This window comes from Teleopsis dalmanni, chromosome X, assembly GCF_002237135.1.
Source record: "Teleopsis dalmanni isolate 2A chromosome X, ASM223713v2, whole genome shotgun sequence".
Classification (NCBI taxonomy): domain Eukaryota; kingdom Metazoa; phylum Arthropoda; class Insecta; order Diptera; family Diopsidae; genus Teleopsis; species Teleopsis dalmanni.
Genome location: NC_051848.1, coordinates 11,332,253 through 11,400,621, shown reverse-complemented (window position 1 = coordinate 11,400,621; position 68,369 = coordinate 11,332,253). Strand labels below are relative to the sequence as shown.

The 68,369-nt window shown below is 33.6% G+C and overlaps 3 protein-coding genes across 4 annotated transcripts in view; all 3 read right to left on the bottom strand.

The window, feature by feature from the left end:
- The window catches only part of LOC119687813 (10 kDa heat shock protein, mitochondrial-like), a 55,730-nt gene extending 49,810 nt beyond the window's left edge, over window positions 1-5,920 (bottom strand). The window contains exon 1 of the mRNA XM_038102316.1: window positions 5,761-5,920. The gene's annotated coding sequence lies outside the window, so the exon portion shown is untranslated. The remainder of the gene's footprint in view (window positions 1-5,760) is intronic.
- A 15,747-nt stretch (window positions 5,921-21,667) lies between these two features.
- LOC119662424 lies at window positions 21,668-22,313 on the bottom strand. Its single transcript, XM_038072037.1, has 3 exons — window positions 22,217-22,313; window positions 22,041-22,161; window positions 21,668-21,985 (listed from the first exon to the last, which is right to left on the bottom strand). The coding sequence occupies exons 1-3, from the start codon at window positions 22,249-22,251 to the stop codon at window positions 21,749-21,751; spliced, it is 393 nt and encodes a 130-aa protein (XP_037927965.1). The 5' UTR covers window positions 22,252-22,313; the 3' UTR covers window positions 21,668-21,748.
- A 3,406-nt stretch (window positions 22,314-25,719) lies between these two features.
- On the bottom strand, window positions 25,720-49,793 carry LOC119689967. Of its 2 annotated transcripts, XM_038104928.1 has the most exons (4): window positions 49,761-49,793; window positions 26,486-26,577; window positions 26,334-26,409; window positions 25,720-26,278 (listed from the first exon to the last, which is right to left on the bottom strand). In XM_038104928.1, exons 2-4 carry the CDS (start codon window positions 26,518-26,520, stop codon window positions 26,063-26,065), a joined length of 327 nt encoding a protein of 108 aa, XP_037960856.1. In that variant the 5' UTR covers window positions 26,521-26,577; window positions 49,761-49,793; the 3' UTR covers window positions 25,720-26,062. The 2 variants fall into 2 exon arrangements, with proteins under 2 accessions (XP_037960856.1, XP_037960855.1); XM_038104927.1 differs by lacking the exon at window positions 49,761-49,793 and having other exon boundaries at window positions 26,486-26,642.
- Window positions 49,794-68,369: the final 18,576 nt, after the last annotated feature.

Below are 68,369 nucleotides of genomic sequence, written 5' to 3'. Positions count from 1 at the left end.
TCATAATCAATTTATAGTTACAAAGCCATGCCCTCAGTATATTGTATAATGACAATACCCGGACATAGTGGTGGCTAACTAGTAGAAATCAGCATCGAAAAAAATAGAGGTAAAAAGTATATATAAAAGATATATTAAATATGTATATTTATTTTTGTGCTGAAACCCCCAGTTTTCTCAACCAAACTGTAGCTTTGTCACTGTCGTGTCCTAGTAACCAAATCATGGTTACGCATCTATATATTTATTTTTCTCAATTAAACTGGAGCTTTATTACTGTCACGTTTACTTATAGAGTGAATCTTCCAAATCTTAATTCATCTGCCCTCACTACCTTCAGTTTGCTATGGGTAATATTTGGAGACCTTGTGGTTGCGTTTAAGTTTTAAAGGACGAATTTTTTGTGTAGATATGCCAACTTTATAAAAAGTTACTCTCAAAAAGTTGCAAATTCTAACATTTATCGGTGACGAGGGTCAGAAAGTCTTGTCTACATAACAAATCTTTAATTGAATCTTCTGCTATGCATGTTAGTTATCTAATTTACCTTGAAAGTATGAGATATTTAACATCTGCATTACATGGCATTTACAAATCTATATCGCTTTCTTATTGATACTTTTCAATTTAAAAAAAATGTAGCTCTCATTTTTTTCTTCCTTACCGACGCGCTTTCTAGACTGCTGCTATTTGTCATTGTTGTCTTATTTTTTGTTTTAATGATTCGGTGTGCATGTACCTATATCCAGGTGTGAATGTATATAAATATCAAATTGTCTGAGGTATGGAATAAATTCCTACTGCTTTAATTGAGGTATTTTTCTCAACTATGATTGCATGGGTGATTGCAAGTAAATATTGAATTTTGCAAAAATTTAATTGAGTCATTGATGCTTTTGTTAATATTTTATTATTGCCTGAACGAGATTATAAATGTTCGATTTGCCTAGTTTACTGTGAACTTGAAGAAATCGTTTTTTACATATGTTGAGCTTTTTCCGAGTTAGTGCATCTGGGCACTTTTACTCCTTGTTAGCTAAGGGTTTCTGCAAAGTCCCCCCTTCTCGTTGATTAATTTATGTATTTCTCAAAAGCTTCTTGACTGTTCGATTAATGATCTAGGATCTGCGTACCGCCCCGTGCGGTTTGTGATTATTCTGAGCCTAGATAGTGCTAAGTAGGACAGTCTGTCGGTTTACGTTAATAGCTTCAGGGCTGTCCCTTACGTATTTTTTGACCGGGTCTACTCTAAGATTCTTAGCATGTCATTCGTGCGGATGTACCAGGGCACTTTGAAGAGCTTTTTGGTTTTACTATTGGCATTGTAGGTGTCAAAAAGCATCTTAATTTAAAAAATTAACTGTAAAGATATAAGTAAGTTGACTTCATTATTCCAAGTTTTTCACCTAATTATTAATTTGGGTTTAATTAATAAATTATTTCTAATTCACTTCGTTTTCTGCTACAGTGAGCATAGGGTATAGTTGAAGAAACATTTTTTATTCCATGAGTTCAGCATTTAGTAACTGTTAAAGCAAGCAAACTTCAGCAGCATTCTTCTGCCTCTTTAACATTTCGGAGCACATCGCTGTTGAGAAAGCATCTCGTTATTAGAAAAACAATTCGTTGTTAGAACAGCACCTCGTTGTTTAAAAAGCGACTAGTTCGTTCCTTGTAATTACATTAGCATTTCGCATTACCAGTGAATTCAACTATCAGGTTCTTTAACTCAAGCTTACTACTTGTCTTCAAATCCTATATGACCTTCATATGCTAAATGGAAAAGAAACTTCCTTTCATTTGAAAAAAATATATTTTAAAAAAGAAGGTTTTTCCTTGCACCTTGAAACAGGACGAAGGCATATATTCATTTTCTAATGTGTTTCGAACCTTTTTTTATACATTGTGTTGACAATTTCGCTCCTTTGCTTGGCACAATGTACAAATTTGTAAGCATCAAAGACTACAACTTACACTGGTTAACATCAAAAGCACCGAAATCAACACAGCCTCGGTTTCAGCTTCAGCTTCAGCCACGGATTTGGATTTGGCATTCCAAAGAAATAAAAATTTCCCTTTTCTTGTTATGTTTGCTCGTGCAAAAAAGTACGTGAACGAAATTTTTGATCATTGCGAAATGGAAGATGGAAGAAGGACGGCAACTGCGACTCGTTGCCACTGTGCAGACAGACGAAGTCAGGCGTATGGAAGTGAATATTTAATGTTTGGATTAAGGAGTGAATTGTGAAAAAATGAGTTTGTAACATCTCTGTAATTAATATTTTAGAGCCGAATGCAAATGAACCCATGCTATGAGGCTGTGACATAACTTTTGACAGTGACATATAGTGTACTTCAATTATATCCTGTGATTGTCAAATATTAAAAATATCTTCCAGTAATTGAACCAACAAAATAGCTTCAAAAACTGCATGTAAAAGCGATTGATTTAACAATACTTTTGAGTTTTATTCCAGGTGTTTTTTTTTTTGCAAATGTAATAATTCGCAAACAGGAGGAAAACATGAGGAAAAGTCGGAAATTGAAAAAAATTGGTTTAAAAAGTGATTCAAAACTTCCTTATTGAGTATATCTCATCCATTTTGAAAGAGATAGCATTGCTATTAATTGAAAATTAGAGCTATTTGTAGTAAGGTTATTTTATTTGGTCTTCCGAATAAAAGGTAAAGTTAAAGGATATAATTAGATTCTTAAAATTCTTATAAAAACAAAAGCAACTTCACTTTAATAACTCTTAACATATTATAGAAGACAAATTTAGAGGTCCCTAAGTACTTCTAAGAGAATTACTACCTATTAGTTCTTTAAGTAATTGACTCGATCTTTCATATTTTTGCTTATTCCCTTCAAGGCTATAGGATTTCCTTATTAAGGCACAACGACAAAAGTTTTCAAATGCGATTAATTGGAGTTTTATGTGCGTTAAATTGCATATTGGAAAGAAAAATAAAGCGAAACCTAATGCACAACAAATCGAATAATAAAAAAGGTAAATAGAGAACAAAATAATAAAGCAAATAAAACAAAACTAATTCACACTTCTACTCGCACTCGCACTCGCAGTCGCAGTCGTACTCGTTTTATATTTGATTTGAACGAGTAAAATTCTTAATGATAAACAATAAATTGCATCGAGCACGCAATTCGTTCATTTCGGCTCGACCTGACTCCTCGACTCGCAGGAGGAGGCGTTCGCGGTAGTTGAACACGTTTGAACCGGATACATCAAATGACGCAACGGAGTCATTAGGTAAATAAATACATTTGTTTTAATATTTCATTGACTTTGTTTGCCTACCCCCATCATAAACAAGCCATCAGCGGCGCCACAACCGTTGCGCCATGTCAATTAGTGTTCCATCAAATGCGATTTGTGTGCAAAGAGTGATTTAAGATTTGCTACAACCTACAACCTACAACCAAGAACGAGAACGAGAACCAGAACCAGAACGTTACAATACTCGCATTCATTGAAGGTTAATTACCCAACTCTTCCCTTCCCAACTCCCAACTACCAACTACCAATAACATTGCCATTGCCAGTACATTGAATAAGATTCAAATCAGAAAATTACTTAACACCGAAGCCATTTGAAGGTAATTTCATTATTTAATACAATTTCGGTTCTTCCTCCCCACCTGCAACACTTCACTGTTCCATCGAATTATTTTTATTGTTAATGCTTACCTGTAAACGGATTTCGGTCAGAAAACGGAAAGGTCATAATTAGGGAGAGAGTGCAGGAAGGATTGCAAAGAAGCCAAATAATAATTGCTTGGATTCGGTATAAAAAGTTTCATTTCAGTTCTCAGAAAAACGCTTAAGAAAAACGCTTGAAATTTTATTTTTAGTTGAAATTGTTGGAAAACTTAAGGACGTTACTTTCTCATTGCACTTGAAAATATTTTCGATTTCCGCAATAAAAACTTGTAGTACCAATAAAAGTGGTTGGGAGAAAAAAATCCTCAACATCAATTAGTGAAGTAATTAAAATCAAATATTATAATAGTAAAATACAAACAAAAGATCAAACGATGGCAATATCGAGTGGGTGAAATAACTTTTTTTATCAGAAATATGCAGTTCAAGACCTAAGATCCAAAAGAACTTATGTCTTATAAATTAAATATTTCTTTAAGTAGGTTAAATTAAGTTGGAGATCAGAAGTTAAACCACTTTTCAATTCGTCGTTGATAGCTTAACTCTTCAAAGAAATAAATGTGAACAGTCGTAATAAGAGTTTCGACATGAGATGAGTTTGAAGTTGAGGAATTAAAACTATGGCAATGACCGAGAGTTTGACCCCGCTGATCTTCATAAAAAGAGTGAAAGTTCCAATCTCTAATCCAATATTAAAATTTGTTTTCAATATCGTAGAGCTTGTGGATATTTAAAAAAGAAATTACAAGTTAATATCTAGCATAGTATCAAACATGCATAGTACAAGATCGGACATAAAAATCCGAAAAGGTTAAGTTAAGGATTGAAAATTATTTCTGTGGAAAATCTAGGAGTAGTTGTTGTTTTCCAAATATATTGGTATCAAATATTTTTTTCTGTCATTTATTACTTCATTATTGTTCAAAGTAAGTGTGATCTGTTGCAAAAGGATATCAAATCAATAGAAAATTGATTAAAACAAACACAATTTGCAAATTATTACATTGAGACAAAAAATATTGAGTTCAAAATCTATCAAGGTAGATTATATATATTGTATATAACAACTATGTAGCGCATCGAAGTTCCCAACCGAAATCTGCGAAATACCCATGCTGATTCGATCCATCAAACCCCAGCAAGAGATCGACAGCAACATAAAAAATCGTATAAAAACTGCTAAAGAAGTTGGAGAGGGGTGAGAAGAGGGAAGAAGAATTTGTAGATAGAACTAATATTGAAAGCACAATGAGAACTGTCTACTAAGGCTTGCACTACGGTCGACTTTCAATGACTCTCCAACAATTATTAGTTTGAGTTTACTATTTTTGAAACTAGTAAATGAAAATCGGATCATTACTGGTAGGAGAAGTGATTTTAGTTTAAATTCTGTCTTCAACCTAAGAAAGTTTATAATATTTTCATAGTTATATTTCTATAGTTAATATATCGAGATATATATGTGCAACATCATTCAAAATACTGAATTTAGTTCATTTAATGAGGAATCCTATAAAAGGATTTAAAATAAAAAAAAAAAATTGACAAGTCAAATTTAACAAACTTCAAATTTTGACAGATTAAAATTATAAAGCAAAATAAAATTTTTTTTTCAAAAATTTTGTTTTTCTAAATTGCGAAAACAGGGAAGGTTTTCCATTGTACACTGATTATTGGTGCTATTACATAGAGTTCTCGCAAAAGTAATGGGTACTCTAAATAAAGCTGAAACTACCTAATGTAGACATCTGGCGGTAAAGAGGGAAAATTGATTTTGAAAGTCAAGTCATTCGCGGAAATTAATTGATGTTCTCTAATTTTAATTGCAATAACAAAATATTCATGATAATCACTCAAAACTATATCAATGACATTCACTTAATTACTATGTCATTTATTTCCTACTCCAGGAGTTCGCAGCCCGCTTTTCGCATTAATTCGCAAATTTTGCAAGATTGATACACAAACAATATTAAATACAAGATTAAAAGGTTTATGATTGAAGGTCTTAATTGTGTTATTTAATTATATGTAATAAGATATTTAACGAAATAATGCACAAAGTTGAAGACACTTACCAGCAATGCTCCTCAAAGAATGTAAAAAGATAATGTTTGCTTCTTTCTTAGACGCCTGAACCTTTCTTGGAAGGTACTGAATTCACTATTTATATTTTTTCGGAAAGAACAAAATTGAAGTTATTTCGACCGATAAAAATTTTTTTATAAAAATATATATTCACATGCATACTACATTAGTTTATATTGAAGAAAACATTTAATCAGAGGCAATGAAGACTAGATTTTTAATTTGGAATAAAGTTAAAATCAACACAGCATCAATCTTTGTATGTATATAAAAGCGTTTCAAATAGTCCAATAATAGTTTTATATATACTAATAAATATAATTTATTTAATTTAAATTAAAGAGAATTTCGAAAAGTAGTAAACACTACAACAGTAAAAATTATTTTTTATATTATTTTAATTCGAGTATTGCCAAATTAAATTAAAATAAAAAATAAATAAGAAGTATATATAGTTTGGTATTATATTAAATGAGGACAAAACATAGTACTTTTTGTCATCGGCGTCTTGGGACTCACGTCACTGTTGACAACTATAAGTTGGAAGTTGTGAAAGACTTTGTTTATTTAGAAACCAGCATGAACACCAAAAGCGACGTCTGCCAACAGATGAAACGAAGAATCACTCTTGCCAACAGATGTTACTTCGGGCTAACTAGGTAATTGAGAAATAAAGCCCTCTCTCGACAAATAAAAATCATGCTCTACAAATCTCTCATCATGCTTGTTCTGCTGTATGGTGCAGAAGCTTGGACAATTACCAACAGTGATGAGAAGGCGTTAGGAGGATTCGAGAGAAAAATTCCTCGGAAGATCTATGGTCCCTTATATGTTAGCGACGAGTATCGAATTCGATGGAACGATGAGCTGTATGAACTATACTGCGACATTGACATAGTTAAGCGCATAAAAATTCAGCGGCTTCGCTGGCTTGGTAATGTTGTGCGAATGTAAGAAAGTGCTCCGGCTAGAAAGGTGTTTAATTCGATACCCTCAGGTGGAAAACTTGGTAGAGAACGTCCGCATCTGCAGTAGAAGAACCAGGTGATTAACGTATTGAGGGCGCTCGGTACTACTAACTAGCGACAGCAAGCAACTAATCAGGCTGGTTGGCGGAGACTACTCGACGGGAGCTTACAAACCACAGCTTTATTTGAGAACACAAGTTCAACGAACTGAAAGTTTATTTCTGAAGTTGCCTATTTTTGTTTTAAAATTATTCATTTGTAGAGACATCTGTTATGCATATTTTTTACTTACTATATATGAAGCGCCTTTTTTGGGTGCAATTTTACAAAGAAGCTATGCAAATGAAAATTATTTTTGATTATTTGATTTCCTTCTTCGAATGTCTACATTTTTTGTCTTTAACCTGAATTATCCATTATTTGGATGATTATCTTTAGGTTGGAATGACCATCTTACACTTACTATTGTGAACTGATCGTACCTGTTCACGACGTCAAGATATAGTTTACGGATTCTACTGAGTACCTCATTTGATTAGTTCAGGGTACGCAACTATGTCACAAAAAAATGACAGGGTTTTGGCTGCTGTCCTTGACAAAGTAAAACAATCTAACAGAAGGAATGAAGAATGCTGCTTAGTAGAGTAGGAAACGTTGAAGCACCACAAAAAATCTTCCTTCAAGACATTTCTTCGCACAAAGAAATAACATCGTCTCGTATGCGCATGTACCCATTTGATATTTTAGTGACCCCCACGCGTATTGGTACGCACAACAACATATGTCGCCTCTTATGTTCCTTTATTCCCTGCCATTTTCCATGCTATTTTATTTTATCCCTAAAGTACGTGCATTAATAAATTTCCTTGAACCTCTCCTGCTGGTGATGCTGCCGATGCTGCCGATGCTGATGTTGCTGATGTTGCTGATGTTGCCTGTGAAGCTGCGGGGACTAAAAAATAATTTCAATTTTACAAAACACATAAACGACAAATTCTCAATCACGTACCAAAACAAAATATGTACACAGGATACAAAGGCTCCCAAGCATCTACATTTGCATGCAAATAAATTAATAAATTGTGTACTTTTGCGAGCACATTTGGGCGCCTTCCCTATATGAACTGCCGTGACAGATTCACATTGAATTTCACATTTGCATTTTTCATATTTTCAAATATTCTATTTCTGACAACTTTTTTCTGCCCTCGTATTTCGTTACTTTATTAAATTACATTTAATGAGTGCTCAGAATTTGTCAGGCACGTCACAACAAATTCTTATACATTTTTAGTTAGTTTAATTTGAAATTCTTAAAGAATCCACTGGATACTTAAGAATTTATTTTATTTCGTCCTGGATCTTCTTCAAACATTTCAGGGCATAAGCCGAATTACATTTTAGCGAAAACACTTAAATGGCATTATCAGAAATAAGTACTCCTCTCCCTTTCGCTGAAAGTTAAGAAGTGAGTTCATTAAATTTATTTAAATATTTTTATTTTTTTTATTAAAGTCTCAATTAAGTATATTTGAGCGAATCATAAGCCATTTAATAGAATATCTATAGCTTTTAAGACCTTAGGTCATAACTTCTTAAGTTTAAATAACCACGGCATCATAGATGTACTCGTATATCCATTTGACTGTTCTTTAAATTCGTGACATGAAGATGAAAAATCGAATGCACTAACCCGAGTTTCTTATACTACTACTGTGAAAATAATTTATTAAATAAAGTCATTTTTCTTCCTAGAAAAGTGGCGTTAACCTTCTTGGTCAGTTTCCCAGCTTTCACTAATTATCTGTTACTCAATCAAAATCATAATCTGTGTTTTTATGACGATTTCTGTTGTTGAAGTTATTTTTGGGCGTTCCTCATTAGATTAAGTTAGGTTGAGATGCCACGTACTGACAGTTATCAGCACTTAGACTCAGAGACATATACTGCCCGTTATTGATTTTGCCGGGAGAGGCGAGTTGCTATCCATTGTTATCTTCAATTACTATCCTTGTTAAACCATTTGGTTTTCCAGACGAAGTTGAGAAAATCCGAAAAATTTGCTTTCGTGATCTCTTCCAAGCCAGTGAAAAAGCGATCCCCAAGACATCAAAGTCGCCTTATGTGCAGTAAGGGACAGAGACATAGAAAGTATTTAATAGATTCTATCTTCTATTCATCTTGGCAACTCCTGCATAATTCACTTGTTGGAACTCGCTACCGTTAGAGCATAGGCCTAATGGCACAGTGCCCTGCTATTACTCCAGTAAGTACATAAACTGCAGATTTGCTGAAGCCCAAAAGGCTTTTCGTTTTATTTGTATTCAAACTAAGCCATAAGGTGTTAGCGATCTCACAGTCTTCGTGGTTAGCCCGTAAATTGCTAGTTCATCTGCTAGTTCTTTTCCTTCAATATTGCTATGATCAGGATCCCAGAAAAGAGAGACCGTGTGATGTTTGAAACTTATCAATGAGGCGCGACATTCTAAAATAATTTTGGATTTAACCATTTTGGACTCAATTGCTTTCAGTGCGGCTTTATTATCTGGAGAAATCGTGATAGCCGAAGGATGAATTGTACTAAGCTGTGTAAGAGCAATGAGGGCGTCACCAATTACTCTTACCATATATCGCTCAGTGAATCTATAAGCTTTCGAAACAGTACCTTATATTCACTTGGATATTTTGTAAGGACTAAACTACGACAGTTAAACAAACCAGCTTATTGTTTTGGAGGAGCAAATTCGTCAAACATTTTTTTGATTTCATTGTATATTTCACAGATAAATCTACTTGATTTTGAGAAGAAATGTATAGAAACAAGTCCTTGTTTGTTGTGATCTTCTTCTGACTACTTTTTTGGCAGTGTTATGCTGCCCAACTGATACCATTCCCAATGCGAAACCCAAAAAATATATTTGAAAAGAATTTGGCTTATTTCGCCTGTCCGTTTGTCCGCTAGTGTGTGATTTAATGGGTTTTTTTTTGGTCATGTAAGTTGCTTTCAGTTCTTTTCTATTCTAAACGCTTGAGATAATATTTCTTTGTTGGTCGGTATGCCACAAATGGCTACATTCAATGGAAACTACTACTCGTCTATTGCTGCTGGTGAGCACAAAACTGTGTCATCATTATGTGCAACTGACAGAAATGAAATGACACTGAAATTCTTGTCCCTTAGATTTTTTAGATAAAAACGAACTGCAAGGAAGAATTTGAAAATTTGACATTCTTTTTTGTCAAATGCTGACTTACAAAATAGAAAGAGTCTCATCTCTAATGGAATTGCAATTTTCTTAAGTACCATTGCAATCGCAATAGCAGGCGCAACACTGACAGACAGTTGCTACCGCCGCCGACCCAGTCACAGTCAGAGCCATAGCCAAATACTCTACGTCCATATATTGAGGCTTCTTTTTTTGATTAAATTTTAATTATTAATTTTAGTTTTATTTGAATTTCATTTCGACTTTCTGTCGAATCGTGACAATGCAATAGGGAAAACTTGTTTTATTTATAAAAATCACAACCAAACACCTCTCTCCCTCTTCCCACTCTACTGCATCACCCATATTCAATATTTATTTTTCAGTTATTATTGTTGAAAATGCACAGAGAATTTAAAGTTTAACTGCTCCAGTGAGCATAGTTTGCACAATGCAGACGCTATGAAATTTAAACTCTTATCCTGCGAATCCTACGAATCCTACGAATCCTGTGAAGCATCGCAAATTCATAAAACTTTTTCCATGTAAAATATTTTGATATTTTGTTCATATTTTAATTTCAATAAAATTTTATTTTTGTTTCTGTTTCCTGCGTTTGTAACTTTTATTGGATAAAAACGCATAAATGCTATAAAAATTAGTTTGCTTTGCGGCTTTACTAGTGCGCTTTGAAGCACCTCCAGTTGCAATCCGCACTGAATACCATTCCTGCACACCACCCACAATTTTGATCATTTGCAGTGCTCCTTTGTGCTTCTGTTGCACTCTGGTTTGGAAGCTGGTAAGCGAATAAAGCGAAAATTAAAATATTTCCACTTGGATGAGTTTCTTAACTTTTTGCTCCGCATTATTCTGCTTGTCAAGATTTACCTGTTGCAACATGTGGCGTGCAGCTCCCAACCTGCAATTTGCAGCTCACCACACTTCAGTTGCATTTCCAAGTTTATAAGCTGGAATAATTCGGGTTTAGTTGGTTACTGCTGAAGCATTTACTGCTACGAAACTTGGAAGTGTTTGTTGACTATGCTCTGTTATTAGCTATTTTCTGTTATCTGCACGCACATCAGGAGGAAAGAAGATGATATAATGAGTTGGTATTCAATTGACCTGAACTTGCTTAGGGATGAAAATAAGCTAAATGATATTAGAAAAATTTTCAATTTTTAATGGGATTATGGATCACCTCAGCTCAACGCATCTTTGTCCGCAACATCAACATACCGTTTTTCTGGAAGAATTGGGTAAATACGGCTCTGGAGTGGAGCATAGAATGCAGTTATGAGAACACCGCAAACAGAGACTAGAGTTGCCACTTCACAAAAGCAGAATTGTGTGTTTTGAGAACATTTCAAGAAATTATAATTTCTTGAATAGTACACCATTACTTCTATTCGGAGTGAATATTTTCCCAAGTTAAGAAATGACTTTCCGTACTTTTCTGTATTTATTTTTTCTTCCGTGTTTTTAGTAGAGTATTAACTACTTCAGTAGAAAAAGACCAGCCAAATCTCTTTACAAAACGGGAATAAAAGAATTAAAAATTGAATAGTCTTCTGAAAGTAAAGTAAATGCAAAGTTTGTAAGAGTGAAAAAGTTTTATTTGATAAGAAGAGATTGTATACCTGGAATACTTAAGTTTGTATCAACGTTTTATTTTAAAAACATACAAAGGAATCTTGTACTTTTAGTAGTACTGTACACAGTCTATTACAGGTCAAGTAAAACACAAAAACCAAATTTACACATTATGAACAGTTATGTCTAAACTTAGTGCTCAATAAGAAATTTGTACCGAAACCTTCGGTCATTTTACATTCGATATGTTCAATAACGATTAAAAGATTTCGCAGTGCATCAACTTTTGTCAAGAAAATATCATCAAAAATACGCCAAGTCCACACAGATATTGGTTTTGCGCAATAATCTTGGTTTACTTCTTCATAGATTCGTTTGATACAGCCGCACAAAGGCAGTTTCGGTGACATCGTTATTTTAATGGATGAAGGCCTGATTAGTTAAAAGTCGACCAATTTTTTTGACGCAAAGTTTCATAAAAATACACAGTTTAGTAAGGTTAAAAAAAATGGAAGTACCATCGGGATATGTTTCTTCAATAACGGGAAATATTTGATATTAAGACATGTTAAAGATTGCTTATAATCTTTTGATATGTGGCCATGGCTTGGAAATCTTTTGATTTTAATGATCTTTTGATTTTATTGCAGTTAGAGTTTTATGATAAAATAGTTCCAAGAGAGAGAATGCTTACCTGAATACCTAAATCTTGTGATCTAACGTCGCTGGACTATTTTCTTTGGAATTATTTGAAATCGTTGATCAATATGGTAAATCAGTATCGTTTTCAAACTAATAAACCAATTAATTAAGAAAGAGATGCAGACTCAAAACGTTTAGGATGTAGTTTCTTTGACTTTTTCATAAAATATAGCTACGATTAGTTGTCAAGGAAAATCGTCTACCGAAGAAAATAATATCTTATTTTCTTTTTATTCTGGAAGATATTAATGAATTGCAATTGAACTATGTATACCAGGCTTATGTATACCAGGGCTGTCATCTCTCAAAAATTTACTAATTATAATAAAAATGTGTATTTTATTTTAAATTAGAATTCCATACTTAATGCTAGATGGCCCTAGAGAAGTTACTTCAAACAGTTTTTGCATTCGAACCTTACAATTTTATATTTAAATGTATAACTTTTTCTTTATATTTCTTGGTCGTGTAATACCGCAGTGATATTCTTACTACTTACAGTCATATTTAAGAGTCCATGCATTTTTATTGGGGTCTGCACTTTAAATTAGGAAACATCATTTCTTTCACTTTGTGAAGTTGAGTTCGTTTACCAAAGTCACTCCTTTGAGATTATTAAAAAAACGTCAAGGGTATCAGTGTCAACGGCGACTGCCGTAATAAGCGCATTACTGCATATTATGCTGTTGTTCCTCGCAAGCTCTCCTACCTAATTTTCGCATTCCTACCCACTTTTCAAAAGTCACCGAATGCAACATGTAAACAATGTAGTAAAATTTAAATACAAGCCACTTAAATAGCAGTGGCGATGTCATAACGGCATCTAGTCAAGAAAACATCCAAACACGGAGTCTAGCATACGCAATTTGATCCTTCACAATCTCGAATGCGTATTTTTAATACCCACAAATCCCCAACTACAACCCCCGGAATAACACAAAACTTTACAGTCTCTAAGTCGGAAGAAGAAATTATGTGCATTTCCCGCACTCTACTTCGTACTCTCCCTGCTGAAGCTATATTAGCAACTGTTGCAGTAAGGACGAGAATACGCGTAGTTGCAAGAAAGAAGCATAGAAAAGCACAATAATAATTTTAAGGAAATGACAGGACTTTAGTGAAGTGGCATGGTGGTAAGGCAACAAGACGAGGAGGCGACCAACAGTGCTTTCATGCGCTAATAACAATTTTTCGTAATGAAGTTGATAGCAATTTGAATAACAACGGCAACAATGAAATGTCATTTAAACGTCAATAATTACAGACACAAGGTGAGCCATAAAGCAACTGTAACCCGAACTTGAGTGCTCGACAAAGGCAATGTCCCAAGTGCAGTTGCCACGATTTTCCTAAATTAAAATCATTTAACCTGCAGTACAAAGAAAAACGTTGAAGTGCATAATTTTATGGGAACCAATTAGACCAATTAGACAATTTCTATAAGAACTGTAAAGGGCTCACGTTTCCGAAAGAAGAAGTGTGCAATCTAAAGTACAGAGTAGTGTGTGATGCATATGGTGTAAAGACTTCCACATGCTTCTTTCAAAAAAACAATTCACAATATATAATCATGAATAAAAGAAGGGTATCTATGGTATATTTTCAACTTTTTGTATCCTGATCCGAAACCGTTCAGTTGTTTGATATTGCCATTAAATTTTTTAAGTTATTTGTCAGCATCTATAAACAAACATGAAGTATACAAACTGCTTTCACATCGATCGACGAACAAATTCTAATTCAATATACATTAATTTGCAGAGTCTAAGAGTATATCGATTTCAACCAGCAGACTATTACCCAACTCCGCATTACTCATATATAACCGGCCTTGAACTAAAGGTGAAGGGAAATTAAAATTAATTAAAAGTTCTTTTTATAAGAGATGATAGGAGCGAGTTTCTAATAAAAAAGTGGAGCACATATTTAGAAAATAAGACCTGCAATATAGTGAAGCTGAATATCTGAGTATAAGAGGTTTATTTGTGCTGTAACCATACTCTAACCGAACAAAAAGCATTTCGGCTGCCTAAGGAAGACAAAACTGAATTCTATTGAAATATAAATGATTATGCACGGTGTTAAGAATTTTTACTCTAGTATACTCCGACGGGCACACACCCCAATTATGCAATTGGACAGAATTAGATCGAAAAATATGTTCTATCTTGTTAAAATGTCTGTACTTAATGAAATCTAACACAGCTGATTAATACCATAAATAAAAGGGATTCAATTCTTGCTAACATTTAAATATATATAGTTCCTTCTTTACTCTATGTACTAGGCATAATAGTATTTCAATACCTTGTGCTTTCGAGAAAAGAGGACTCCTCGATATTAATTAAATATTTATCTACCACAAAGATTATAACTGATGCGAATGTCATATTTTCTAGTGTGATATTTCTTGAGAAATTGAAATTTATAGAAATAGGAGCTAAGAGACGTTATTGGTTTCTTTACTGCTTTTATTGATTTAAAAAAAACGTATAGCGTTTCAATGAAAAAACTGTACTTCCCATTTTAGATGAACGTATATTACTGTCATCAATAGATTAATACATCATATGCACCGAGTCCTATATCAGTTGTCAATCTCTTAGATTAAACAGTTAAGCCCTAATACTTAACATTTAAACATTAATATGATTTTCTACAATTCTATATAAGTCGTTTTGTATCTCAATTAACTTCTATTAGTCTCTATAAATCTATAAAACTTACATTATTTTCCATAGATCTCAATAAATTCTTTCAAGTCTTTACAGATTTCCTTTGATCTCTATAAATTTCAATAAAATTCTACAGATCTCTATTAATTTCTACAAATCTCCATCAATATCTGTAAATTTTCATAAGCTTCTGGTAATGAATCTTACGGCCAAAATTCCAAACAATACAACACTACAATCATAATTTTCTAGAAGAGGGATCTTCGGGATGAAAGATCTTCTTCGTTAAGAGTTCGGAATTGTGAAGTTGATTTGAATTTATTCTTAGCTAAAAAGAAGCTAAGAAGAAAACGAAGAAGAATCTTACAAATATTCATGATTAGTGTTGTCTGTAACAGGGTATTGTCTATTATAACCTTCAAAAATTTCAGAAATAACCTTAAAAATTGAAAATAAAACCAACTTCTTATTTTTGGAAAAAGAAATATTAATAAAAAGACTGGCCACACCTTTAAATCTATACCGAATTTATTCCTTTTCATTTATTGAATGCATTCGATTTTAATCAAGAAGCCAAAATGTACTATGTACGTGTGAAAGGTAAGCAAAGGTAGGCATTTGTTGTTGGTATCCACAGATGCAGGCACACTGGGATTTGTAGAACAACGTGTTTATGGTCATTCTCCCATCAAATTAATTACCCAAAACATCGTAGCTCAATGTATTGCTATGTAGTTCACCTCATTAGTGCCAACATAATGAAGTTCTTGGGTGAATTAATATAATTCATCTGAATTTACATTCAAATTTGGTTCTGTGTACATTTAATGACAACACAAAACAATTTCCCAACTTCACTTTGCCATTTAGGATGTCATGTCGTAGCTGTGAGGAACACAATTTATTCCTATATCTCTCTCTTGAATGAGACATTCATCAGAAATCAATGGTCTGGCTTGTCTTATCTGTGAGGAATGCTTGTATGTTTATGGAACAAAAGAGTTCTGTTTAATGAGACATTTATCACAATGCATTGGTCTGGCTTGTCATGACTGCAAGGAAATGGTTTATGAAACAAAAGTATTCCAATAAATATTTTTTAATGATCAGAAGACAGTCTTTTTAATCTCAAGTACCAAGCTCTTTGCATGAGCTTCAATTCTTACATAGAACGCAAATTATTGGACTTGTTGAAGGAACCCGTTCACATGAACTATTATACCATCACAAACATTATCAAAGATTCATGTCATTAGGTGTTATTTTCTCGATTACTATTAGAACCAAAAGAATAAAATAATGACAATTTAAAATAATGATACGAGTCTGTATGCCTATGGGTGATTAAAGGGAGAAGGTTCAGAATTAAATTTAATCGTTTAACAGAGTGAAAAATAATATTTTTTATCTGTCAAACACAGTTAATCAATAGCTCTGTGAATTGACGAGAAATGCAATAATATTTCATAAATGAAGAAATTTGTTACTGCAGATGGCGCTTTGCTACATCGAGTATCGCAACGAGCCGCAGCTGTCGCCATTAATTTCGACACAGGACCGCTTACAGTTTTCATTAAGTTTTGACTTCAACTGTGGAGTTTCATATTTTCGCGTTATTTTCGCCGTTGCATCTGTTGTTGATTTTGTTGTTGTTGTTGTTGTTGTTGTAAAAGGAGTTTGCAATTTTATTGTTGCTTTTATTGATGCTGTTTTTTTGACGCTGCAAAATGACGCGTCACAAGTCATCCAATCGCAACTGATTGCTACTTCTTTCGCTTTTCACTTTTGCTATGTAATAAAAGTTTTTTCCCATCCTTTTTTCTCGTCACACTTTAGATTTATGGTTCCCGTTTTGTGATTTATGTACGTTCGTATGGGATATTGAAGTAACAGCACCGGCATTGGCATCGGCACCAACAGAAAGTTTGTTCATGAAATGTCGCATGGGACGCATTCGGCAAATGTTGCATAGGATATTTTATATATGCTCCAATGACAGTATACAAAAGTTTATATTGTTGCAAATACCAAACATTTGGGTCACTCGCTCATACACTCCACGACACAGTACCGTTTCATGTATCACTGTGTGTCCACAGGAGCGGTGTAGCGGCAACGTTGCGGAAACAGAGCATAAACTCAAAACCGAATTTGATAAAACTTTAACAATGGCATTACGCTCAAGCCGAGCTTAAACCGCAACATAAGCTGAATTTATATAGAGTATGGCAAGCGTCACACTATGGACGCATTAATGCGAAGTAAGTGAAATATGTTTGCAGAGATGGGCTGAGGTGAATGATTCAGTAGTCTGCTACTCGAACAGATTGCCGGATTATTGCCATTATGATTTTTTGAATGTCTGACTTACTGAACTATATCGCAACCTATATCTTACGACACGCGCACTGGCTTTTAGTTATTCTTAATGAGAATAATAAAATGAATACAGACTATATTGAACATACATCTCAGGAGAGATATCAAGAGAACTTTGGTCTCACTGTCAAGGTATTTGGTGTCTTAATTTTAGAAACTAGGGTCGAGCTAAAGTCCTAAATAGAATGATGTTTTTATTCATCTCAATGGAGAACAGTTCCAGTTAAGAGGCTAAAAATATATAATCCAATAACTTTTTTCGCACATTATTGCATGTACTCCTTCTTCAGCAAGAGGAAAACGTGTTTGCTTTTGATTTTTCAACATATCCTATGGTACTTGTATATATATATATATAAATATTTAATCAGTCCTGCAGGGAACAACTGACTGACTAACTTAACAGAGTCACATTATTCATCAAAGCAATTCCACTGTTTGAAGAATCTCTTTTATAACTATTTTCCTACTTAATCACATAACAAGAATTTTGGGCTTATCACACAGAAAACAGAATAAAAAAACTCAAGAAGTATAGATTCCACAAAAAATGCTGAAACGTATTTCGCGGGGCTTTCAAAGAGCAAAGAGTTTTTTAACAAAAGCATATTGCTATTAAATATTCCATGCAATATACGGTTAAAATTCTTAATAAGAAATCAAACAGACTATATTAGTTGATACTGTCGTCTGCAGCAGATAGACGGGCTGTGAGGTGCGCCTAAAACTCTTTACTTTTTATTTAATTATACTTCATCATTTCGCTCTCATTTCGACAGAAAACATCAAGATTTCTTAAAGAATTTTCCTATAATTGTAATCAAATATCAGTTGAATTAATCAAAAAATCTGTATTTTGGTAGTTTAATGCCTGAAGTCAAAACTTTTTCCTAGTCTGTATTAAGGTTTGTGAAGATTAGCATGCTAAAACAGCTTTGGCTCTTATTACTGCTGGAACGAAAGCTAGTGTTTCGTGTTTAGGTTAAAAAGGTAAAAGAGAATAGATAAGATCTGTCCCCTACAAATAAATAAAAAGTGTTTTAATTTTCACATTTTTTGAAGTTGTTTGAATAGTACAGGGTGCTTTAAAACTTATCGGACGCGATTAATGTGGATAATTGGCTAATTTTTGAAATAGAGCTCCTGTGCAAAATTTAAACGAAGAACGTGTTTACATAATACTTGGATGTACATCTAGATAGTGTCGTAGTTCCATAAAAAATGGTAAGACTTGACCACCACTTTACGGCATATCAGCGAATATGGTTTAGTTTCATGTTGTCCTGTAGTTCAATGTAAGAACCAATTTTATTTCAGAAAACTCAGTCTTGTTTTAATGTTGCTCTAGAATCCGAGGTGCTTCTACTTTTACTTATGTACGCATATGTATTATTAAGATTTTATTGATTGAAAGCTTATTGGTGCATTCAAACGTTCCTAAAAATTCCTCAATCAACAATATATGGAGTTTAAAATGTATATGGTTATTGCATTTTCCTTGTTTATTCCACTTTCCAGTAAATCCCCCCATGCCGTGCGATTTGATAGTAAAAATTTCTTATTACTCATTATATGTTAAATTCAAGCAAATAAAATTCTTATTAAAAGTTCTTGGAAGATTTTATTTGCCAGCAATTCAGCTTTATGACTAAAATAAACTTGTGGAAAAACTCAAAAAATGCAAAGTCCACGTAATATATTTGCATGCGACGGAACACAAATGCAATCGGGACCTGCCCGAAAAGTGAATTCTCATAACGTTACCCAGGTTAGCAAAAGAAAATTATTCCGATTTTACATTTCCGCTTTGTACGCACAATTAAAACCATTGAAAACTATATAATCCCTTCTTCCTACCACCTTTCCACGTAAGCCAACCATGTCGTAATCGCTTCAAACGCATCATCGTACGCCTTTTTCCATTCCCCCCAGACGAGTTTGTTTGTTGATATTTCAGTTGCATCGAGACCACGGAGTAAATGTGCACTTTTAATGACCGGTAAATGCATGCGACAAAAAATGCACGCACACATTTTCACATGCACCAACACACACATACACCGCTATTTCGTATGAAGAACAATAACTACGAATCCCAAGTTGGTGGCCAGCGAAGTTTTTGTAAATCGTAAACCCAGCGTTATGTTAGCGTCTCTACGTAATAGCGTGACGCAATGCACCAAACGCAATGCAAACTCATCGAATCGCCGCAGCGGCAAAGCAAATTTTCCGAAACAAACGTATTTGGATGCCCATAGTTATGACGGCACAAAACCTCTCTATTCGCTGCTGGACTGCACTGCTCTAAGCCTAGGCGTTGGCATTGCCTTAGCTGTCGTCGCGTATAAACCGCAACACACGCATTGCAAACAAATTTGTTGTTCTTTAATTTAAACATTTTACGCTAATTACAGGGAAAATATTTTGCAGGATGAAGGATTTCGGGATGGTCAAACGCAGTCAAACATATACACAGCTGCAAAAATTTGGGATCTCATGCTTTAGTTTTATTAAACGATGATATCACGACAGGAATTACTGTTGCTGTGAACAACTTTAAACATCACTTGAAGTATCTTTACATGATCCAAAGTGCTCTTAGGAAATGTCTGTAAAAAATATAACGAACAGTTCTCAATTGTCTTGGATTTAACAGCAAAAATTTGTAAATGTGTAAAGGAAAACATAGAGTACATTTGTCGACAGGATTTCATCATGGCGGACTCCAACGTCTTGTAGATACAATCCGCACATTATTAGAAGATTATAGGTAACTATGATATTGAGACTTAATCTTAGCGTATACCCAACGAGATAATTGTCATATCTGGAGCAGTCTATTTCTATACATTGCATCCACAAAAAGTTACTGTACGACACCACTTTGCAATTGGTCTGAAAGGGCTATCGATTATTTATTTACTTGTATGTCCAATATCCCATATGTATGTTATATTTCAATACAAACCGTTAATATTGTCTGCGTCGCTATGTTTGTCTACCTCTCTGCTTTGCAGTCTGTGTAAAAAGACCAGTCTGTGGTCTTTTTATTTATATTAATATACTAAATATATGTCTATCTCTCTATCTGCCTATTTGTCTACCTGTCTTTCTGTCTTCTTTGCAGTTTGTTTGTATGCAGATATTTGTCGACGAACTGAAGCTTCAGCTTTTAGGGGAGTTGCATAAAACCTTACACAGAGGTTATGACATTCTCATTGAGTTTTATGATCTATTTAAAAAAGAATTCAAGAATTCGAACAATAAAGCTCTTTACATATATGATGTTTATTAAACCTCAAAGAGCTCAAAAACCAAAATTTATTTCCTTTTAACAAATTTATTTTTTGGTAGCAAAAATTGCCAATATACATCTATGGACTTCACTACAGAGAGACCCTTCATGTGCATTATGTATGTAATTTGTAATATCGCATACCTACAATAAAAGCCTAAAATAATTGCTCACATTGTTCACCATGCAGTTCAAAAATGTCCTGATCAACTATAACAAGGATACGGTGATGTCAGGCACAAGATGGACACTGTTTATATGCAATTAAATCAATTAACCGAATGTTAGTTTCATTGATTTGATAGCAAGATTTCAACTCCCATACTTATATGCGCACATTTTAAATGGAAAATGGAGTAAGTTAAGAGTGGCGAAGGATACGGCAGAATTCATGAAATATTGGGTAAAAGTTATTGTCTGGTCTACGTATCAATTTATTTGAGTCAATCACGTTATGCAAAGCTAACTTAAAATGCTCGTAATAAAGGCCACTTCAACAATATCTGGCGCACTATGAAATGCAGGGTATGGAAACACATGGAACGGCATGCCATTGCGGTCCATAACCACACAAACCAAATTAATTTATTCAAAATACTCTTGGCTCATTGCCATTTAAGCTCTTTTCTGAAAATGGAACCACTTAAAATGTTTACATTCGCTTCTGTTTACTTTGTCATTTAATCAACTCCAACGATTTCTTTCAGTGCCATCTCACACCACCCCATCCACCCACATCGGTCTAAATGAAGCTAGCGCCGTTGACCCCAATGAGCCAACCCTTTCGATTTTAAAACTTTCATATTGAATTTTATTTCAATACTTCGGTTTCCTCATGTTCCTCGCTTCCGTAATTTCATACAATTTTTTTTGCCGTCCTTCCATTTCGGTGAGGCGAGGTTATTAACGGCAGTTCATTTCGTTTCTGGGAGCTGCTCCCTGAATGGCAGCAGATGAGCACAGCATAAATCTGCATGCCGCTGAATATTGTCATTTCAGTTTTATTTTTTCTTTTACGGATATTTGTGTAACTTTAAAATTAAGTTAAAATGAGTGATCAGATATTTATTGACCGCTTTTATTTATTTAATGTAAAGAATTAAAAATAAAAATAAAACATTTTCCGTTTCAAAAGTTGCTCCTTCAAGATTAGAGACTCACTTACGATTTTTTTTGCGTTTCTTCTTTCTAACTGAGGTATGCATTGAGCTGACTTTCCGTATAATTTCGGCGGCCTCATGGGCTACCACATCATAGTCGACTGTCCAGTCGTCAGCACAACTTTCGCAGAATTGAGGAAAGCAGTCATGGCGTATTGCTTCAGCTTCAGGATTAATAGGAAAAAATTCATTCATGGTCTGCTCAAGAACCATAGCACTATCGTTTGTATCGTACTAAAAGTGCAATACGTGATAATATACGGTTGAGTTCTTTATGTAATGAACTTACATTGTTGAAAGCGGTACTCGGCTCCAGTTGCGGCCAACCATAGTCTAAAGTCCCAGAGCTGATCCGGCGATGCATATCCTGATATTCCTCCTCAAAGTGCGCAACAGCTCTAAGATAATCTCTAAAATGGAAGAATGAATAAGTTAACAATATTTCCTAGCTAAGTCATGACTTACTTCTTGAAACGATTTGACTTCCAATAGGTAGACATTTTCACTTCTGCTTTACAAAATAAAATCTTTGCTAAGAGTATAACTAGATAACTAAATTATTTAAAATTAAAAAATTTGGTTTGTTACTAAAATTTATTAAAACTTTGGGTTATAAGAATTTTTAAAAATTGAATTGACTATTTTGCCTCGGGGAACACGATTTCTTTCTCCGTTTAGAGGTTGGAAAATAAAAACTCGTTCCAGAAAGGAAAGATAATGCTTTCATTGTTGAAAGCATTATCCTCTTCAACGCTCTTTTCGAGACTCCTAGACGATAAGTATGGTTGGTAATAATTTACTGGCGCCTTGTCATGCTAAAATTAATGACAATAAATTCACAAAGTATGTCGATGAAATCGGATCATTTATATAATATAAATTTCTGGACTAAAATCTGAATATCTGGATATCAGCTGAAGAAAGTTTGTCAGGTCACCATATTGTTGGCTAACATCTCAACAGAAACAGGTTTGTCTGAAGAGACAGAATGTCAACTCTACATAAAAGTAGATAATTAGTCAATAATGTTTACTATCTTGCTATTATTCCAGCTAGAAAGAGAGTTCTGTCCCTGTTTGAAGTTAATAAATCCTTGATCTCCATCCAAATGCTGACGCTCTTCCATGTGATTGTGTTAGGCTATAAACACAAAAGTACAACCATTATTTAGTGAAAGCATAGAACTCAGTTCAATTCTAAACAAATCTCATACATTTTCATAAAAGCTCTACGACGAAGGTAGAATCCACTTTAAATCCTTATAGAAGAATAGTAAAAGCTGATGCATATGGAAAATCGAGTTGTTGTAGATTCTTACAAGCATATTTGTATTCTGCGAAGAATACATACTCAAAATATACATTTTGTTGTTATTTATAAATGATTTTGATGCCATAGTATAAATGGAGAAGTGTAAAGTGTTGCTATTTTTTGATATCTGCAGAATTCAGATACAAACTGGATCAATGACATAGTTCATTTGAAAGAACTACTGAACTAGTTTATTAATTAATTTTTTTGCAGATTACCTGTATAGCATTTCTGACTGTATAGTTTCTTATAACTGAAAATTCTAATAGTCGGTTGACTTTCAAGCTTAGTAGTTGATTTATCTACTTATAAAATATTGCTCTAACTTTCAAAGAACAACAGAGCATAAATAGTGACTGAATTCTAGAAATGCAAGAGAAAAGGTAGACCAAAATGGGGCATTCAAAGTAGAATTGAATTCACAGTTGTAGAAAAAATATTTAAAAAAATTGTAGTTATGGATTTATTTGAAATCATTTATCATCTCAATCTTGCAAGTCATCACTCTAAACACTCTAAAGCTTTTTATAAAAGTAAAACCAATAAAGCACATATAATTTTAAGTTTAATCAACTAAACTTTGTAAGCAATTCCACTTATTGAACTATTGAACTGAAATGTCGAACTACTTAATCTTATTAATATGAACTATTCAATTGTGTTGGGTTCCTTAAGATTCCAAATGATATACTATTAATATCATTTCTGCAGGGTGTTGATAACAATGAAATAATTGAATGAAAACAAATTTCAATTAAATACTCGTATGAGTTACGCTCTAAATAGCAATCCATTTTATTGTAAAATTGTGGGTCATATACTTTCCATAAGCTTAAAACATCGAAATTTGAGTGCCACCTGGCAAACGTAATTAAAAAAAAATTCAAATCAAATATGTTGTTCCATGTACTCCGTATCCCAACGTAGCTCTCCTTTACGGTTTATCGAATGTTTTTGGTGAAATAAATTTGATGAGTTATGCATTTACAATCCAAAACTCTTGTAATCGTCCACAAATCGAAAAGCTTAGGAAACCATTCGAGCACTCACTCACATCCAGAAGCAAAAGTGCTACATTGCCAGAAGCTGAAGTTGAAGCAGAAATAGAAGCGTTGCCATCATTTCAAGTGCCGTAAATAATATCTGCATTTTGCCATGGATGAGGTCATGACTACACGCGCAGTCAAGTTCGCATTTGTCAATTTATCTGCGTTCGTATCTTTTCAACCCAACCGTCAAGATGATGCAGAGTCATAATAAAATAAATTTATGCGCATTTGATGATGAGACAAATAGGACGGATTTAACGGTTGGTTAACTGAGCATATTTATGGTATGGCATTGCACACTTACATTTCAGATACATTTAGTCCATGTGTGCGTATGAGTGTATCCATTTGTGAGTAGAGCAAGTCACTTGTAACAGTATTAGGATTTATCGAATAAAGCCGCATTTTATAGGAAATAATCTTGAAGCTTCGAAACTGGCAGAGAATGCGTGGGAATTCCAAAAGAAAGTAATGGTATGAAAGTCAATTAGAAATCATCTGTTTGGCTTATCTCATCCTACACAATTGTTTGATATATACAGAAAAGAAGTATGCATTTACAATCACTGATGTTTACCTATTAGAGACATATGCTGAGTTTAAACTTTTATTTAAATACGAAAAGATTTTTAACTGATTTCAATTCTTCATAAAAGATTTTCATTAAAATAATTAGCTAAACTTATACTAAAGTCAGAGAGGTGTCTTCGCTTCTAAGGACAACTGCAAAGTTCGATCGAAGTTGAGTGAGTGTAACGTAAGGTCAGCAGATTTGCTTTTTCGTAGACAGTTCAATGTGATCCCTTACTTCTTGATCCATATACTTCATTGAAAGAGATACAAACACTAGCAGTAATGTTGTGAGTTATAATTTTTTATGTTTATTAGTTTTTTTTAAGTTCACGTCAAGATACCTAAAACAGTCATTAAACTATTCACGCTTAATATTGAAAATCCGATATAGCGATTCAACTAAACCAGTTTCATTTATTTTGATTCTAATCCCAGCACAATCTAGTGCTGGGATTGTGCTATTTCCGTATTCGTCCACCATCAGCCCTAAACTGATTGCAGTTAGGCGAATTTTATGGCCGTAGGATTATAGCTTTACATGAGCATACAACAAAGACTAAATTATCATGGGCTAAGTGACAAGAAATGATTAAGTTTCGCAATCATATTTTATTTAGATAGAAACAAAAATTATGAAAGAAGCAGCTGTTACCGAGTAAAGAACTGACACTGTCTTATACTCAAGACCGATTAGATATCGCAGGAGAACAGAGAAACGAAAAAGTACTTATTTCAGTACCAATGTAGCCAATGGAGCTATTTGTTTGTTTGTTTGGGGAGATAATCTCTATAATACATATTGAATACTATGAGGCTATGAGACTACTCTAATACTATAATAAGTGAACTATCATTCCATTGTGAATCTTGACTTTCAATAAAAAGTTAATGTATCTCACTACATCTTTCGATGTTTCTTTTTATTCTACTTTGTGTGACTGAATATATACAAATACTTACACTTCTGGATATATTTTCTAACCGACTTATGAGATGCATTAAAACAAGATTCTTTCCAAAACGGTAGAAATAATTTTATTCAAATAAATTCATAGTTTTTTTTTTTAATTTTCCGTGTCGTCCTAATGTATGTGGTTTCGAAGACAAGTTTCACAGTAATTTCAAATATATCCGAGGAGTAAGATCGAAAGCAGAAAAGCAGAGATATCAGTTCAGAAACAACATTCATCTCGAAAACGTAAAATTTCTGAGCTCATATCTTTCCAAAAATGCGTTCAAAACCTTTTGTGACCATTAAACATCAATTTTCAACTCCAAAATTGCTTGTAAATGAGTGCGGAAATATTCTAATGACTCGCCAGCTACTAACTGTACCTCGAAACTGTAGCATAGGCGTAGTTACGCAGTAATCAAGTATTTAAACGGTAGCTGAGCTACATTTTAAGGCATCCCATATATGCCATGAACTGCGGGGAAAGCTTGCTGTAGGCATTGCTCTCTGCTCCTGAGGCTGAGGCTGTTCGGCCATGACACATGGAAATAGTTTATATATGGGAAACCAGTCCTGGATATTATTGTTAGTATTATTTTTTTTCGCCTCCACTGATGTGCGATAAGGGTAACGGTACTTGTCCTATAAAATATGTGATCCGATTAAATTAAATTAAAGCTGAATGCATTGTACTTACCCATGAATGACACTGGCGTCCGCATTCATACTGCAAGTCATTAGGTCTGCTTCCACAAAACGTAGTCATGCATTGCCTTTATGGAAAGAATAAAGTGTAAAATATTAGTGGATATGCAAAAAAAGAAACAAATATCAAAATGAAAAACTTACTTCTTAAGATTATTTAATATCTCCAAGTAGCCCATTTTCAGAGGTTGCAAATTTTGAAGTCGCCAATTAATTTTCTAGTCAGAATTTTTTGACTTTACTTGAAAGAAAATCAAATTTTGTACGAAAAACAAAATTCTTTTTAATTTTTGATTACTGCGTAAACATTTTTTTTTATTCAAAATGAACAAATATAACTTTTAATATATAGAATCATACATATCTAATACAAAGTAAATGGCTACTATTCTTTTTTTAGCTAAGAATCATTCTGAAGTAATACGAAAGTAACTATACTTGTTATGGGGTTTAGCAACCCTAAGTATCGTTACGTGTAATGTTTGATATTTTTACCCGTAACTTGTTCTGTTGTTCCTGAAAAGCATCTACTAAGCTAACCCAGACAATTTTTTGCAATTGACAAACCTTACAATTGGAACATCGAAATGAAGAAAACTGAAAAATGTTGGTCATATCATAAACCACCCAGAAAAAAACCCTTCTACTGAAGTAGACACGGCTTTTGTCAAAGTCACTTAAAAATCTACGACAATTTATTATTTATTTAAACTACACAATCGCTTTTTCAGGATAATATCAACAAAACAAAAATATTAGATTCACTAACGTATAAAGCATACAAAGAACTTACAAGAAGAACTTAGAACAACCGAGTTATGCGGTTGAAAAACCTGGCCTTATTAATTGACGAAAACTCATATGAATATCTTCTACATTTTACAAAATCTGTTGTTGTCGGTAATCTTAATCTCAACTTTCATTCATCTCATTTCTTATCAGCCTAGACTAAGAAAGAAGCTTTTGGCTTTTGAATGGTGGGCAGAAATCTTCTGAGAAATAAGAAAAACTAAATGCCAATGCCAACTACTTCTTTATTACAATATTACGAGTCATCAGAGGCTCTTATGTGATCTATGAGGACTACGAATCTTTATGTGAGTAATATTTTAAGTCTTTAAAACATCAAATTAAGGGATTATTCGTCATATAGTTCTGATTTGGCACCCGATGATTGCTTTTTGGTTTCGCTCATCAAAAATGAAAAGAGTCAAACAGCCGCTAGTTGACTTGAAAGGAGGCGTTTTAAGCATTTTTTTTTAGCTTGTTATCTTCAAGCCGATATCTATAATCATCTCCACAACAAACGAAAGAGTCGTACTTCTCAGTGTAAGCAACTTCTTTAAAGATTGCTTGATTACCTAAAGTATGGATCTTGCGAATTGGTCTGCTTAAACACAATTTACTTCATATTCTTTTCTAATATCTTTTAATTATCAAGTCCAATGCAAAAGTGTTCACCGCTTTACAAAATTAAGCCACACATCAGAATTTATCGCTTGTCAGCAGCGACAACTTCTCCATCGTATGGCTGACATGCTTTAACGTTAGTCCGAAGAGCTTATCTTGTAAATTATTCAGTGCAGATGGAATTTTCTCCACATTCTTCTGCAACATCCCTTCACTCGGTGAACATCGGAAGCAAATAAAAAAGTGGAAAACTTTTGAAAGTTGCAAGTTTTTATTAACAAATGTTTCCCAACTTGTAACACACTTACAAGTGACTTTAATAAAATATAATTGGATATTAAATACTTCTTAACACAACCACAGGATACGTATTCCTCACCCCTCTGTCTCTCATGACAATTTCTTTTGACAGCTCAAACTAATAGTTGACGGTACTCGTACTACAAGGATACAAGGAGAGCACGTATGAGGTTCCTTCTGCGTGTTTTCCAAATGTAAATTGTTGATTCTTTGCTAAACTTTTTCGAGTGTGGGAGTAACTCGATTACTACACCGCCTTTTCGGACAACGTATTGACTTAATATTTAAGGTGGACGTACGTTTAACACCAACCAAGGCTATTTAAGAATATTAAAGTAGCCACTTGTGGTGTTATAGGAATAATTTTACTGAGAGATCTTACTCTCTATATGTATTGATTAATTTGATGAGATGTGATTTTGAAAATAATATATATAATATCTTATATCACAACAAAAAATCGGTCAGAGAATTAATTCAAAATGATAGAAAGAAATCAATAGTTCTAAGAAGAATATTGTGTATGAGAAATTAGTAATTATTTCCCTTCTTCATTCTGTCACCAATAGAGGCTTTTAAGATGGTGGACAGATGCAAATATTGGTGACAGTCTGGTCTATTAGAGACTTTGCTTTCTTAGACTCTAAAAAGTTGGCCATTATAATAACTAGATAATCGGGTAGTTTAGTTTATCTATTTGGAACCGATTTATTGATCTAGAAAACACAGACAGTTAATATTATATCTGCATTGATCCGTCACATTAACTTAAATCTCATGAAATCAATCCACTAAGATGCAAAAACAAAGACTAATAACTATACGATTTTTGTAAAAATTTTAATCAATAAGTCTCCCAATTAAAAATTAAGAAATAAATCGTTGCTTTAATGAAGCAGTCAACATATCAACAAATAACGTTTAAAATATCGGATTGATAGTACTAGCACAGTAGCTTTTGTTTCACGTCCCCATACGATCGAGTTGCTTACCTAAAGGATCAAATCCGTGAATATATATTATTTACAGACGATTTGATGGAAGATTTGAAAGCTAGTAACGATTAAAACAATTTAAATTTTGCTGTTCGGATTGGAGAAGAAACATTGATTATAGATTACAGTAGATTATTTAAAAATTAATAATGATTACTTTAGATTTGTATGCAAAATTTATTCAATCCCACATAAACATCTTATCCAAAGCAAGACTGTATCTTAGATCATATTTATTTAATTCAATAGAACTAATATTCTTTTAACAATAGTATTGATAATCTAAAGGATGAAGGATGACTTTAGAAGAAATTATGCAAAATTAACTCTCAGTGAATACGGCATTAATATAATGTCGCATAAATAACATATATACTCCATTTAATGTTCCAAAGGCAAAGTAAATTTTAGTAGAACCGGCAGAAATGTAATACTGCAGAATTTGAATATATGTTATTGCATATTCACAATTCTATGTTCCAAAATGTAGTCCTTTGCCTCTAAGTTGCTGTCTTCGTCAATTCCGATTAAGTCTGACGCCAAATATCAGAGATTAAAGATAAGTCATATAAGCAATGACTATAGTTTTTCTCCTTCAATTCAATGTTATTACCTACACTATCCTTAAGAACTCTCATCCTGTTCATAAAATGGTGAAATTCTTGTTCTGAAGTGTCATTCCTCTAAATCATCTCCATATTAAACTGAGATAAGTTATGAATAGTTACGCCTCTCACCGGATTAACTTACTTTATTAGTAGTCTTACTAACAACAGCAAGGCTGTCAAGTATATTACGATTATAGACCATATATAAGGTTACTATAACAAGGTGTCACCTCCGATGAAGATAATTTAAGTAATATTACCGTAATAATGAATTATCTGAGAATGAATCGCAAAAAAGTTATGGGAGATGAAATAAGAGAGAAACTTGAAGATCAGACCGGGATTAAGAAGAGCGTTTGAGGCGAAAAAACTAGAGCGAAGATAGTGCAATGAAAAATTAGCTGTTAATTCTTCAAAATGGGAAAAAATTGTAAAGATTTTATAAAAAAAATTTATATTTAAAAGATAAATAAGTGCCAGTGTTGGAGTAAGAAAAAGTAAGCACTTATTATCAAAATTTATATGTATTATTCGAAGTGCATAAATGCCGAGGTAATCTCTATATAACTTAAAAACTGTACTGCACAAATCTATGAATTGGGGAAAAAATGGTAGGAATAAACATTAATATTAAATATATGGATTATGGATTATATGGATTATGGATTATATAAACTACTCCTCATCAGATTGTAAGAATAAATGTTATCCTTCTGTAAACAATGTCTTCGTCCTACACCTATATTGACTTTTTCTCAATGAACAAATTGAAGCAAAGTCATTTTGAAAAAAAAAATCACTTTCGATTGTACTTGTCTGATATATTGGCAATTCCTCTTGCTTGCATGCGATAAGTAAAAAATGCAGAAGACAAGAACGAAAAATTATTTTTGCGTTGCGTACATGACCAGCATTTTAATCTTGGTCGGTCCAAAAATCCTAATGACACATAAGATTTCGACCGTCGCACCACCAAATCATTCGCAACGATGAGCAAAGTCAAGTACTATAAGGCGATTTAAAAGCGATTTTAGTGCGATAATAAAAATATCGGTCAACAAACAGCGAAAAGGGGATACGTGCCACTGCAAATATTGATAACCGAAAACGCAGTGATGTGCTCATGTGCTGTCATGTACACCAAGCACGACCGCAAAGCATAGATAGAACTAGATAAATGCGCCTCTGAGGGTCATCCATCGTCACTAGCCTAACAACTGCAACGCTATGGACAGAGTACCACTGAAGTTGGATGATGAAAAATAGTGGTTTGTGGCTGAAGGTCAAATCGTAAAGCAAGTGACTGTGCGGCACATTTTAACGCTGAATAGTCTCTTGCAACACAGCCTCCCCTTCTGTTTCCCTTTTTTCTTTTGTTTTTTTTTATATTTATTTTGTTTTTGGTAATGTGCTGGAAATAATTCATATAGGAATTGCTCTTACCGTTCGAATCGTTCGAGGAGTCAGCCGTTCGAGTTCCGAATGTGTGAAGAAGACATACTAAATGCCATATTTTTCTTGAATGTGCGACTAACGTTGCTGTGTCTTCGACGTTTCGTTCAAGTAATGAAATAACTTGTTTGATAGGCAATGAACAATGCCCTAACCGACAGTCAGTTGTAGGGTGATTGGGCGGCACCTGCTGGACATAATCGTCACATAGAAGGAGAAAAGTCATGTTACGTACATTTGGACACGTTGTTAAGGAATTGGTGTGCACACAGTTGGACTTAAATCCGTGTACTGCATGTGATAAGCAGATAAAAACGTGAGTGACCATGTATGTCTGCGGCATTGGCAATTTTGAAATTATTGTTAATAAATTCGTTCTGTCACATCCACACTGATATGAGGAAGCCGCCAAAAGTCGAAAGCCGCTGAATTGCTAGACAACGAAGAGCACATCGCACATCGCACATCTGCTACTGAGTAAGAAGCACTCGAAGTTGTTGATAGAATATCTTAAATTGAAGCTGGAGCATCTTTAAATTATTTGTCGATAATGGCCAAATGTAAGCAAGTAAATTACAGCTGGAGTTGACTTTTTTCTGGAATGTTCGTATTGGCATCGGCTCCAGCATCCTCTTCACTCTGCGTTACTTGGCGTACAAGGTGTGTTGGGTCAAAAGTCATTTATAACAAGTAAAACAAAAATGCTGGTCATTGAGCCAAATAATTTGATTTCTGTTCAATTGATTTCTTGCTTATTCCTGCCTTGATTTCATCTGCTCAAGCGGTGGCTGTGGCAGTGGCAGTAGCGGTGGCTGTGGTAGTGGCAGTGGCAACGTCGCAACGTCGCAACGGAAATGTGAGGCAGGAAATATTTCACAACTCACATTTTGTTTCTGTTTTTGGCGCACAACCTACGCAAATCGAACATTTGGCAGTGACAAATGAACTGCCACATGCAGAACAAAACCGAAATTATTAGTCTAAAAGGTGGCTTACCTCAATGTCCTACGAGTCATTTGTCAGTCCATAAGTGAGGCAGCACATGTGCAGATAGCGCGGCAAAATGACACATTCAATTCCTTAGAAGCGACAGTAGAATTGCTTTATTAAAATTGAAATTTTAATAAAAAATAGCTCGGAATAATTATTACCGTTATGAAGATGACTTCTTTAAAAAAAAAATTAAATATATATAGATTTTAAATAAGGAATTGCGTGAGGATATATATAGAAGATAGTATACGAGTATTGAAACTATGAAAATAATTTGATGACTTTTCTAAGTATTTCCCATATGGATCAATACATTTTTGCATGCGATTGAACCAACTTTCAAAACAGTTTTGCCACTCTAAAATTGGTATCTTCTAAATAAGGGTTTTAAATGGCTCAGCGGTCTATACCAGCGTAAACAAAAACACTCACCACTTATCGGGACACTTTTTTCTTAATGTTTGCGAACAAGAAGTAGAGCAAATCGGGACTGTAAGTTGGGCGATCCATTATTTCAACGTTCTTACAACATTTCATCTCTTCGATATTACCCTTTAGGAATAATATTGAAACAAATAATTTGTTTCTTAATATTATTTTGTGTTGAGTGTCGAAAAAAAACTATTTATTTATAAGAAGGATTCGAACGGTAATGAAGAAGCAACAACAAAAATTTGATTAATTTATTGAAATTACGCTAACCATACAACGCTGTTTCGAGCATGGTGAAGAACTTATCATCATTGATTTTAGGAAATATTCGAATTTTTATTTAAATAGTTTATAGTTTGTATAGAATTTGTTAGACTGCAAGCGCCAGGCTTAGAACTCGTGCCTATCAAATTAGAAACTAATCGGGTCTGACTAATCGGGTCTTTCCGCAAGTTGCCAAGGCTCTACAAACTTTCAGTGCTGAAGTTCCAAGTTTTTTGTCACTTGATTTGTAGGTGACACTAACCAAAGCACTTACCAGAATTTTTTATAGAACTAGAACGAGCTTATAAACTACAGCTTGATGTGGTAATAGAAGTGCAATGAAGTGAAAGTTATTTTTGTCGTTGCCTTATCTTAATTTCTGTTCCTTTGTATAGACATCTATTATGCATATTTTAACTACTATATGCAAAGTGTCTTTCTTGGGTGAAATTTCACAAAGAACCTATGCAAATGTTACTCTACAAGTTCGGTAATTTCAAGTAAGAAAAGCTAAACAATGTTAATTTATAATAATAATTGTATTATAATAAAATAATAATTTTCTTCGTCATACTTAAAAGCTTAAATAAACAGTATAAAACTTATGATTTTTACCTAAATCCAGCTTTTAATAAATTTCGTGGTTTCTGTACTAAGAAGTTTTGCAAGCATGTCCTCTATGATTGAAGAAAGCGGTACCGCAATCTTCTCTCATTCTTTTGCTGCACCACTTTCTTAGGAACGTTTGAGTGAGCATTTATTCAAGATATATTTTTAAACCTTGCTGATGTCAGAGAATAACTAATTTTGCATAGTATAAGCCAGATTCGCATAAACAACGCCATTAAATTTTTTTGTGTAATTTCCGTTTCAGTGTTTCCGGTGCGTTGAGCTTCGGTGAAGGAAATTATGTGTCGTACGCAGAAAACAGCAACAAAAAAAAACCAACAAAAAAAATTAACAAAATTTCTTTATTCTATTTTCCATAAATAAAACAAATTTTCAAAAATTTTTTTTTGCCTTTTGCTTTCTATTTAATTTATTATTATTTTTTGTTTTTTTTTTATTTCTATTTCCATACATAAGCGTCGCTATTTCCTGTCTATTCATTGCCCACAATCAATATACAGTCATAAAATATTTTTAACAATATTAAACTAAATTCAATGTTTCAATGTTCGATTTAATATAACACAATTATTATTTATAGAATTCTGCCCTCTGCGCTTCCCCTCTTCACGTTGAAATAGTTAAAGCATTCATTAATTGTCAGGACGAAAAGAATTCTGCATATCCTGTTTGAATATGCATTTCGCCTACGTTTACCAAATACTCGTTGCATTGAAAATACTGGTTGTTTCATTATAGCAAGTTTCTATAAAAATACTGGGAAGTATGCTTTTGCTACTCTACAAACTCTACACTTCCTGTACTGCATACGCGTTTCCTTCTTATATATCCTGTTAGAGAAAATTTTTTAAACTGCCTTGAGTGACCGAAACTTTTATGTCGAAGCCATGACAAAATGAATAGTGAATATAAATTTGGCAATAAATCGTAACCCTGTGGGTCTAATGTGAGGAATCAAAAATGAAATAATTACGACTTTTAAATAGTTTAATACTTACTAGAAGTTAGAACAGTGTATTCTGTTCTTTCAATTTATAAATTTTATAAAGTCAACATATTTTTCATGTAACAAGGACCAATGCACACTCAGTCATTAGGACGAATGGTCCTTTCAAAATATATTCATTGCATTCCTTGTGGCGTGTAAAAAAGACCTTAGAAAAATGTTCCTTAACTCTATTCTTATTGAAAAGGAAGTACTAAAACGTAACAAAGATTCTCGAAACTCTCATAAAAGCAATACTTTGTTTATATTATTTATAGAACACATGATTAGTTTTCAAATATACAACGATTTCAAATATATATACATTTGTGTCTTATGGATATGAAATTATGGAATACACCACTAAAAGTCTACTCATCGGGATATAATAATACTATAATACTACTAATCGTATATAATTCGCCCATCACAAATGCCCGAATTATCTTTTACTTTATTTATATTATATCATATCTGAATAGCTAAGTCACTTGAATGAAAAGTATTAAATGAGTTTCACTTAAGTTGCTAGTACTCTTATTAGAGTTTTTGTAGACTCGACTACCTTGGAAACGGGATGTTAGTCCCAAATCAAATAGTTAAAATTAAGTCCACAGCAATTACGAGATTTATAAAGAGTCTAGAATTATTTAAGATTGACCTTTAGGCGCACAATAGATCTTTTAGGTCACGGTGCATTCATAGCCTATTATTTAATAATAATAATAATAATAAATTGGATTATTTTAGTAAAGATCGTTGCACTCACATTAGCACGGTTCTTGTGGCGATATATGCGGAGCACTATTCTTGAGATCACAGTTCAGTAATTAATTCCCTTTGTGAAACGATTTGGTTATATATTTAGACAAATTTCGATGTTACTAACAGAGAGAGAATACTTCAGAACTCTTTTTAAATGTCGGCTAAATAAGTTTAAAGTAACATAATCCTTAAGTAGAATAATTTGATTCTAAAAAAGTATACCTATAATCACTATTTTGAATTGCTCTAAGCATAATCCTATATAATAACTTAAATCTCAAGAAAAATGTATATGATCTCGAAATTTTTTACAAATTGAAGTACCTGTAATCTTCTATGTATACTTAATAAAAAAGGTTCCATGAGTCACGTACAAGGAAAGACTCCCACACATAGTCTTCTATAAAACTAGATATAAGCATACTTTATACATGAGGTTCCATGAGTCACGTACAAGGAAAAACTCCCACACATAGTCTTCTATAAAACCAGATATAAGCATTGACCTAGGGTATTGAACTAAGCGATTATAGTTGAACAATTTACCATATATTTATGGTTTTATATAAGTATTCTTTTAACAATTTGACTTAAAAAAGTATAACTATATTCAGTGTTTTGATTTTTTTGAATAAAATTCTCTACAATAACTTAACTCAAGAAGCAAGAAGTATGTATATAATCCTGTAGAATCAGACCATGTTTTGTTTTCTAAAAGCATAATTTTTATAAAGTTATAAATCCTAACTGCACTAAATATAAAATATTGAAAAATTGTTAATACTTTATGGACCTAATATATAGTATATTGACCAAGTAAGTAAGTCATGGAGAGAGAAACCAACTCACTTCAAACATACATATAGAAAATGTATTAACCCTAAATACAAATACTAGAATCAAGAACTAAACCAGCTCAAATGAAATTTTTCATTAAAATCGAGTTTATTTCGATTTTGGATTTTGTTTTGGAGGACGACACAGTTAATGGCCCAGCATTTGAGTCTGGCAAAAACAGGAATGGACTTTAGTGCCATCAATCAATTGCAAAGAATCAATTGCCTCAAATATTGCGTAATCTGTAAAGCACAAGCACCAACAACTAAAACGTCAATGACGTGATTGATGAAATTGACAATTGTGTCCTACACAACAGCATATTTGCCTGACAGCTCCATAAACTGCAAATAAAATGCAAACAAAAAAGATTGTAAAAAATTGTAAAAAATACAAAATGTCAAATCGAAGCCAAATCCAAAAAAAAGAAGAAAAAACATGGACTGAAACATATATGGGAGCGGGGAGGTATGACAGCACAAAGCGAAAGTCAAAGTCACGTTTGTGTACAAATGCGGGCGATGGCAATACCAATGATGATGGATGATGTTGACTCAGTGTAGCAGTGACTTCATGGTACTGACTTCAGCTGCTGATGCGACAGTGACTGCGACTGGACTGCGAGTGCTGCAGTTCTGCAGATTTGCACTGCTTCTCGCGATTAATTAATAAATTTTAATTTCAATAAATTTTAAAGCAACGCTGCAAAATCACTTAATTTTCTCAAACACTCAATCTATATTCCGCAAAAAACATTATTTTGATGGCTCCGTTCGTGCTTCCCCATCAGGTTCGTATGTGCACATCGAATATTTGCGCCATTTCCAAGTGCACTCAATTATGGGCTTAAAGGAATTTAATAACTATTTTACTCCTGAGCGAAAATGGGAGTGCATTTAGCCGGGTTCTATGTAAGGAATGCGAAAGTTTAATTATACACAGTCGAGAAGCTAAAAAATATTTGAAAAATTTCAATAAAAATAAAGTAAAATTTATTGGAAATACCTGATTAGGTTAAGTAGTATGTTTTATGCAGAAAGCCATCATCACACTGAAATGCATTGGAGTATTTAATTATACAAACATTTAAGTGTGTTTCCTCAACTCTATAACATATACAAGGAGCCTTCTAAAAAGTAAAAGGATCCTAAAAGGAGATTTTTTTCGCCTTTCCCATACACAATTGGGAAGACTATATGTCTTTTATACGAATCATATTAGTTCGTATATATATACAAACCATATTAGTTCGTATATGGCGAAACTTCCTGGCCACTCTTGCTCCAAAGTTAAAAACGCTAATGTACATACGACTTCCATTAGAGAGATCTCTCTACATCTACTTCCACATATCTTTTTTTTAGTGTCCGTTTCCCCTAATAGGGCATAGGGCCGCACTTCAACATATACTGAACAATCACATTCCCAACCAGTCACATCAGGTTATCTTTGTTTGTCAGTATATCAAAGAGATTTTAAAATAATCAACAATCCTGTCGGTATTCCTACATAAGTTATGGCTACTGTGATGTTGAGTCACATATACACCACCTCCATCACATATCGGTGCAATAATTTCTTCACCATGATGGCGACCTTTAAAATTCTAGTCTAAAATAATTTAACATAATATTGTGATGTCTTCTGTAAAAATGTTGCCGGGATAATGTTCGCCATGGAGTGAAAGCATAGTGAAAGTAGTCATGTTGCGGTTAATGCCAGTATTCCATTTCTATAGGAAGCAGAAAAAAAACAAGAAATAAAATATTTTAAATTCAGAAAGAGTCTGGAAATACCTCTGTTGCTTTATATGATTATGAGTAGGAATTTGTAAGATAAACTGACTTGAAGTTTTAGAATACATTTTTTGACGACCTTGACGTGTACGTAACATGAAAAACTACAAAATTTGTCTAATTTTGGTCATAAATAATAAAAAAATAAAAAAAGGAATAAAATATATAGGAATGTGCGTTGTGTAGTTTTCTGTCTTACAAGGGATTTGAGAGTGGAGCAGTTGGGGTCGCCCACATTTTTGAGGAATATCTTGGAATGTTATTTTTATATCAAAGTTGTTGTAGTTACAGTTGTTGTTGTTTTTGTTGTGATGTTGTAGGGAATGTTTTTGTTGTGAAATAAACTTCTTGACGTTTTGTCTGCTGACTTATATGGAATCAACATCAGGTTCGCATTCGCTTTCGCATTCTCATTCGAATTTGCATTTTGGTACTCGCTCCTTGTGACAGGAATTGCGTTAACTTTGAAGTGCACATAACCTCCATTTTTAGTTTTTTGTTAAGTTGGATTGAAATTTTGCAGCTTTTTTATTCGAAAGTTTGTTGCCGCTACCACAGATGCCGCACATAAAAATCGTATTGCAGCAAGAAGATTTGTGTCGTTCCAGATCATAAAGCAACAGATTTAATGTCAGTCAGTATGCGTTTGTTATTGCCAGCAGCGAATGCAAGATTTGCAGTGCCGCAAGGAATGGCGGTACAGCAATGGGCCAGGACTGACAATCGCGGTGGTACGCAGTCCTGGTGAGTGAGCAGTGCAGCGGCTAGAGGCGAACCAGTGAAGCGTATTAAATGTGCTAAGCGTCGACTATGCAAAGCAACACCTTCCCTCCTGACCGATTTTACACGTGTAATTAACACATAACTGCATTTAAATAACGGAAGAAGAAGAGAAGTTCAGTTAGGATAACTGAAATATTATGCACGCCCGACTTAATGGCAAATCCGGCAAATCAGCAACAAATACCTTTTAATTCGAAATGTGCTACGCATCCTTTTTTCTTGCCTGGCAATTCTGGCAAATAATCACTTGCAGTGTTTGCAGATTTTGTTTTTTGTGTTCACTTCACATTTAAGGCGACAGGATTAACATGACACGGCAGCGCATAAAACATAAAATCTCTTGACTTTTATTTATGCACTTTTTATCATTTTTAAGCTTACGTACGAGTTTATCAAAAACTCCAGTACTTTTGCACGTTACACCCTACGCCGCGCGTCTCATCTCCTTACTGCCCTTCTATTTTTTCTGGAATGCAATTTTCGCAGCCAAGGCAAACTTTCGCAAGTTCCTTAAACTATAAAATCCTTGTTGCGTAGGTGTGCTATGCCTGCTATTGTCTGTCTGTTTGTCTCTTCCTGTCTGTCCGATTGTCTGTATCCTTCCACAGTCGCGCATTTACATGCTTGCGTGCCTACATGTGTGCGAGTGCATGTGTGTCATGCGTGTCTGACTGCATAAAAATCATTCGCGCCAAACTTGCATGATAATTCACAGCGGATTTTTACAACGAAGTGTCTTCACTAATCCTGGCAAGCATCTTTATTTTTGCACCGAAGATGAAATGTACGGGTGAAATATAAAGGTTTAAGTTTAACTTTTAATGCAATGAGGCTAGAGGAGGGAGTAAGCCTAATCCCTATATGCAAAGTGCTAACATAAACACTTTCAAGTAATTAGAACTCATGCACATATCACACGATAAATCCCACCACCACAAAACTAAAGATGGCGGTGCAGCAGTCATAATGTAACACACAATAATATGGCCTTCTATAAATGGAAGCTTTACTAAAGACAATACACTTCGGAAAGAATGACAATAACCTAAAAGTGTAATATTAGATCAAAATACATAATGAAGCCAAGATAAAACTTATAGCAAATCTAATAAATCTAAAAAGAAACAATATAATACTTTCATTGCAAATGACCAGGCCTGAACGATTGAGCCACTATGAAAATCAACGAACTAAAGATCCATGTTGACATCTTAAAAGTAAAGCCCGCCAAAAATAATTTCCTTTAATAACCATGCAAATTAGTTTCAAACCTAAGACTTTCATGATCTAATTAATACACCATAGGCGATAACTATATATAGAAATACATAAGTATGAACATATACATATATATTTAGAGATAGAGAAACCACCGCCGCCGTAAAAGCTAACCCACGTTTAGTCAAAATAATAAGTCAGTAGATTTGCTATCAATACTAAACCGTTCCATAGATTCGCCAAAGAAAGAAACAATCTCAACGTTTATTTCTACAGTAGTCTTTTTATAAATCCGGAATTTTCACCCGGAATGTTAGCAAAACACTCCTCCACGTTAACTGAGATTTCTTTGTACCATCAAAATCTTTTGCTTTTTTGAGATGTAAGAAGTTGAGAAGAGCCAGAAATGAAAAGGAGTTCTATCGCCAAAATTGTTTAGGTCTACAACTGTTCATACCTTACATATTTAACTGGTTTTTAACGACGATTATTGAACCTTAAAGTGCTTTATCGGAAATGACACTAATACCTTCTTGCCACACTTCTGACTACAAATTCGTTCCAAAGTCAAAAGGCTGAGTATACGGCGCTTCTTAATCACCAATTTGGATTCCAGATCACGATGGTCTCTTCCATAGTCATTAAACAATGCACAAAACTTCCTGTATTTCGCACAAAGCGTTCCAGATATTGCTGTTGAATTCACATTCCGCATTTGTTTCTATCGCAGTTTCTGATGACAGCAACGACGCTCATTGTGAATATAACTTCTTTAATCTCAAAATTTTACAAATAGTATTTATCGTTCTGTTTAGTATACTAAGTAGAGCTTATATTAAATTTTTGATAATCAATCAAAGATTTTCTAAAACCATATCCTTTAGTTTTGCAACAGCTTTTGATGTTATGCAATTTTCGAACGTTCTTCAATTCTTTCACTATATCTCTCTTGGTTGATTTTCAAATCATACCCCATTTTTATTTGATAGTTCCTGTTGTTGCTGTCATTTATAGACGTTCGTTATTTTGGATAGAAGTGTTTTACTCCTTTTCCAACTTTGTACATTTAGACCGGTGAGTGCTCCCTTTACTTGATCGCTGCATCGACGATAGGGTCTAAACCTGCATATTCTTTTTTCAACTGCATCTTTCGCTGAAGCAGCGTCTTCCAATCTCACGACATGAAGAATAAATGAATTCGTCAATTAAGCCAGCGGAAATTTATTTGCTGAATGATGTTGCTGTAATACGGACTTTAGTCCGTAGAACTCATGATTTAAGCAGATGTGGCAATTGTCGGCAATTCGTAAAGATTAAAGATCTTGTGAAGAACATTTCTCTCGAAAGATTTTTTATACTGCTCTACAATCATTCCACAGTACCATCGATGTTCTATGTACACACTTTGTTTTTCTTTAAGTATGCAAAGCTTCTGTACAGAAATAGGTAAGAGTTTCAATCCACTCAGTATTCTTAAGGTACTTCATTTTCTTTGTAGATAATTTGTGCTCTTAAACTTTATAAGGGCGTCCGAACTTCATAAATTGTGACAAAAATCGGAAACCAATACTGTTGTCTACTTCAGATTGTATTCTTATCCAGTTGAAACAATCAAATGACAACATTTTTCTTTTGAGTGATATAAATAATTGCATAAAGCATACTTCAGTTAATTTGCACATATTCTGGAAAATATATGAAACTTTGCCTGCTCTCGAATCTGCTAACTAAAGTGAAGCTTGTTATTTTTGCATTTTTAATTGAGTTCAGAATTTGATAATTATCCTTTTTATATCCTTTTGAAGAATAAAATTTAATTTATTTCGGATTTCATTAAATTTCCAGCACAATCGGTCGAATGGAGTGATGAGGGAATGGAGTGCTGAATAAATGGGCGAACGGACGAAGCTCGATGTCAACGAAGACAACGTTGACATCAATTCAAAATGCATTCCTCACAAATTCTTGCTTCTTTATTTGCTATTTCATTTGCAGGACATTAATTTATTGAGTACATATTTTCATTTATTTGCCAACATTCAACATTTGTTTACCTTTGTCTTATTTATCGAAAAATTTGTTCATGTGTACAAGGAAATTATTTTTTCTAATTGTTTCGCATGACAAAAGTATCTCAAATATTTCATGCAATATTTTTGTTTCATTTTGCATTGTTTTCTCTGCAAATTTTAAAATATTTATTGCCATATGATAATAAATATTGAAGGAGAATTTCGAAGAATTATTTTATGCTCACAACTTGTGTATCTACGAGGACGTCCATTTCTGCCGCACTTCCTGTGGGCGCTTCCTTCACTTGTTGTTGAGTAATTAAAAGTAATGAAAACAAATAAAATAGATTTTTGATTTGCATATCAGATTTTGCTCAACAACGGAAGCGAGTGATGACTGGAGTAGAAGAGGTGCTTAAGAATGTGTTCATACATGACTAAAGTATTGATAGCCACAGAAGACGAAGAGGAATATTGAAACAGATTCAGGTTAACAAGAATTGAAGTCAATGGTAGGATTTTATGCTCAGATTGCTGTCATAGTAACAGGATTGTTACATTCTATTTATATGAGCAGATTTATTCATTATTAGTGCGTGTAAATTAGTAAAAGAAACACGTCTGGCTTCATTTTCAGAATAGCTTCATGTAATTCACTTTATGTGCTTATTTATACATACATTTATACATTTTTATATAATAATCGGCTAATTGTTACATAAAAAACCTCCTGATTCTTCTCTTTGAGTCTGCAACTAGAGAGTTATGACTAGGATCCTACAGATCCGGATAGCATTGTGGATAAAGAAGTAATGCCCTTAATTTTTCCATTATGCAGATCGACTTTCATAGGCTATGAATATACCCCGACCTTAAAGATATATTGTATGCCCAAAACGGAACAAAGTAGTCGCATAGAACATGTTCTGTTATTTCCTTCTCCTCATGATAGAATCGAGAGAAATCACTTTCTACCACATCTATATTCATCATGTGTTGATTGAGTCTGCGTGTCTTGTAAACAGTTCAGTGCAGAGTTTATTATCGTTTTTGCTAAAGTTAAGGATAGCTTAAACTTTGTTGTGTTCAAGATCAATGTATCTTCCAGACTGTCGCATGCCTATTTGGGCTCGCAAGTACTCAAGTAGATTTCGTTCACATATTAAGTAATTTGTGAAGCAATGTGTTACCTCGCGGAAGGGCTCTGGACCAATGAAAGGAGTACATGCATCCTTCTTTGCTAGAGAGTCTGCTGTCTCATTGGTCTAGTGCTCTCATGTTCCGACATCCACATAAGAGTAGCAGAGTTTCTCGATGCTAGTGTATTGAGAAGTTGAAAGCATTCCCAAACCGCTAAATAGCTTTATTTTAAGCATTCTTTTAAAGCCTACGAACAAGCATTTGACGCTGTAAGTCAAAGTAGGAAAGTATGATTGATATAGTATCATTTTAAATTATAATTCCTAAAATTTAGGCATTGCACTGGTTAAATTCAATAGACATCTAGCCTCGTTTTTGCAAACAAGTATTATTCGCTGTGTGTTTGGTGAATGAAGAAGCAATTCAAAGTTTCTTTGCACCGAACATACTTTTGAGTCCATAAATAGGTGGTTAGCAATCACCTACAGCGGATGATGAATAATTTAAAGACAAATTTGCAAACATATAGTAGTTTTGGGAAGCAGATCCGGAATGTGAAGCGATAAGCAAGCAATACAAAGTTCTAATCTGCAGATTTGCCAATGTTATTATCTACATTTGTTGACGAAAAATCGCTTTCATTGATATGCAGTAATAGGCATAGAGCGGATGGTGAAGTTAATAAAAGTGCAATACATGAAATTATGTTACCTTATGCTATCCCACTTCGACGTTTCTAATTCTGGCTTATTCACATTGCATGACCAATTTTTTTATTACCGAGTAATATCTATAAACAGGGACCCGAGATATTATTTCATTTAATATCTGGTTATATTCTAAATCATTTTATGAATTTTTTTTTGTTGTTTTCCGAAATAACTATTGTATTTGAGCATTTTTTTTACTTATAAATTTTTCTAAATTTTTTTTTCTTATTATAAGAGCGATAAAATGAACTTTAAAATTATAAAAGAATTTTGAACTAAAGCGGTAAGTATGGTGTATTAGTTTCTACCCATAATTACCCATAATGACTAAGCTTAAGTACAGAGAAAATACTTGACGACCATAGATGTGAGCATAGAAAAGTTGATACTACGATTGATCATTGTTTTAAATTCCTTCAAATATTTTTGAGAATTCAAGAACAAAACTATGTCATGTGTTAAAAGTTTTGCACCATGTGACCGATTGATCCATTTAAAGTTACTATTTGGTAATACAATTGAGCTCCTTTAGCCAGGATCGATGAAATCCTTCGTTAAAAGCTAGATTTTGTTTCGGAAGTTGTGGTTCAAAGAAATTACTTTAGAAGAGTTATTTGTTATAAAAGAGTTTGTTCGTGGGCTTGAAGAAACTCAAGTAAAGAGAGAAATTAGCTATGGAGAGGTTCGTTATAAGGAAACCCGAATAATTAAAAGAAGCCTACGAATCGCAATGGTGTCAAATTGTGTCTTTCGTTTTAAAAAACTTGGACTCTTTTCTGAAATGAGATGCAGAACGGATTGTATTCTTAATACTAATGTTGACTTGCCACTCTGAAATTAATTAGACGCATCGTTCATACATATAAACCCAAATGATTTTACTAATTATTCATTTGGCTCACTTCATCACCATTTCGCAGATATTTTGTATTTTAAATTTTATTAAATTAAATAAATGAATCCATAACTATTCAAAAATATTTTGTAATAATTACTGCTTTTTAATGAAATGTAAATTTCAATTGTGCACTCAACCACTCCGCCGCACTTCGCTTCCACGTAACGTCAATTTGCACATTTCTACCAAAAATCCTAAAATGAATTTTCGGCACTCGGCGGTAGTTGGCCATTGGCCGTTGGTAGGAGGTAGCTGAAGCTGAATCTAAAGCTTATCCCTATGAAGCGATGAAGTGGGCCAGGCTTACTTATCACTGCTCCAATTGCTGCTCGTTTTTTGAGCTCGTTTAGGTTGTGTTATTCCGTCCTCAACTCAAATTGCAGCTGCAGCTTCAACTTTCATCTGATGGGCTCCGGTTTCAGATGGGGTCGGTTTGAATTTTTCATTATTTTATTGTTGAATTTTAATGCAATTTAGTGCTCAAATTGATTTTAATGAACGTGCTTAAAATGTGAAATGTGTTTTGCGGTTTATTTTATCTCATTGAAAAACGCTAAAACACTAGAGTGAAAACAAAAATAAAAAAAATGAAAACAATTCCAACAACACCAACAACAACACCAATTATATTGTTTTTCAACTTTTAATTATAATTATTTAACGTATTAAGAGCAATGCAACATAACAAATTCCACAAAAAAAGGATAATAGTCGCTACAAAAACAAAAACATAAATAATAAAAACGCAAAAATACGAGAACACAAAAAAAGGACATCATCGGACAGGACAGTACAGGACAGGACAGCGGATAGCTGTGCAAATAAAGCCCAATAAACGAGTAAAATTAATCCGCAATTGAAATGGAAATTATGCATAAATTTGTAATTTTTTAGCAAATTACAAACATAAAAATAAATTAATTTAATTGTTTTGTCATTAGCGTCGCTGGCAGTGCCGCCGTGCCGTGCCGTGCCGCACCGCACCGCAACGCTCTTAGCCGTCATTGCCGTTGTCATCGGACTACCGCTGCCGTATTGCAGCCGTGTTGCAGCCGCGTTGCTGCCGTGTACCCATATGGCGGATGGCAAGGGCGGGCTGTTGTCGTGGCTGCAGTTGACTTTGCACTCAAAGCGGTTTTCGCTGCCTTTATTTTATTTCTGAATTGCGGTTAATTTTAATAAATTAAATTCGATTACGTTTTTGATTAAATTTATTAAAAAATCAAATCCTGTTTTTTTGTTCTCACGCGAATACAATAAATTCATTAGTGTTTGGTTTTGAAAAAAAAGTCATTCAAATAATACGGACGGAATGTGTTCCGAGGAGTGAGAGACATCAAGGGATATAATATGTATCAGAGACATCAAGAAATTATTGGTAGTGTAATTTAACTCTAGTATAAGGAAGTTAATGAGGTGTGCAGACAAGTCCACAAATTTTTGAAGTTTCTCTAATTGTAGTCATATGTACTACTAGGTATATGCACAAGATTGTGAGTCCTATTTCTTGAAAAAGAGCTGGAATTTTGAATTTTTTCACACCGTGTATTATAATTATAGACATAATTACTTTTATTTTATACTAAATTATTACATAATATGCTTTCGTCTTTATACTGCAGTTGTTCCCTAAAGTACCGGTCTTTAATGGATAGTCAATAGCACAAGAGCCAATAATGCTTCTTCTATTCTATACAGAGTATCAATTATATTAGGTGAATTCTCAAGTTTTTGTTTACTGAAGTGTTTAAATCTAAGACCACGCATTCTAAACACTGATATCTGTAGAACATAGTAGCACATATAGTGAAGGAACTACTTAACATGACAAGTTAAAAATTCTTCACGTCAACGTCAGATTTTGCTTACAGTTTATAGAACTTATACACTTTCATAATATATGGTCTGGCTCTGTACCTATATCTTTGGGAATATTTAGTATTTAGGCGCTGAATATATCTTTTTGGTCGGGGTGCATTCATAGTCTATTATTTAATAATAAAATAATAAAATATTCCAATCTAGTAATAGGATAGCTACTAATACGATGGATAGTGAATCTAATACGATTCAAGAAGAATTCATAGCTCTATAAGTTTGACATCACATTTTTAGCTTTGCTGTTAGATAAAAATTTTGGATAAAAGTTTTAATGCATACGGACATCGTCAGCATTTTCAATCACTCAAGCCTCGGCTTTCTTTCCTTGGTACTGTGTTACACACCCTTAGACCAAACCTAACAAAGTAGCAGACTATGACTTTAAGTTAGGACCTTTTGACAGTTAATTGTGGCGTTTTACGATTCGGGACAATATTTTTTGTTAACATATCCATCAAGAAAAAATTTAGCCCCATCTCTACAGAAAACTAAAAATATTCGCATTACTTTTGTAGGATGATTTTATAATTTACACACATTCAGTGGTTATTAAGCGATCTATATCGTAAAAAGAAAAACCTTAAACCAAATATGAGATGCAGTGGATAACAGTTTTTGAATATGTCACTGAAACAATGCTGAGATCACCCTAACTTCACAGCTTCGTTTGTCTAGTCAAAATAGCCAAAAATTATATATTTTGATAATCTCACTCCAACTTCATGTTAGTGGAGTTTCTGCAATCCACTAAGCTACTTTATGAGTCTTATATTGTCCTATTGCTCTAGCAACTACAGTTGCAGTACTGGAAAATTTGGTCCACTAGCAGTTGCCACCATCACACTGCCCGAAATCATACAGCTTAAATTGTATGCAAATCAGAAGGAATCAGGCTTAGCATATAATGAAGGAGCAGTATAAAGTGAAACTTCGAAATCATGAACAACCAAACTGATTTCACAAAGTACTTACCAAACGAAATCAACACGACTAACGCAGGTTTCAGTGCCGTTCAATCTGTGGCAATGACATTTAATGCCCACTTTCCTGTGAAGTACAGGATGAAGTATCCCCAACAACTGAGACTGAAATGAGAATATGTATCTTATCACGGATTAAGAGCTTGTCAGACTACATATTGTATTTTTAAAACAAACAGATATACAAAAACAAATGCGAAGGCGATGGCGATGGCGTTGGCAAATGTGAGTCCTGTGTAGTTTTGTATTTGCAGTAAGGAATATAAAACACTTTGAAGCCATTTATATGTTGTTGGTCCATTTACCAGGAAACAAGTAACATCATAAAAGTAATTTCTGGATTAAGTGAATGAATGGAAGAACAAGAACACACATAAAGAATGAAAAAAAGAGAATAAAGTCAGCGTAAAGGGAAGTTAAATAAGTAAAACGGAACATGTGATACCTACTTCCCAACACACATACTAGCACATACATACACACATACGCATATAAACGTCGCTAAGTAAGCTGCTTAATATTAAATACAAATGCAGTACAAATCTTTAGAGCGACGAATGTGAAGATAAAAATACGAATTCATGAACATTTCCATTTCCATTCGAAGACGTTCGCTCATCTTTTGCCCCTGAGCGATTAAGACATTTACTTCCATTCCGTGCATTCTGTTCATTTTGTCCGTTCTGTCCATTTGGCCCATTTGGTATTTCTGTCATTCATCGCTTTATGAGGCGCAACAGTTGCCACAGCATTAATGAAAAAGTTTTGCTCAGTCCATCACTTGCAACAAAGGTTGCCTTAAAGATTTTATTAAATTATGGACTAGCGATGAATTTCCTTGAGCCTTCGAGAAGGACTCTTTAACTAGAGAAGGAGAAAATTTAAGCTTCAATATTTCAATTTAACAGTACAATTTTCCCGTTTAATTAGTGCAATTCACAAAATAATTATTTGCACAACATCAATCAAGTTATGCCTCGAGGCCATTGAAGTATTACGACCGAATATTACGAATATAGACACGTCATATGTCTGACTTTTTGTCTTACATGCAAAAGCAAGAATAAATAGAATATCGTTAATTATCACAAATATTCGCAGAAGTCATTAGTTTTTATATTTGAAATTTCGCAAATGTGAATATTTTGACATTGATTTGACATGCATTTGGATAATTTGATGCTATGTTATAGCCTTGAGGTTATAGCCATAGCTATAGCACTAAATTAAAGAATAAATCGAGCGTTTGGTAGGCTTAGCAGTTAACAAAAAAGGATCACAAAATAATTTTAATTAAAAAAAGTATTAAAAATATTCATTCGATTCGGAAGAATTAGAAGACCATAATAATGATAATAATAAAGACCGTAATAAAGAACACATAATGCCAGCGGCTGTTTATGCCAACGGTACGAAAAACTGATATGCCCTTGACATTTCAAATTATATAATTTTCATTTGCTTTTTATTTTATGTGGCAACACCGATAGCAATAATATGACTCTTTGCTGTGTACCATGGCCGCATGGCCGCCATCATCATAAATCAAACATGTGAGTCATTTCTTCAGGATGAGTAAACACAGAGCACATGGTTTATTATTGTCTAGCAATCGTAAGAACCAGGTGGAAATTGTTGGGTTATGATTTCGTTAGACTTCAGTTTCGTGATCAAAATTAAATTCGAGTAACAATTAAGGCATGTTAAGAACTGTGAAAATACTTAGATTATAAACTAACAGAAGAAGTCACAGCAGCTGCAGCGCGGTTTCTTGGACAAACGTTGAAATTTCAAGATTTCTTAAAATATCTAGAAAGGTTTTAAATATTTCACTCAAAACTCGATTTAAATAACATAGCTCAACAAAAGAAAATCAAACTGTGTAAGGTTTTTCCAAACATACGGACGACTATTCTAAAATCTATTATAATCAAAGAAGTGTTACTACCAACAACATTTTATAGCTGTAAAACTGCTTTGCTGCAAACACGTAATTGGAAAGTAATTAAAGATAAAGATACTAAGTCAAAACCCTTTAAATGTTGAACATCACGTCTATCCGAGTGGCAATTCATGTTAATCAATCTTAAATACTTTGTTTCCCATATTATTGTACATAACCTCAAATCCATCGAAAGGTGAACACTAAATTATGTTAGAACTTATGTTAGAATAAAAACAAAAATGGCGGCTAATATAACCTTTTTTGCAGCATTTACAAGAGACAATTTTATTAAAACTGTTAAAAGCTATTTTTTTTTGATTTTGGTATTTTTCTTATAAAGGCTTAAAATAAAAATTATTTAAAAATACTTATAGACCTGACTTACCTATAACAAAGTCCAGATTCAATATCCTTCACACGATATTATACGAGCTCAAAAAAATCGAAATGAGAATCGATTCGTCTCTTTAAAAAATATTCCACGAAAGCATGGACTACTCGTGTCATAATTTTTTTTTGATTAATTTATGTGAAATTATTTTGCCCGCCCATACACTGTACAACATGTTTGAACGATATTTTTTTTCTCTTGAAAATAAAAATATATTCATTTTTATATATATAACTACTTATATGATAAAATCATAATCAGCGCTAAGAGACAAAGAAACAGTAAAAACAGATCCTTAACATTAACTCAGGAAGCATGCGAGACCGAAATTGTTTTGTTTTCTACCAATTAATGTCCATTTTTCAAAAAATTTTTGAAATATTTTTTGTTGCTTATTATTATTGCTTACCTAATTAAAAAGTAATTAAAAATTTTTTTATTATTGGGCTATTATTATTATGGCTATTATTGGGTACGGAGGACGTGTTCGAGAAAAAATTAAAGCTGAATTCAACGTTTTTTTGCGAGTGAACGTGATCACCAGAGAAGTGACAATAAACGGAAAAAATAGGAGAGATGTAGATGGTGCTATTAGAGCACTTCATGACGTAATGCCTTATACATTCTGTGAGATAATTGAGGTCAATCCAGAAAAATTGAGGTTAATAATAGGTCGATGTGGATGACGCATAAAAAAATTCAAAAATTAAGCTTAACTCACATCAAGATTATCCAGAACTGTATGGAAATTACTTTAAAAGAAGCCAATAAGTTTAATGTAGATAGAGCTATCGGGATTATCCACAAAATAAATTCTGCAACAGAAGAAAATGGAGTGTTATGTTAAATAAGGCTGACTCTTATAAATTGCAGGCGAAGTTTCAGGTTCAGCCAAAACATGTTGGACAAATAATTGGACGAAAGGGAAGTCGAGTCCAGTATGTGAAACAGAAGTTCGCTGTTGAAGTTAGAATTGATAAGAGCAAACATGAAATGACTGTATACGGTAATAATAAAAAAAACATTAAAGATGCTATACAGTTCATCAGTATACTAATTTTTCGACATTCAAATGGATTTATTCAAAATTGATGATTTAATAAAACATATCTTAGTATTAGTTTCCTTGGAAAAAATAACAACAGAACCTAAAAAAGATTTAATGAGTATTTCATATACTCTAGTTAACAATAATTTTAATATGGAACTGGAACCACAATAAAAATATTTGATTTATAATTTTTTGATTAATTAATTTTTTGGGATCTTCCACTTTGAATGGCAGATTATATACTTTTCATATTTCAATGTCACTAGCTATAACGTTTAACAACCAGCAATCAGTTTTTGTTAAATTCCGAATTGTGGATTCAAGTTTATTGGCATTTTGGAGCAGTATTTGCAGAGAAATGGATTGGTTTATCATTAAGTGCGGCATATTGCTTATAAGCCACTCCTCATTTCACTTCAATCAGTTACAGCTGATGACTCACTACACATGTGGATAGATGACCCTTTTATGAAGAAGTTTTCGAGTTTTTTTATTTATTGTGTTTAATACGGTTTTTGGGGGAACACAAAGGCACAATCTGAGCACAATTCCGAATTTTTTTTTCTGAAATGTTTGGATCATTTCGTAAAATTTGTGGAACTGAAATAGCCTCATAGGTAGTTCACATAAGTCCATGTTGTCTTGAGACACAAATTGTAGAGGAATAACGTGGATGACTTAATCACTATTTTGATTTAACCACCATTATAAGTGATCGTTTCTGCAACAAACCATTTAATATATAATCTTCAAAGACTTTTACTTCATATACCAACATCTATTGTGTTACAAGTGGTTTTTGTGATTAATTACAGAAAGTGCAATATTTTTGTATGAAATATTTGAAAACCATTTCTCGACAGAATCTACAATATTTAAATTTGAAATGGATATATCCTTGCTTTTGAGTTTGTCATCACAAGTGTCAAGAGATAAAAGGAAGATTTTTTTATTGTTAATTCAAATGAAGGTTTTAGATTATTTTCATCTTCTTTTTTGCTAACTTTTATTTCCTTTCTCATTAATTCCTCTTCCATGTTGTTTTTCTTTTTTTTAAACCTTGTCAGGATTAAAAATTTTATCCTGAGCATTGGCATTAAATTCCCGGAAATAAAATTCTATTGGTTCCAATTGAAAAGTAAACAAAACATAGAGAGGAATAATAAAAAAAGAAGAAAGAAATATGTATAAAAGTAAGAAGGCGAGAATTAAAAATAAAAGTAAAACCTAAAGTAGTTGGTTTCTAAGTAATTTTTTTCCTCGAATAATTTGTGAGAACAATAGTTATACTAATTATATGTTTTAAAAATTCTATCAAGTTTAACATTTCAAAATTGACGACTGTTCTCAGACATTCTTTGGGTGAGTATAGCGATAGAGAGTACCGGAAAATAAAATAAATTTATAGTTCTCTTCACAAATATATTTCTGTGTTACACCAGAAAATTTTCTTCATGTTAGAACTCAAAGGTATTGGTATTGATAGTATTCTACTGGAGCTTCTACGAAAAGCCACAAGTGGATTTTGTGGTTGATTTTTGTGATTGAATTTGAAACGTTCTACGTTATAATCGTACCAAAAGTAGCAGAGTTTCAAAACTGAATTGTGAGGGTCACCAAAATTGATTCGAAATAGTACACCTTTATTTTATAGAACCATACACCGAAGTAAAATACAAGGGTTTGCTAGTTCAAGATATCCCGCTCACCATGCAGTAATAATCAAAAGCAAGCTTTGCAAGTTTTAAAAAGGATAAAGTTCCACTGATGTTCAAAAAATATGTTAAATTTGATATGGCTATTGCATTGAATTGCAGAGTGTCATCTGGTTGGATGGCTGATCAACAGATATCCTTCCGCTTCAAATAATTAGCAGCTATTTATCACAAACACACCTTGTAGTTAAACTAGATGCATACAATTAAATTTACGTGGTTCAATAGAAAGTTTACTGAGAGCTCTCTGCCTAAATTGTCACATTTTTCTTTTCTTTTAATGTCCTAAGGATCGATAACCCTTAGGATATGAGAGTGATATCCTTGAGTTGTTTTAGTCCGCCGCTTTTTGACATACATTTTCTTACTAGTTTTGCTTTAATTACTTCGTGGTTATAATGGAAACAGTTACCGAATGTCAACTATGATTCTAATGGAGCAAACTTAATGAACCAAAGTAACAATAGAGATGCCTTGACGAATCTCACATATAAATAGAAAGCAGTCTTACTGATTCCTGGTTGGTCAAGAATGGTGTGCGATTCTTGACCCATTCTTGAAACACGATTGAAACTCTTTCAAACTTCATAACTGAATAATAAAAAATCACATTGAACTAGAGATAGTACATTGTAGATCCAAGTTGGTGACAGTAATTCCTGTAGACTTTGCCATGAGCGCTAGAAAACCACAAAGTAATACTATGTACGAGTTCCATTATCATTTCAGTGCCAAAGACTAAAGTGTTAAGCCATTTCAGTTGAATTAAAATTATACTATTGTAAATAGAAGGCTGCAAAAAGTAACTCTTTAGGTTGCATTGCACACTTACCTTAAATAGAAATAATACTGGTGATGTATCAGTTTTGCTTTTGTTTTTTATACCGATGCAATTGTGTCAAGTGGCATTTCGTCTTACCCAATTGATAGCTATTCTATTGAATGTTCATCATTAAAAAAAAATTAGTTTAATTAATAAATGAATGTATGTTTAGACTGCTCTTCATGTTATCAGAAAACTATGTTGTTAACAATGATGATTGTGTAGTTTGTCTATACAAGAAATCTACTGAGTCCTATGTATGGACTGAAAGCTCATACATAGGAAAATGAGTGCTTATCATATTCCGCATTTAAATCAAGGATAAAAGCTGTCAATAATTTCCATACTTGTAGTTAAAGATACAAAGGCATTCTTCACATTCCTTTCAGAATGCAGTTGTCATACAATTTATTATCACTTCGATGCTTTTGAATGGGAACAACAAACCGAAAAACATACGCAATAATTGATCAGGCGCAGAGGAGGAGGACGAAGAGACTATATGAATTAGAATTTACATGTTAAACTTTTAATGATGAAACTATTTCGCAATCCGTAACTTCTAATTGGAATTTATTTTGTTTTGTGCTGCAGATGTGCTGTGAATGCCTTTCAGGGATGTAGGACGTATATGTGGAAGGCAAAGTTTGAATAAAATTATACTCAACGACAGCAAATGACAAACTTTTCAGATATGCGTCAATTCTACATTAAAGTTCAACCACAGTACAGTGTCTTAGGTACATCGTTAGAGGGTTCTTCAATCTAAACATTGAGCATTTACGTCTAATATGTCCAAAATTGCTGTTTAACCATGGTTGCTTTTCAGTAAGAATCCTTTTTTATTTCTACCAGAAGCTTACAAAGGATACGCTGCCCGTTAAAATGCCACTACTTCACTCCAACTCGTTAATAATGTAACGAGTAAGCGGTTTCGTACGTCTGTGCGGTGGCTCACACATGTACTCCATTGCAGCCACATAAACTTGCTACCTTGCAGAGCCACGTCAAGTGGAAAGCAAATGAAAAATTCACTGTTGCTCCTGTCAGTCCTGCATAAACAAATCAGGAGCTGCGATTGCTGCCTCAATTGCCAACTGCGAAGTTTTCTCGAAAAAAAAGATTACGGCCGCAGCATCCCAGGTTGCTAATGAAAATATTAATTGGCATAAAATTCAAATTAGCAAATATTCAAATTGTTCACGCAAAACATGCTAATTATTTATTACTTTTCTCCAGAGGGAGCAACTTTTCTCGCTTCGAACGAGTTGACTACGTTTGATTGCCAAATTATAATGCTTTTCTGCTCGGACGAGTGCAATGCGAGCACACATGGAATAGTGAGTGATGCACAATGGCACTTAACTTCTAAATTTAAAAATTTCTGCACTTTTGTTCTAAGCACGATAGTTATTTTGTTAATTAGTGCAGTTATGATTAAAGTAAATATTACAGGTAATAATAGAAGAGAACCGCAATGGTAAAGAGGCTTACGTTACAGTAAAAATGGTAATCAGTTGTAAAATTTCTAATTTTATAGGATGTTTATAATAGTCATCCGCAGCCAAAGGAATCACAAGCCCTAAGAGGTTTATACCGACATTGATATCATTCAGCTAATAAACATACAACGACAGGGAATGAATGACGATATACTAATTTATATATAATAGGATAGTCAATCCAATTATTTAAGTTACAAAAATTGTATTAATAATATAAACTGTTAGTTATATATAAATATATATATGAATCTAACAAAAATATAAAAGTTAATTTCGACAAAAGTTACAACTTTATAAACATCCTTAGAAAGCCAGCGCATTGTAGTATCTGCAGATTTTTCTAACACTCTATCGTTGTCATAGCCAATGAAGCATATCCTAAGTATTGGGTGAAATTTGCATCGGAAACTCTCAAGAACTTTTACTTTCTTAGCGCCGCCATAACTAATAACAATGATGTCAACCTGCAGAGCTGACTAAGTATTACCATAACCCATAGATGCTACTTACGCATTTGAAGGCATTTTGCGAAAAAGGTGTTTGAAATTGTATTTGGAGGAAGAAGGCATAGAAGTGGACCGTGTCTTGGAGGAATGGTCTCGAGCAAGCAGCAGAGACGCATAAAGAGACATGTTGCATCAGTTTGAAACCTGTTTCTAAACATATTTTGTACTGTGCTTCATTAGAGGTCTTTAAAAATTCTGTGACAAAGTAAAAAAGTAAAAGTTTTTGACGATTTATAATAATGAACAAACTCGTTATTTGTGCTTCTACGAAACCGGATGTGATAACATCAGATTACTTGTCGCTGCAGTGAGAAATGTTTGTTTTTGGTGATTTTCAAATGAAATTTTCAACTTTAAAGCCTCTTAACTCGAAAATTGAACTATAATGTAAATGGTTTCCTAGTTTAAAAAAATTGGTTGCATAGTATACTGCATAGAGGGTAGAACATTTTAAAGGCGATATAAAAGAGATATCAAAAAATAATAAAAACTTCAAACATGATGGATAATATAAATTTCACCATATTTTCTCAATTACATTGATATAACTTTGAAAAATAATGTTCAAAATAGCTACCTTTATTTAAGTTCATCAGCAAATGGGATTGGCCGGAAACTCGGAATCGCACCCACACACCAAATTGTATTATTTAAGCTATGAGACCATGTTAAGATCTAAGTATCTGTATAAAGTCTCAATCCATCTTCGTTTCTACACATGATCTTTTTTTTCACTTGGATACTTACATTATTTTAAAAAAAAATTACTATGACACAATGAAAAGTAAGATTGTAAAGGAAGCATTCTATCAAAGTTAATGGAATCAATTTTAGTAGAAGTCTAACTGATTGGTAACTATCTTCGTCGCACGTCTCAAGTCGGTATAGGTTGGTATGGCCTCTTATGCTTACTCAACACTACTTTTATTGAATTTTGTGTAATAAAAATTTGTATTATTGTTATTACTTTCTTTTATTGTTGTCTTCTTTTCTTTTCACTTTGTTTGTAGTTTACAATTATTTTCATTTTAATAATCTCATATCTCATACCTAACATGAGAACGTGAACGAATATTTTGCGAAGTCCTTTCACAGACTCATCGTTCCCCTTCAACGAATGGATGAGCACGTTCTACTGGCTCATCATAAGTGACAACCAGCACATCTGAACGATTTCATGCGAATTCATGCGAACTCATGTGATTCATGTCGAACCAATCGAACAGTACAACAACAAAAACAACAAAAACAACAATAATAACTGCAGAAAAACAACAATAAAAGCAATGCAGCCGAAGCGCATTAGAAATGTGCGAAAACGTTGCGAACGGAGTGGATTCGTGATATCACGAATTGCATAAAGTAAAAAAAAAAAAAATTTGAATGAAATAAATATCAAATTTGTCGCTTTTTTATGTTCTAATACGTTATGTGCTCCAATGCTCCAATGCTCTTCTGTCCTCTTGTTTGCCCTTTGTCGCTTTGCGCCACATTCACACCGCTACGACGGTCGACTATGTCAACGTTTATTGAATCCGCCGCTCCGCTTGCCAACAACTCAACCACTAACCACTCATCTGGAGCTCTACTCACCCCAACATATCTGCTGGATGCGGAACGATGTAGCCGTATTGACTCTGCTCTGTTATTACTTTTTCGTTCTATTTGATCTCCTCAGTGTTCTTGACTTTGACGACAGACACAGACACAGCATGTGATTGTCAATATTTATTGACAACGTTTTGCAGCAGCTTTATTAAAATGTAAATTGAAATTTGACAAGAAATTGATGAATGCGCAATTGTTTGTGCTTTAAATGAAAAATGATGAAATAAAGCGAGGCGAGCGCGGAGAGCGAAACGAAATTAAACGAGAAGCAAGAATCCAGAAACTAAAATGGCAAAGAAAAGAAAACTGAATGTGTGCACGTCTGTGTATGAGTTGGCGAAAAATGCAAAAAGGCGCACATATTCACAGACACACACAGACACACAGCCACACACATGCATATATATGTAGAAGCATGCCTGCTTGCTGTACTACTGAACGTATACGTATGAACGTGAGCTTCAAAGCGATTCTTACTTCGTGTGCGTTCCTGCGCTTGAGTCGAAGACTTTAACACACTAACAAAGCAAATTTATGAAAACTACGAGGGGCTCTTGCTAAAATTATTTGTTTTTTTTTTTTTTGTATTATACAGATATACATATTCGCATTTAAATTGGGAATAAAATCGAATTTGCATTACACTCTTAACGGCAGCTCATCCACTTTCAATCGGGTTTGAGTGTGTGTGGCCTGGCCTACACGCAAGCTATCGACTCGCAGATTTTCAATGCAATTAAAATTTTAAAGAAACTTCTTAAATGAGCAACTTTGTTGGATAGCAACTTCAGCTGCCAATCAAGTCGACAAGTGGCGGGTCGTACATGTAAACAAAATTCAAATTTAGGTAAATATAAAATTCCGATCCGAAGAATTTTCTGGCCTCTGTGTTTTACAAACTTCTTCCACGTTTTTTGGACTTTTTGTATATTTGTATTTTTGTTTTTTGTTTGATTCTTTGTTTCATTTGTGCCCTTTTTCCATTGATTTTAGGGAACCCTTTTCGAGTCAATTGTTTCTAAGTAAAGCTGAATTAAAAGGATTTACTTAATTTACTAAGTGCGCTCAAATAAACTTTCTCGATACTCTTTTAATGTTTAAGTGGAAGGATTGGGACGGTGCAGAGAAATTCACTTGCTTTTGGATGTGAAATTCATTGCTTCCGGCGAATTTCTTATAAAACTTTTTATGAATTCAGTTTCAGTAAAGTGAAAATTATACTTAATAATTGCAATCTCACACTAATTACTCCATAAATATTACCAATAGTCGTGTTCGAGCAAAACTTGAAAACGAAACTCAATCCATGGAAACTTGCTTTCCATAATTAGAAATAACTTTAATATAAAGTATAGGGAAAGTGTAAACCTTCTGGCGAATTCTGAACCAACTGAACACGCATAATTAGTCATCTTTATTTACAATTTTATTTTGTGTTATTAAAAAATAATTATTCCACTTCGTTATGTAAAATAAACTGCTTCCATCACTCTATCTCCACGCAGCAGGTGAACAAAAAGGATTTTATTATTGAACTCTCAGAATTTCAAGTATTAATTGGTATTATGGGATGAAATCATTGCAAAAAGCAACGTGGAAGTACTGTTTTATTATTGACCACCGTACTACGAGGTTCAACAACGCATGTAAACTGAGCATGGAAGACGAGTTACTGTACTATACGGTTCCAGTGTAGACCGCAGCTGACCAAGTAAGACAATTTCAGTCCAAACATTAGAAAACTAACTACCGAGTGGATGAAAGTAATATTAACCAATGACTGCATAGCGCAGCAATAATTTCCACAGTGCAAAAATTACCAAAAAAAAGTAATATGAATCAAAACTTTGATGTATATAACTGCTAATATTGAATAGCGCACTCTGAGCGTTCATAGTACGCACTTAATTGATCATAAAAGACTGAATAGCGGACTATAAGTTTCTAGCATACAAAGCCGTAAAAATACAATCCCGGGTAAATCATTTGTGTGGTCAGTGCTCTTCAAATTTAAAGACATGTGTTGCGCTCAAATACTGTACCATTAAAGGGTATCAGATATTTAAAGACCTTTGAAAGTAGAAGTTGTTTTTCTTTCAGTTAAGAACATACTTCGTAAATTTATTTTGCTGCATTTCTTATTACCACAAAAATCTGAAGTTCATAATAAGAAGGCAGCCTATCGCACAGAGACACATACAGTGTGTCTCTGCATCCGATTTGTTTGATTTGCACAACTGCATAACTGCGTAGGTGTAGAATATTACTTCACATACACATAGACAGGAGTCTGGTTTGGAGATGTTTCCAAATATTTGGACAGAACTCGTAACCTCAAGGCTGATAATTACCAACCTGCAGTTTTAACGGGCGCAACCGCATGATAACAGCAACGAAAACGTAAGCAAACGCAGAGCAAGGATTCAATTTGACTCCAAACGAAACAGGAGCTGCAATGGCCACAGCCGCAGCAGCAACTGCCGCAGCAATGAACCTGTCAATTATAATAAAGATCTCTCAACAGCAGACTTTTACTTCGGTTTACATAGTTTCTTAGTTGCTGCTCTTGTGGCTACGTCGGCAGTGTCATGTTCTGTTGTCCTTTGAAGTACTCTCCACTTTATGCTTAAGCAATGCTACATATTGCAGCAGCTGCTGTTCCATTTGCAACTGCTGCACTGTTGCTGTTGCTGTTGCCGCATTGACTTGAGTTAAAGTTGTGGCTCTTATCACTTCTAACGCAGTCCAGCCATATGGTCAGCTGCGTGTAATGTGTTCAAGTCAACGCTTTAAGTGAAATTCTGTAACGAATTCTTTCAACGGCAATTCAGGACGAATTGTCCTGCTGTTTTTGTTCCTCTTGTTGATTTTCTTGTTGCAGCAGTTGTTGTTGTTGTTATTATTGTTATTCCTATTTTGTGATTGTATCCACATTTCGGTTTGTTTGTGTGTTCATATTAAATGAAGCCATTAATGGTGTTGGTTTCCAACTTCCGATTTCCGGCAGTTGATGGCTCCTGTCTGTGGCTTTTGTGCTTCTTCACTGCAACAACTCTGCTATTCTGCTATCCTGCTATTCTGTTATGCTTTTGTGACATTGGCTGTGACCATTGTTCCACAAGTTTCAACTTTCACCAGTGATAGTGTGACATGCACACGTGGAAAAGTGTGAAATGACATTAAAATAAATGCAATTTCAACCGAACCAAGGCCAAAGAAAGAACTTCCAACTGCTAACGACTTCAATGCGATCACGTAAATGTAATTAGAGCCACTCACACATGGCTATAGGGTTTTTTTCCGTCACTTTTGTTGTGATATTGAGCAGTGATACTTTTTACCCTTTGTTTGTCTTTACGGAGAAATTGTTTTTCACTAATTTCTAAGCCAGCGATATTACTCGTAAAAAAGTGATGTTATTGGATAAAATTTAATTAAATATAATGAAGTGTTTTAGTCAGAAACTATGTGCTTGTATCAGAGTTCTTACAGCCAACTTTTCTTCTCACTTCTCTTCATTGAACTAGTTTTCAAAACCTTTCATATCCACGTATATATTTTTATGGTGCTTAACTAGATGAATACTGAAACCAACTTTTTTTGGAATGTTTTCTCTAGTATTTTCTTTAGTGTTTTCTCTAAATCTATTTGTTTTATCCACTTTTGCGTTCTTATTTTTTTATCTTAACTTGATAAAAATTTACCAAACCGTCTTATATGACAAGATCTTCTCCTCTTTCTTCCACGGCTAAGCCGACAATTGTTTAAGTACACTGAATTTCGATGGTACTTAACTTAATGATCATGTGATCTTTTCTGGAATATTGCTTCTTTAATTTCCGATGAGTCACTATGAAGAAAACCAACTACGACACTCCATGAAAACAATGAGACAGAATATGACATTTCATTGATTTGCTTCTGTGTACTTATAAGAGAAATAGGAAAAAATCGACTTATATACCATATAATGTATGGTATTATTCAAAATTTTGCAGAAAATAGATCTGTAATGTTTGAAATGTTTCAATTTTTAAAATCTCTCAAAGGCCTGATATACCTGATAAGAATAAGTACCAACCATAAAAGGAGTCATCAATGCTAATTTTTTTTATTAAATGATATGCTTTCATATTAGATACATCTGTGTTGAGTTCGTAACATTAAGACGGACAACAAAAATTTCAAGCTCTTCCATATTGTAAGCGTATGCTAAAATAATCTGTAAAATATCTCCAACATTGCTTACATTGAATTTAGTAAGGATTGGCTGATTTCAATAAAAAATTCGATTACCGCACCTTACCTCCCAGCTAACTAAATTCTGCTCTCTAAGGGAGAGTAATTCGATATGTTTTGCCACCAGTATTAAATAATTTAAATATCGAAGTTGAAACTCCATTTACCATCTACAAGAATCCCCACAAAGCTAACAGCTTCAATTCAACTTTCATTTGAAAATATTTCCATTGCTAACTAAAACCTATATTTGCTTAACTCCAAATTATTTTAACCGCACTCGATAATCCTTTTTGACTTGATTTCAGAAATTCCCAATATTTCGAAAATTAATTTAATAATTGATTCAAAAACACCGCACAAACAAAGCTGAAATATTTTGCTCCCGTGCCAGAGATTCGTGTCCATACTCTGTTATTTATCCATCAACAGCATCTGGCGCATTTCTCATCGCGTTGCATAGCGATTTGCAATTTTTTCTGCACCAATAGCTCAATAGACCAGACGTTCAATCCGCTTTCAATTTTCTGGAATTATGTCGATTTGCATTTGCAATTTATTCGCTCCCCTCCTGTCAAGTTTGGCCTCATCGTATCTCGGCTCGACTGTTTTTGTTGACTTGCCATTTTGCATTTTGCACTTTCGCTGCAACGCACTTATCGCCTCGCGGCAATAAATCGCTGCTCAAAATTGTCGCACACACTTCATTGGCAGGTGACAAAACCGCTCAAGGCGTTGTTGTTATGCGATTTCAAGTTCAGAATCGAGTTGTTTGGGATCAATACTTCATCTGACGGGATTTGCAGTGCGGCAAACTTATTTACGACTTAAAGTTACTTGCTTCTGCACTTAGCACGCGTTGTCGAGTTTAGCATTTGCGGGCTCAACATGGCGAACTCTCGTCTCATTACAGCGTTTCCTTAGTAGTTGAGTTTTCGTCTTTCGCTGTGTAAGCCACTAGGAAATGAAATACTTTCAAATTTCCTGTGGTACTTTTTCAGTTCTGCTTTACTTCCTCATTTAAATTAGTAGCAATTCAAAGGAGCTCCAGCAACAAAATTACTTTGCCAAATGTTATTCCGGTCATTACTTTGTGTTGTGGTTTTCTGCTATCGGCGGCGAACACAAAGAACAAACAGCATGACGACTTAGATATACAGATACCTAGACAGACGTACAGACGCACAGATGGACAGACAGACAATGAACATACAGTTAGACGGTGAAGCAGACAGCCCGATAGCATATGAACTGCATTCAAGTATCTTGGTTTTTGTTATATCGAGGCGCTTGGAACGGCATTACTGATGAGCCAAAAATAAATTTGGTCACGTTGAATTGGGATCAGCTTCATGCGGATACGAATTTCAGTTGATTGAAGCGGAAAATGTTGCAGATAAAGTTAAGTCAAGAAATAATAATAATCGTAATAACAGCAATAATAAGAGTTTATTAACATAACCGAAGGGGGTGAGTTTGTATCTTTACGAAATGATTCAGTTTTCTTTTGATAATTGGCAGCATTCATAAATGGTTTTACGATGGACTCTGCATCGTACCGAAGCTACGTTGACATGTGATTTTAAATATCGATTGCTTTGGAGGAATAACACTTGGCGCCAAAGAAAAATGTTGGTGGGGTTTCTACAACACTAAATAATATCAGTACATTGTACTAATGGTACTAAGAGTGAAATTGTTTAGTAAGTTAAAAGAAAAACTTTGTATGATCAGAGAGAGAACAAGGGGGTGTCAGCATATCTGAAGCAATGCGCTTTAAAGTGTGCCATTCCTATTATATCGTGATATCTCTAACTATTTAATAATTTTTTATAATTAAAACCGAAGAATTGAGTACGAAAAATTTGATGTTACTTCTTCTGTTATATTGCCGCGCTTTGTAAGTCTTGTCATAGGTAACGTTCAGGACTTGAGCACACCATCGTAAGAACAGCTATATAACCACTATAACCAATATTCATCTATTTGAATGTGGCGTTCACAAATATTTAATCTAGGCCTCATAGATTTAATATGTATAAAACAGAAAGTCAATTTGTCGTTAATATTGCCACTCCCATAAAGTATTAAATTTAATCATATAGCTTTTGTATTATAAAATAATAATATTATTATTAGTTTAAAATAATAATATATTATTTTTATTATATTGCTCTGTCGGTATCATAACAGCTAAGACTAACAGCTAAGACTGTATGAGACACTATTAAGTGATTGAGGTCATTTTTTCTATTAAGTCAGTCTTCAGTGGATAACGAAGAGTTCAAATGATTTTGTATTTCTCCTAAGATTAGTTTAAAATTTTAAAACTTCAAAGAAAAGAAATTAATAATTATACCTAGTTCACTTAATTCTAAATATACTTTTCTTGTTAATAGAGATTTAATAATTACTGCAAATTTTGGTATTTCTATTAAATACAGAAAACTTATTAGGTTCTAGGTAATCACTGAAATATAGCATTATGGTCCTTGAAGATTTTTTGTACAAGCAACTGACTCTAACTAAACAGAAATCTACGAGTATAAGCCTAGAAAATAAAGATCAGATGTGAGATGGACATATCAGCAAGCAGTTCTTTCTTTCACTGTGCAGATGAAATAAATTTTAAATTCAAAAAATGAGTAAGAATATTCCGAAGAAGGATAAAACGTCGACGCTCTTGGTTGTCACTTGGAAAAGAGAATCAAATTCTCTTTGACTGTCTGAATTAGATCGGGACTGGAAATAAATTATTGAGTAAATGGTTTCTATATATATCTGATGGTAGCAAATCCTCAACATCTGATAATTTGGAGGGAGTGTCTTCTATTTAATTATGATCAGTTAGTAGCACAAAATATCAACCGAGATAACAGTTTTTCACTTCGTTAAGAATTAGTACCCACTCATCTATTATATGTTTCAAAATATATAAATATACCAAAAGCTGTTTCAATATTTGTTGTTACATATCTCCATATAAAGGAAGATTATGATAAAATGAAAGAGGTCAAATAAGCTGTTCGAGGAGCTTAAGTATTTTCAACGAGTTCCAACATTTTCGAGCATTTAAAGTGATCGATACGAGTACTCTCGATATATATATATATATATTATATATATTAACAGCTTACTTATTTTGAATTTGACAAACATACAGATTTAGAAAATAATATCCGAAAGAAAAGATATTGGTGCCAAATTAAATAATAAAATTGAATAGTTTGTTTTGGAAGTTACTGACAATGGGCTTATATTGTCACTATATTCAGGCTCTTAGACTGCAGTAATATGATTACACCTTACTAGGACTATATATATCTTCAAAAATCTCTCCAGCAGCTACTACAAATAGTATAAAGTCAGGTTGTTTTATATTTTACACCACAAAATATATACCTACTATCTACTTACCTCGAAGGTTAACTAACATAAGTCTTTCAATTAGTTCTGTATACTACCATAAATCACATGGTATGGTAGTTGAAGGTGAGGTTCTCACACCCCGAACACTAGCTAATATCGTGTCTAACTTAAGTTAAGGAAAAACACTTGTTGGCTTAATTTCGTGCTAATTGCTTTGTTACTTTCTCTTGACAGTTCCCTTTGCACTCCTGTCGCATTTTGACATTTTGGACGTTAACACCTTTTTTCTTTATTTGAGTTCTCTTGTCCAGTTTAATTTTCCTTTTGTTTCGTTTAGTTTAGTTTAGTTCAATTCTGATATGCTCCTGCGTTTGTGTGGTTTTTGCGGTTGTTTTTATTTATTTTGTTATCGTCCTTGTCGTTGTTGTCGTTGAAGACGTCGTTGTTGTTGTTGGTGTTGTTGGTGTTGTTGCTATTGTTATTCTTGTTATTGTTCGGTTGGCATTTGCACAAAATATTTCAGGACATGCTCCTTAATGATGAGTCACGCAATCACTTAATTGTTGAACGCTTTCAAAGTGTTTACTTTGCCATTCCCCGGCTCACTTTAAATGCCAAACAGAAAGTACAACAAAAAACGTGTAACGTTTAATTTTTCATACTTATTCATTCCCTTTCGTTCACCGTTCACTTTTTTGTTTTGTTCTCACACCTTTTTACGTACCATCGTCCTTTTATCATATCAGTCTAATTAACATTTTTATAAAGATGTTATTACATATTCATTGTAGTTTTTTTTTCACGTTGCTACTATTTAACAAAACACTGAAGTCCTCTTCGATGTTAGAAATAGGAGTAGATGGGAACTAATCTAAGAGTCAAAATTCACTTTTAAGTAATGGAAACGTGTAGTGAGAGAAATGCATATATAATTTACTTCATACAATAAAAATATTGAGGAAACTTACCTTCAATAGTTCACAGCATAAAATTCATTATCGACTATAGCCATCCATGGAACTTGAATCCATGAGACCGTACTTCTAACTTGTAAAGTTTTAAATATATTTGATTATAGGAAAACCCAAATTCGATACATAAAAAGTATTGAATTCCTTAAATATTACACTTGAACGTTAGGTTGCATTAGTCTGAAAAGTGAAACTATGATGCCTATAACATTGTAGCAATGTTAATTGATTTTATTTAATTACATCCTACATCCTAATCCTTAATCCTTCGCAGTGACCAAGTTTTCTTATGCGCAAAGGGTTTTAGTGATACATGCATTTTTCACTCAAAAGCTACCTACTCGACACACTGAATGGATATTTTCTTACAAAATTTCAAATCGCTTCCGGCTTCGAACATCAACTTCTGACATTTCATTAAAGCCTTTCAGTGTGGTTTGTAGGTATTCAGTTTTCCATGAATTACAACTCAACTTCTTGGTAAGACAAGGCCTCTACAGACTAGATGAGATACTTATAATTCTTTCTCCTTTCCTTAGCAGATGCCGAAGGGATCTTCACATGATTTTATTAAATGTAAAATTCTGTTTAAATAAATAATACTCATAAATTTATTAAATAATCCAAATTGTTTGTTAATAACATTTTTGATTCATTACAGTCATATATATCCAAAGGCTCTGTAGGTTGCGAAATTGGCGAAATCAGCAACATATCCAACATCTTTGACTGTGACTTCAAACTGGGAACTATGTGATTATAATTCGACCATCGAACAGGATGTCAGTCGAAAAATTGTAGTGTATTCTCAGTCACTGCAGGTGCTATATTTTGTTGTTGCGAGTTTTCCTATAGTTTATTCAAGACTTGTTGTTGGGCTCAACATTTTTTTCAGTATTCTGTTAGGATTAGAACCCACTAAGTTAGAGTTTTACTTTAACAGTTAAAATATTTATTATATATTATGTCGGCATTGGTAGAATAAGGTTGTATTATAGGGATTTCTTTAAAGTTAAGGGAAAATCTAATGTAATTATTAGAAAACAAGTAAGTTTTATGAAATCATTCAATCATCGTCTCAGATCTTCTCTCTCAACATCGAATTTGGCACTGGTCAAGCCACTTTTCCAAACTTATTTGTAAGTTCAGACCTTTTACTTGATGAAGAGATTCAGATAATGCTATTATACTGTAAAGAGAAGTAAAGAGAAGGAATAACATTCTATCGACGGAAAATTAAAGTATTCATTTTATTTGAAATACAATACCAATTTCGATGGAACTTCTCTAAGCTTACTATTATTCTTAGCAGTTTTCCGCTACACATAATATGCTTGAATATAAATTATTTGCAAAATTTCCACGATATGGAAATGTCAGGAATTCGAAGTATACGAGAGAAAAAAATATAATTTCATTGAATTTTTATACTTTATCTTTTAGCTTGCCAATTGCAGAATAATGGAAAAATTCTCAAAAGCACTACGGGGCTAAATTGAAAAAATCCGCTTTGAATGAGCTCAGCTCGCTCCATGTTTAGATAAACAAAATCACAAGCACCATTGAAGTGTATCGCTGCCATACAATTTATGCTCGCTTTCAAAACTTTGATTACTCAAAGAAATTCATTAATCAGAATATTCAATTTGTGTGATTCGATGAGATGCTATGCCATCGGTGCACCCGCCGAGCTGTGGGAGTTCGTATGTACGTCACAGTGAAAAAGCATCTTTTTTCCATATTCTAGCACAGGTGTGAGCTTCTGTTTATTTGTAATCTTCTTGTCGACATCATTTTTGTATTCTTTTATTGTTAGAAAAAACATTTTTTTTGGTTTAGTGCTTCGTGCTTCCTCTTTTCAATTTCTTTCCACTCTCTTTTGCAATCCTAGTTTTTTATATGTTTTCTAATCCTCTTGCAATCAATTCCATTAATGGGAATTAAAAACTCTTAGCGAGAAATGTGTACTTCAATTATTGCAGTGCAACTACAAACACTAACCGTTCAGCCATAATGGAACTATAAAAAGTGATTGTATTAACATGAAACTCTCCTGGTGTTAGTTTTGTTGTTGCCAACACCTCCGATGCTGGCACTCCCACTTACCACTTATTGTTTCGATGGAGTGGGGTGGATGATATATAATAGCAAACTATCCAACAAATGCAGAAAGATATTGCAGGCATGAGTCGAAAGAATGTATATGAGATGAGGAGGAATAATATGGATTTAAATGAAACCATAAACAGTACAGAGTGGATGCAGTCATGTATTTCACATAATTTCTTAATATATTTATATGTAAAAACTATAATGAAACTATACTGAAATAATCTTAGAATTATTTTTTTTTTGTATCTGAACAGGTATCGGTGGGATATATACTTTATACCGATAAGAACAAAGGAAATTAAACCGGCAATCAGTAAATTATATTTCATTAGATTTGCTGCAATTTTTGTGTTTTAAAATTCTCTAAAGGGGTTTGTTCTGCTACACACTTGCTCTAATCACTTGTGTTTCAATCATATTTCCGGTAGCATCAGTAACTTAATACTTTGAACCCTTAGCGGAAGTGATGTGAGGTGTGAAAATTCTTATGCTGACATTGGCAAGTTCTTAGTTAAGTTTATAACCTCTTATAAAGTGATTTGATTTGTGGTTTCGGCATTATCAATGCAAAATAGAAATCATTGTTATCTACTTAAATCGTTTCCAGCGTCAAAAACAATTAATGATGAATCCCTGCATGGCGTAGATAAGTAAATTAAAATAGATTAAAATGAATATTGAAATATCTGAAATTCTAGAATAAA

Coding starts and splice junctions, on each gene's coding strand:
- LOC119662424 (XM_038072037.1), bottom strand. CDS start 22,251: ATGTCTACCTATTGGAAGTCAAATCGTTTCAAGAA. Junction 22,162..22,216: donor AAGTCAAATCGTTTCAAGAA/GTAAGTCATGAC, acceptor CTTCCATTTTAG/AGATTATCTTAGAGCTGTTG. Junction 21,986..22,040: donor CGAGTACCGCTTTCAACAAT/GTAAGTTCATTA, acceptor TTGCACTTTTAG/TACGATACAAACGATAGTGC.
- LOC119689967 (XM_038104928.1), bottom strand. CDS start 26,520: ATGGGCTACTTGGAGATATTAAATAATCTTAAGAA. Junction 26,410..26,485: donor ATATTAAATAATCTTAAGAA/GTAAGTTTTTCA, acceptor CTTTCCATAAAG/GCAATGCATGACTACGTTTT. Junction 26,279..26,333: donor GACGCCAGTGTCATTCATGG/GTAAGTACAATG, acceptor CATATTTTATAG/GACAAGTACCGTTACCCTTA.